This window comes from Melampsora larici-populina (genome assembly GCF_000204055.1).
Source record: "Melampsora larici-populina 98AG31 unplaced genomic scaffold MELLAscaffold_23, whole genome shotgun sequence".
NCBI lineage: Eukaryota > Fungi > Basidiomycota > Pucciniomycetes > Pucciniales > Melampsoraceae > Melampsora > Melampsora laricis-populina.
The window spans coordinates 117832-173521 of record NW_006768787.1 but is presented as its reverse complement, the minus strand read 5'-3'; the positions used below and the strand labels follow the sequence as shown (position 1 = coordinate 173521).

At 40.4% G+C, this 55690-nt stretch overlaps 8 protein-coding genes across 8 annotated transcripts; 3 read left to right on the top strand and 5 right to left on the bottom strand.

The window, feature by feature from the left end:
• Positions 1–840: 840 nt before the first annotated feature.
• MELLADRAFT_63926 (uncharacterized protein) lies at positions 841–1810 on the bottom strand (the record flags this gene model as incomplete). Its single annotated transcript, XM_007410958.1, has 2 exons — positions 841–1200; positions 1262–1810. 2 exons carry the CDS (start codon positions 1808–1810, stop codon positions 841–843), a joined length of 909 nt encoding a protein of 302 aa, XP_007411020.1.
• A 953-nt stretch (positions 1811–2763) lies between these two features.
• On the bottom strand, positions 2764–5243 carry MELLADRAFT_78029 (uncharacterized protein; the record flags this gene model as incomplete). Its single annotated transcript, XM_007410957.1, has 5 exons — positions 2764–3176; positions 3248–3305; positions 3380–3503; positions 3606–4730; positions 4810–5243. 5 exons carry the CDS (start codon positions 5173–5175, stop codon positions 3086–3088), a joined length of 1764 nt encoding a protein of 587 aa, XP_007411019.1.
• Positions 5244–28864: 23621 nt separating this feature from the next.
• Positions 28865–30120, bottom strand: MELLADRAFT_87792 (uncharacterized protein; the record flags this gene model as incomplete). Its single annotated transcript, XM_007410956.1, has 3 exons — positions 28865–29784; positions 29859–30009; positions 30070–30120. 3 exons carry the CDS (start codon positions 30118–30120, stop codon positions 28865–28867), a joined length of 1122 nt encoding a protein of 373 aa, XP_007411018.1.
• A 764-nt stretch (positions 30121–30884) lies between these two features.
• MELLADRAFT_124304 (uncharacterized protein) lies at positions 30885–31484 on the top strand (the record flags this gene model as incomplete). Its single annotated transcript, XM_007411146.1, has 1 exon — positions 30885–31484. The coding sequence occupies one exon, from the start codon at positions 30885–30887 to the stop codon at positions 31482–31484; it is 600 nt and encodes a 199-aa protein (XP_007411208.1).
• Positions 31485–35335: 3851 nt separating this feature from the next.
• On the top strand, positions 35336–36737 carry MELLADRAFT_107345 (uncharacterized protein; the record flags this gene model as incomplete). The annotated part of the gene is made up of 6 exons (XM_007411147.1): positions 35336–35392; positions 35508–35641; positions 35733–36076; positions 36177–36244; positions 36371–36430; positions 36507–36737. 6 exons carry the CDS (start codon positions 35336–35338, stop codon positions 36735–36737), a joined length of 894 nt encoding a protein of 297 aa, XP_007411209.1.
• Positions 36738–38439: 1702 nt separating this feature from the next.
• On the bottom strand, positions 38440–39102 carry MELLADRAFT_63923 (uncharacterized protein; the record flags this gene model as incomplete). Its single annotated transcript, XM_007410955.1, has 1 exon — positions 38440–39102. The coding sequence occupies one exon, from the start codon at positions 39100–39102 to the stop codon at positions 38440–38442; it is 663 nt and encodes a 220-aa protein (XP_007411017.1).
• Positions 39103–39188: 86 nt separating this feature from the next.
• Positions 39189–39621, bottom strand: MELLADRAFT_116744 (uncharacterized protein; the record flags this gene model as incomplete). The annotated part of the gene is made up of 3 exons (XM_007410954.1): positions 39189–39309; positions 39405–39476; positions 39544–39621. Coding segments are annotated over 3 exons (240 nt in total), but the record flags the coding sequence as incomplete, so codon positions are not given.
• A 188-nt stretch (positions 39622–39809) lies between these two features.
• On the top strand, positions 39810–41455 carry MELLADRAFT_43776 (uncharacterized protein; the record flags this gene model as incomplete). Its single annotated transcript, XM_007411148.1, has 2 exons — positions 39810–40275; positions 40359–41455. The coding sequence occupies 2 exons, from the start codon at positions 39868–39870 to the stop codon at positions 41355–41357; spliced, it is 1407 nt and encodes a 468-aa protein (XP_007411210.1).
• Positions 41456–55690: the final 14235 nt, after the last annotated feature.

The window sequence follows — 55690 nt, the reverse complement described above, 5'->3', positions numbered from 1 at the left end:
CGATTCATCACAAGAATCTCCTTCACCTGCCGCGTTGGTAGTGCTACCAACCTCTTCGAAACTCTCCACCTTGCCTACTAATCCATTCACCAGCCAAGCTGGACCATCCTCGGAACTTTGATTTTTGATCATCATTACCTGAGCACCCACCTTCAAAACCAACTTATCGACGGCCATCATGTTATTAAGGTCTCTCGCGCGCTGCTCAGGGGTCCCTTTGCCCGAGTCGAGGGATATATACGTCACAGTTTCGGCATTGAGAGCAGTAAGTCTACCCAAGTTCGATTTTTCAACCTCGTGGCGAGTTGGATAAAGCTCAGTCGGCATGATCCCATCATCATACTTGATTTCTCGTGACAGTGCACGAAATTTTTGAATTGAAGAGCTCGAAAGGGTTCCCATTCGCATCTCGTTCAACATATCCACAAATGCTAGTAGTCGATGATTATATGTCAGAGTCAGAGATGAACCACAGAGCGGTGTATCAATTATATGAGGCTCACTTGAATCCTTCTGTCGAAACACCTGCGTGAGATTAACAGTGTGGGAGATACATTCCTTCCAACGTTTGGCGTTAAATGCAAAAGATGCATTGCCCTTAGAAACCGGTGGAAGTTGGAAAAAGTCTCCAGCAATGACAAGCTGTGTCAACGAGACCTTAGTCAGTGAACGCGGCCCTGAGCTAGCATATCAAAGCCTTTTAAAAACAAACTTGGATCCCTCCAAAAGGCTTGTCTGAGCGCTTCATCTTTTGAGCTACGTAAGCAAGTTTGTCAAACAGATCACCGTCGACCATCGATACTGTGAAGATAAAGATCAGTTTTGATTGACAAGTTTCCATCACAAGGCCACTTGTATATGAAGCTTACTTTCGTCAATTATCAACACCCTTGTACGTGTCCATCTCGAGACCGCTTTCTTGTTCTTTCTGACCTTGGAGACCAGTAGATCGGGCGATTCTATAGCAATTCCAATGCCAGCAAAAGAATGTATGGTAGTCCCACCAATCGCACAAGCTGCCATACCGGTTGATGCCGTCACAACTACCGCATCGGCTTTACTTTTGTAATTCAGCTTGAGGGCGGCTATAATATGACGAAGAAGTACAGATTTCCCTGTACCCGCAGAACCGGTGAAGAAGACGGATTCTCCTTTCAAGACTTGATCAAGGACAGCTTGTTGTTCTTTTGAAAGAGAGACCTGGAGTCGGATATTCAAATCAATGTGAGGAGAGCAAAAATAGAAAGAAGCTTGTTCTTACTTTGGCCGAAATGCTAAGCTTGGGATTTCCCAGTTGGCTCGTCCCCATAGACATAGGGACGCGAGAAGCTCCAGCCAACTTTTTGGCATTAGGACCTCCGACATCCCATGGGAAGTCACGTTTGGCGGTCGGTTTAGGTTTGTTAGGTGCCCGCTGAGCAATCGTCTGCATGACTGTACTGTTGGCTTGAAATCCAGTTTTTGTGCGAATGGCTGTTTTTGAAGTAGACGATGTGCTAGAGTTTGGTTTGTCGTGGGTTGCATTTGATTTGGTGGGATTCTGATACGGCATATTCACGCTGGCCTTTGGTTTGGGTTTGGGCGGCGAAGATGGAGGCCACTCAGATTCATTTGCTTGCCAAGAAGGTTGAGATGATGACATGATACGATTTTGTGAAGACGGTGGGGAATGATTGACATTCAATGTAGGCGTTGACCATTTGCGTTGTAATGATGAGACCGTCCCTGAAGTGCGCTTTTGAACAGCTTCGTTTGCACTGGGCGGAGCCAATGTGCGATTCTGTATGTTGGATGGTCGAAGTGGATTCATGATCTCGGTAAATTTCTATCAAGATATCGAGGGTGTTGAAGTGAGATGGTCAGGAAGCGATGGAGACTGAGACACGACGACGATGAGTTGGATTTGATTCTTTCGAGTTTTGGCAAACAAAAACGCGCTTGAGTATAAGTCTATCACGTGACACGGAGTACAAGAACCTCTTAAAACACATGAAACTTATTTATCAGGGAAAGTTTATTTATCAGGATTCCGGGTGCCCATCACTCTTTGCTTCTTTCCTTTTGGCCGCTGAGGAAGAGAACCACCCACATCCCTTAGAGCAAGATAAAAGGGTTGACAGTAAAGCATTTGCGACAAGTTCATGAGATAATATAAAGAGTTGATCATATCTGTTCTTCCCAATCTCTGTCCATCTCAATGAAAGTGTTCCACATTTCTGAGAGCTCAATCTAATTCCTCTGGCCAAGGCTGATCAAGAAAATACCCTGATAAATTTCTGGAATTATTGCATCCAAAGGGACTACATAAGATCACCTCAAGAGTGACACCTTTTCAGTGAAGCTTGAAGTTAAAGCATTGTTTTGGACTCCTGTCATGTTTGACCAGATGCCTTGGGGGAACTTGGCCTCTTCAGATTTTTGATATTGATGATCGTGCCAGTTGATCGTCGCATGGTTAGTGTTGATCCTGGCCAAATATTGCTGAAAGACGCAAATTTGCAATTGGCATCACACGAAACATTCCGATTAGTCGTAAGTCCCTCCTCCGCAAGCTCCGAAGGACGCGCGCGCTCTGAGGAGGAACGTTAATTTAGCAATTTGCATGGGGTGAATTTAGCTAACAAGATTTTCACTATGTGCTTTTGAAAATGGATTGTAGGGTCTAGGGTACCTCTCCACTTCACTGTATACATGTACTGCATTTTGACCCCATATTGAGTTGAACACTACCACAGTCTTGAACAAGTTTACCACCTGAACACTCAAGTGATCAACAACATTTATTTTGGACTAAATGATTGAAATTTAAGATTTGATGACTTTACAAAGCAAACGATTAAAACTGAATAACCTACAAAATCACTTTTGCTGTACAACAACAAACAAACAAACGATTGAAAAAAAATGTGGAAAAGATAAAAACTATAGAAAAGATAGAAAAGATACTAAATAGATTCTTTGGGCAGCTGATAAGATTATGTTTTTGTTTTTGTAAAATGTACTACATATCCTACAAACTAAAGATACGTTCTCACCTGTATACAATTCAAAAAAACACTCAACTTCTGATAAATGATGTCTACTTTCAAACAGTTTGTTGATGAGATAATAAATCAAATAAGTTTCCATTATAAACTCCATCAATCTCTTCTTTACGAACAGAAAGGTTAAATCGCCTATTATAACCAAACCAAATTAGTTTGATCCTGGATTTGTTTTGGAGTCTTAAAATGTGAACAAGACTCACCAAGTTAAACTCATAACCACCATCCATCCCAATACGACTTTCATGAATCTGATGGGATCTATTTTGACACAAAAAAGGCGTTCGAAGATGAGTCTTGGAAGATGAGAAAGAGGATGAGGCAAAATGACTGACCTTTCAGGTCACCAAGGTGGTTGAAGACTCTCAATGGACTGATAACTTCATCGGAGTGGTGAGAGCGAGATTCACTCTTACCATGATCTTCAAAGAAAGGTTGGTTTTCTTTTTTTGAGTCAAGCTAATCATTCGAAACAAGAGCATTGTAAACAAGAGCACATCAGTTTCCAGAAAAATCTTGTGTTTTGGGTGGGCTAGAGAAAGTGTAGAAAACATCTCTCACCCCACTAAACCCAGCCACTTCAATAGGTATCATAAACCTACCACGCCCAACTCCAAAAAAAGGCCACATCAATATGTGAACCCAGAAGGTTATCAATCCGGCGCTGATAGGATTGAATCCGAGTTGACGGATAGTACTGAAACTATCGTTGGGATCAAAAATCCCATCTCCATCTCGATCAAAGTATGACAAGTACATCCAAACAAGACTTGGTTTTGAGTCCGAGCCTGTATCGGATCTTGATCCTGACTGATCATCAGGCTTGACTTTGCGATGAGCTGTTTCTGATAATTGACGCCAGGATCGCTCGGCGTGTTGAAACCCTTCGGTCTTTTCGGTAGGCGTTTGATGTTCGCTGGTTGAAGACTTTTGCGTGGTTCCTTTGTGAGGATCTCTATTGTCAGGTTCGCGATCCGAGAGTTCTGGAATTGAGCTTGGTGCTTCACTTATAGAGCTCGGGCTAAGTTTCGGCGTATCCCCAGTTGAAGATCCCGTTAATCCGTGCTCAACGTGTGACTCGGAGGTAGTGCTCAGGTCCTCGTGTTTCGAGTGTTGCTTCGTGGATGAATGCGCAGATTGATGAGAGTCAGGTGGTCTCGACTTGGTCTCTTCCGCCGAGAGATTTTCGGCAGTTTGAGGATTTTCCAAAGCCTTGGAGTCACTTTGAGGATGCTGCTGAGGATCGTGCACGGAGGATGTCTTCTTCTGACGACTTTGAGGAGGAGTCGGATGCGATCCTTTCGTATCGTCGTCTTGAACAACTCCGCCAGATGGGCTTCGTTCAGCGTCTCGAATGGAACTGGAGTCCGCTCCATGGTTTGGCTCAGAGGAAATAGAGCCCTCTTGGTTGGAGCTAGATTCCTGTTCGGGTTTAGATTCACGAGAGGCCTTCTTCTGTCTTGTATTAGAGTCGTCTTGAGTCGAGCTGGCTACTTTATGATCAGTGTCCACATGCGCTTTTTTCTTCTTCTTCGACTTTTGAGTGTGGCTTTGAGGAGGTTTTTGATCCGAATCTTTTGTATCAGTCGCATTCTCTTCGTTTGCTTCGTGAACTTGTTCTTGATTTGCGTTCTCATAAGTAGAATTAAGCTTCAAAACGCGAACCCCATCTGAAGGAGTTTTAGGCTGAAACAAAGCAGAACAGAAGGATACGCGTGAGTTTACGGAAATGAGAGCGAGAAAAGGTAGGAAGAGAGATTCATACCTTGGTCTTGGGCGATTGAGGATGATGATTTTCCTTTGGATCGTGAAGTGTAGGTGTGTAGTTCAAGGGAGGATCGAGAACACCATCTTTTCGGACGATCTGATCTATAGGTGGTTGTTTAGCTTTTTCGGCGAAACTTTGATCCATGTTATGATTAGGAAGGGCAGTAGGAGCTGAATGTGGAATGATAGGAGAGGAAGTAAGACTAGTATTGATTGAATCTGAATCTCGATCGTCTGCTGGTTCTGGAGTAGCAGTAGAAGATGGTAAAGAAGGGAAATTATGATCTGATGGTAAAGGAGGTGATGAAGTCGATTGAGAGGATTTTTGTAGATTACGCTTTGAGTGTTTCTTTTTGGATGGCATGATGATGGTTATTGGAAAAGTAGTATCTAGAGGATGTTACTTTGCTTGATGAGAGATTCTTAGAAATCAAACAAGTCGAAGTGAAGTTCATCAACCGGTCAAGAGTTGAGCAGACCTTAAAAATGTAAAATCAATCAGATTAAAGAAAATTAAAGAAAATTAAAATTCATCCAGAGGGAAGATGATGACCTCATCATGATCGACTCTTGTGTCAAAAAAACGCGCTCAGACTGATCTTCAGATTGGTATGTACAACTTACAAAGTTCTAGTCTGTTATGCACTAGTGAGCTTCACGTCTTCACTTATCTCGTCTTCTCAAGTTTGAGGTTGGTGTTCAAGTTTGACTTTAAATTCAATCAATCAATAGTAATAGGTGCTTTCTTCTGCCTGACGTCTGATTTCTTGATTCTCGTCAGGCTCATCATACGATGACCTATTGACTGTGACTCGCGCTGCAGTGCACGACGCGACGCCTGTCCTAAGCCATACCCATAACCCAAATGGCTGATATGTAGCTCGATCGAATATGTGAAGACCTCCATGAAGATCGCAGCAGCAACGTTTATATCAGATGTCAAGCAAGAGATATTTGATAGTAGACACTCTAAGATCAGCTTCCTATCTCCATTTTGACTGAGTGTTTTCCTCATAGCTCAGGGTCTAAGGTGCTGACAGTGATTACATCAAAATACGACGTTTTATCTGCATCCTCAAAGAACGATCTTCAGTTGAGCTTCAAGGTAACCCAACTTCAGAATGGACATCCTATTTGCACACACAGAATTTCAAGGACATGTGAAAACTTGGACAGCATTGAATCATGCTATTTAGAGCAAACTCTTATGAGTTTCCTGCCATTTTCTAATGCATAGAGTTAGACGTGATTCAAAAAGCTAAACTTGATACACGACGTGTCCAACTTTTATCAAATAGATCATCATCATCACTTTCCAGGGTAGAGGGGAAAATTTGACCCTATGATAGCCTATATGGTCAAATGATCTTTCTTTTCTGGTTTTCTTTTGCATATAATCTTTGAAGCGGCAACTAGCAAAACCTTCTTTGTGCGGGAGGTCATTCCTGAAGGAACTGGAGCACCTGTTTTTGAATCTTTTGAAGCAGTCAGTTTCAGTTAGAACGTGTGTTGTCTTTCTACCTCACAAAAGTCTCTGGCACGTAGTTGTTATTGCATCACATTTTTGCTCGATGCATCCGATGTTTCTTCCAAAATGAATCCAATAACATGAATTCCACGCGTATAGAATGACAAGATTCGTCGAGGGTGGATAGGATTGTGAAAAAAACATTTCAAGTTATATATACGAGCAACTTTGTTAGGATAAGAAGTCTTAGACACGATACTTTTTAAGAAGCGTCAATCGTAGCGTGAAAACAGGCTGAAATGAACTGCAGCTGATACAACTTCACAGCGGTGAACACAAATGATGAGCTTTAAGGATACTATCAGTGTTAAGAGTGCAGGCAGACTTGGGGCGCAGTTAAAGGGACTGACTCAGAGACAGCCAAATAACCATCTGACTTGACGCAAGTCTTTGGGTGCGATCCTGGCCCATCTGGGACTTTCTCAAGCTAAACCAAGAATATAATTTTGCAAGACTGAGGTTTCAAAAAGATTGAAATTTTGTTTCCCATGAAGAAGGCGACATTTTGCAAGGATTATCTTTCATAGGAGGAGAATATTGTAAATGGGCATTAACAAAATTCCTCCCTAAATCTTCCCCCTACTTACGTACAAGTACTTTCCTTCAGGCTTGTTGTTAGTTCGAGGTGTTAGCAACCGACAGGCGCCAACGAAATAGAAAAAATCGGTCAGGGAGACCAATTTAGTGTCCAAGACTGGATCAGGAGATGGAGAAGAAACCACACTCAATCAACTCTCCTTGATTCCAGACTCATTTATTGCTGTTACCCTGCTGGTGGGCCTCCGTTCACCAGACTCTTTGATTGTGAGGTTTGATCAGGCTTATTACTTGTCGGAATATTTGTCCATCATCCTCCTAGGGTGAAAATTCAAAGTGCTTTTTTAAAAGACGCCAGAGGTCGGTAAGTATCAATCCAAGACTTTGACAAACTACGAGGAGAGCAGACATTGATTCCTCAACCAGATGGTAGGAGATCTCAAATACATGATCTATACTCAGAGTGACACTGGTCTCTGATATCCGCATGAGGCTTCCCCTCAAATTCTGTCAACGAAGCAACCTGTGATTATAAAATGATCAAGAAATTCAAACCACAAAACGTCCGCCTGGGCCACTTAAACGCTTCTCAAAAGTGGACGTTGCATGCATCTCCAGGCTGCCAATGTCGTCCTACTTAAAATACAATTTTTTGGTCAACCGTAACGTTACGAGACACCGCGCCTGATTACTAGCCACTATATCATCATAGTTCTTGCTACGTTTATACAATTTCAATATTCAGGATCCTCGAGACCAAGTTTACATATAGTCAGCATTGAAAAAGAAACTTTATAATTTTCTGGAGGATTTTGAGATAAATTTGAAGTCAATCTTCAAGATGGTCAAGATCAAATCGCCGACAGTCTTCTAAGCACTTGTTTTCTTATTGAATCATTCCGATGTCATTGCTGTTCTGATTCTACCTTCAATTCCACCGGCGAGTGCGCCAATTTTGCCCGAGGTCTATCATGCAGGCTTGACACATAGAAAGATATTGGGAAAGGGGGTCAAAGCTGAACAAGTCAGTCAAGAGTTGGGACCCACAATCACAAGCCCTCCACCTACACAGTTCATCAATAGAAGATATCCAAATGAAGCCCAACATCGAAGGATTGAACATGCATTGATCAACCAACAGACTGGATTGTCCTATCGAGTAGATACTGATGGTAAATTGACTGTGCGACCCAACTTATTTCTGTGGGAAGATGGAATTCCGCGATGAGGACGGAGCCCTATTACACAAAACTTCCTGTTGTCACACCGCGGGAATCATTAAGTGTGAAACCTGATTGAGCAAAGTCGCGGTGTTCGGGTCCGCGACTTTCTTCAATTGCGGATCTTGTTTGCCATAGGTTTGCTATAGGTTTGCTAGCTTGCATCAAGCTGCCCTTGAGTTGTCCGCCTGAGCTGCAGTCCATGTTATGCATGTTTTTCCTTTCAATATCCTCAGACCACTCAAGATCATGTATGAGTCATGAGCTTTATCATGTATATGTTACAAGAGTCTAGACATATGGTACCTCCATTAGTCCATACTACAGCCTGAGTGGATGACTATGTAGAGGCCAGCTCAAGACGAGCTTGCAAACCTATGGCAAACCCATGGCAAACAAGATCCGTGATTGAAGGAAGTCGCGGACCCGGACACCGCGACTTTGCTCAATCTGGTTTCACACTTAATGATTCCCGCGGTGTCATTGTAATAGGTCATTTTTAGGGATCAGGGCTTACAACTCTGTTGAATGGCTCTTGGGCTGCTGTATCACTTGTTGTTCTGAGGGACTGCTCGGGTGCTGCTGCACAAAAAATTCAAATGCGCGGGGAACGTAGATCTTAGTTTGTTATAGAATTCACATGCAAATATTGATTATAGAAACAAAACTGTTCAAAGGCAGTCAGATGAAAGAAGTCATCAACGAGACTGCTAGGGTGATTCATGCCATTCAATCATATTTGATTTTATTTATGATGTAATCTTGAATATGCTTGAGAATATAAATAGAGATGAAAATATATATGAGAAGAATGTTTCATCAGAAAAAGTGGGTTTTACCTCAGTTTTAACTCACATAGAGGGGATTTAACCCTGTATTGGAGATTTTTGTGTAGTTTTGCCCTTTTTTGGTTTTGCACCTGTGCATTCTTGAACTGGAAATTTGGTTATCTCACATTGTCACCTTGGAGCATCCTACATTCTGCATTCACATGATTCATCATTCTCACTCACATCTGTCCCCTGGGGCTAAAAGACCAACACTTGGCAAATTGAGTCTTGGAAATATATGGCTAGATTTCCCTGAAAAAGTTGGGTGAGAGTTTTTGCCGCGGTTCTTAGCCATATGAAATATCCTCTTTGGATTGTACTGCCTCTGATTTGGGACAGAGACCCTTGCACCCAAGGCCCACATATTGGATTTAAGAAGCTAGGGCTCTACATGACTGAATTCATCATGGTCTGTGTTTATGCACTATGGCACCTCCTTACTGGGAATTCTTGCACTACTGTCAACAGAACTATTGACAGATGAACCTCACACTCCATTACAATGAGCTATGTCCTGTTTGTATTTGAGTGGTGTAATATTTGAAGCCTGACAAGAGCTTTACAACACCTGAGAAGCAATAATCTACCAATATGTAACTAGTAGAAGTTGTCTAAGACTACCCACTTGAAAGGAATTGGCACAAGGGCACTTGCTCATGACCGCTTTGTGATAACAGAGAAAAAGCCACCAGAGGAACAAGCCTGGCTTGCAGCGCTACGTAGCGCTACTAGCCAGGAAAATGATAATGTAGTGTGGGAACATAACCACCATGCTTAATAGTTTTAACGGTGGCACGAAAAAAATTGGTCAAAAATCTTAGAAGCGCAGTTAAATTGTGTTGCGCTTCTCAGCGCTACAAGCAAAAAAGTAGGTTTTTTTGAAATTCTTGAGAAGAGATAAAAGATAAAGAAAAACCAAAACAATAGTCTAAACAAGTGTAAAGGAAAGATGAAGAAACGATTTGAGAAAGTCTTAGAACACGGTCTAAGTTGGGGGAAACAAACAGGTTCAGAGCCTAATCTTGGGTCTAACAAAGATAATGACTTCCCAGTCTTCTTTTCATAGATAAGGAAAGTAAGTACCTAAGTTGGGGGAAACAAACAGGTTCAGAGCCTAATCTTGGGTCTAACAAAGATAATGACTGGGACTAGAGTAAGATAACATAAATCAGAAGAGGTCACAAAGATCAAGAAAAAAGAATAAAGAAATGAGTTGACTTACAGTCTTCTTTTCATAGATGAGGAAAAGAAGACTGATGAAGGTTGTTGTATATATATGTAAGAAGATTGGGGTGATTCTGCTATAAGCATAATCTAGACTTGTATGCTTGTGTTGATTGAATCTCAACACAATTTCAAGGAGTGTCAAGAAACAAAAACAAATCAAACAGAAAATAAAAAATAAAAAACATATTTTGATTAGAAAAACTCAAACACAAGACTTGTGAACTTTCTTTGAGATTGCTTTCTTTTCTTGCCAACCTCAGCATAATCACCAGTTAGAGGGACACCTTCCCCCATCCATATTTTACTACACACCAAAACCTCAGTCATGCCTGGCTGACCCACCTTGCTTGTTGGTACAAACTTGTCCAGCAACAGAGAACAAACGCTGTGGTAATCAATCTATGAGACCGATCAACAGAATTGAATTTTAAATTACATCAATTATATTACATGTATTTTATTTTTAAATCATCAATTTATATTAAAAAACACATTAATATCAGTATAAACTATTAACAAATGGATTCCAAAGAGAAAAGAAAGAAAAACCATAAGAAAAACTCAAAAATATAGGTATACGGGCTTAGAAATGATATTTAGGGTAGTAATATTAGGTTTATGGGTTTTGTGAAGTTAGAATATGAAAGAACAACATTATATTATACAGTAACCACTTTAATCTTGATGGTTGATAAGGAGGAATAAAATTTATCAAGAAAATGGTACTTTTTTGAAGTTACAAGGGTTTTGTGGATAGTTTACATATGTAATGGTGGTATTAGTCATATTCAAGGTTGCCAAGAGGATTTTACGGGATTCTTAGGGTTATAGATGATGATGTAATATTACATGAGCAAGGAAGAAGAAGTTGCAGCTGTGTAAAGGGGTGAAAAGTGGTGAACTTTGTCAAGCATGGAGGTTGTTAGCTTATTGCATATGTCAAATGATGTCAGAATAGGATGGTAGATGGCAAATTTAACACAGAAGAGGCGATTACATAATGTACAAACTTTAAACCATTGGTAACAGAGGCGTGTGTCAGGATTTATGGGGGAAATAAGAAACTGGTGTGAATTTCAAATCTTACACTTACATGCATACATGGAACAACATTTACATACAAAAACCTTAACTTCACAACTCAATAACTCATTCATTACTCTTCACAAACACCTTATATGATGCCAATTATTGATCAGTATCACAAGCTCTACAATATTTACTTTAGTAGTCTAAAATTGGACATCATTTGAAAAACCCCGTAATCTCAAAAATAGGTTTTCAGCTAGTTTACAAGGAAACAATCACCTGTATTCATCATAAGAAGTGCTGTAAATCATTCAACTATGTCATTGATCACTTTTGGCTGTGTAAATTACATCCTGCATTAAAAACAATGTTGCTACATTGCGTCATCATATGGGTTTTAGGGGTTTTTGGTCAAAGTTGATTGGTTTTTGAGGCTGTTGACTATTGTAAGAGCCGTAACACATTAGTATTGTCAGCCCTGAGTACATATACATGTAACCAAAACTAAACTGTAACATTAAAAACATTATGTATAAAATTAATTACATGTTACATACTGAGCTTAGACTGTATGTAACATGTAATACAATGTACCAAAACACTTATTACATATGTATGTCCACTTAAAACAACATGTAATATTTAATACAACACCATTTACACCTCATAACTCAGTGTCAAGAGTTAAAATGCTTATATTACATATCATACGTAACATGTATATGCAATCAAGCATTACTAGTAATAATCATTAAAACCTAGTAATGATTAACCCTGAACCAATGTAGTGATAGTCACAAATATCACTACAGTTAGGTTTAGACAGGAGAGTATATAAACCCCTCCTATCTCAGCCTTCAGAGATTCCCCTCAAGCAATCATTACACTACACTTTTAAAGAACAACATTAAAGTTCTAAAGAAGTAACATCAAGAGTCTTACAAAGATAAGACTAGTGATAACCTTGTTACAACTTTAATCAGCTTCCTGATTAAAAGTAAGTAATACATTCCTTCACATCCCTCTGAATCCTCTAGTTCCCCCAAGTAGAAATCAAACTAGGTTGGTGACCTCTAAGAGCCCCAGGTTAGTGACCTTAAGAAGAACTTTCAGGTTGGTGACCATAAGAATAACTCAAGGTTGGTGACCGTAAGAACAACCAGTTTGGTGATCTCTATCTCACCCTTTAAATCTGTCAATTTAAGATTAAAAGAAGGTCTTGGATCCAACCTTCATCTCTTAATTATAACACTTGTTATTGTTAGGATCTCCTTTTAAGAAGTCAACTAACTGTAGTCTTTCTGGATTTGTCCAAACAGACTGTTAGTCCCCTTTCCCCCTTTTCTTTCCTTTCTATATTTCATATTGAAATAAAGAATTGAAATTCCTTATCAAACCTACTATTTCCCATTTAGTGAGCTTAGAGTACTCCTAAAGAGCACCCTACCCTCACAAATATATATACTCTAGGACCATCTTGGGATTGTTGTTCCCCTTTTTTCTTCATCATTTACAACATTATCATTTTGTTTATCATCATAAACTTATTTTAATAGTACCTGGACACTTGAATATGTCCTTCATTATAGCTATAAAGAGAAATTTACTTTATGGTTATAGTCAAAAAGACTTATTGGGAATAATATCAAAAAGATATTGCTTTGTTGTTTCAGTTATCATCTTGGAATAACACTATAGCAGTGTTGAGAGAAATTAAATGGTGCTTTTGAGATAAAATCTGTATGCTTTTGGTCCTTTAAAGATACTTTTCTCTGATGCCTTATCAGTACTGAATTCAAAAGAGTTCCCCTTCTGACTGTCTTGTTTTAGGAGGGCAGTCTTTAGAAAACTTCTACTAGTCATCTTATTAGTAGATTATCCCCTCCATGCTCTGTATAACCCTTGTTGGGTTATAAGTTCTACAACACTCAGGAGGACTCAAAGCCACTGGAGTTGTAAGATAGTGCCAAGCCAAGACCAACAGCACGGGGTATTTACCTTGATGCAACTATAGTGTTATGACCTGCTGTCACGGGGCTCAGGAGATGAAGGAACTCTCGAATCCTTTCCTATTGATTAACGAGATTGTCGGATGAGGATTCATACAAGTTACGTAATACAAGGATTATAACTAGAAGCACTTGTGACATGTGTGATCTCTTTCACAAGTCCGTTACATTTGGATTGTAACATTATCCCCCATTTAACGCACAAACTCCCTCTTGCAAGTCCTGTGTTCTTTCCCTGGGCAGCATTAAAAAACCCTGTGGGAAAAAGCTATGCCCTCTCTCACTTTCTCCTTTTCCTCTTGATTCTTGTTGTTGACGTATTTGGAAATCTTGCAATAAAATCATTTAAAAGTTGCTTACTGTTAATCAAATTGCCTTCCGGTTCCCAAGAATTGTGATTTGACTGATAACCTTTCCATTTAATTAAATATTCTTTCTTCTTACGCCGTGTCCTGCTGTCGAGTATTTCTTCTACCTCCCATTCATTTTCTCCATTAATGATAATTGGTGGCGGTGATGTTGGTCTTCTTTCTTTAATTGAATCTACTTGGTGTTTGCGTAATAATGACACATGCAATACCGGATGTATCCCTTTCATTGAATCAGGAAGAATCAATTTGTAAGCTGAATTTGATACTTTCTCAATTATAGGAAATGGACCTAGCCATCTATGTTCGAGTTTTGGACTAGGTCTCGTCGTAGAAATATTCCTCCCGTTGAGCCACACCTGGTCCCCTATTTGCCAGTCAGGTGTCTTCCCAACATGTCGGTCAAATTGGGTTTTCATTGATTCCTGCGCGGATTCCAAACAACTAGTCAGCTCTTTTTGCACATCTTCAATCATCTTTAGCCTAGTCTCCACCACAGGTATACACTGTTCAGAGGATGGAACTTTATTGAACACGGGATTGTAACCGTAATTTGCCATAAAAGGCGACATGCCCGTTGATTCGTGATCTCTGTTGTTATACGCGAATTCGGCTGTCGGCAACAACGCCTCCCAGTCGTCCTGACGGTATTGAACAAAGTGTCTAAGGTATTGTTCAATGCACTTATTGACGATCTCGCTTTGACCATCGGTTCGTGGATGAAAAGCGGTCGACGGGTGTATGTAGTTGTATACCAAGACGTTTATCCAACTCGCGTGTGATTTGTGACACAAAAATCGTGCCTCTGTCGGAAACTATTGTTTTCGGCGTGCCGTGAAGCTTCCAGACGTTCCTGATCATAACATCGGCCAATTCGTTAGCGGTCATAGACTCTTTACATGGAATAAAATGAGACATTTTCGTCAGGCGGTCCACTACAGTTAAAATACTGTCATATCCGTTCGACATTGGCAGTTTCGTAATGAGATCATAAGTGATGTCGGTCCATGGACCAGCTGGAATTGGGAGCGGTTCAAGGGTGCCAAATGGTTTCTGCGTGGTTGATTTGACTCTAAGACAGGAGTCGCAACCGTCAACATATCTATTGACGTATGCCTTCAATGAAGGCCAAATGAAACTTTGCCGGACTAATCCGAGAGTCTTTGCTCTTCCAGGGTGACCAGCCAGTAATGAATCATGTCTGCTACGTACAATGAGGTACTTGATGTGATCATCGTTTGGAATTTCAATGCGTCCTTTGTTGTATAATACACCATCTTGAATTTGATAGTCATTAACAGCCATCTTGATCTTTGAAGATATCGGGTTCATTTTTGCGTTCATTAATTCATTGATACGTTCATCTTGTTTGTTTGCTTGTCGTACTAAATTAATGATTTCATCGTCCGTCGTAATTTGATCCTCTTCTGTAATTTCAGTGATGGGGTCTGTAATTCCTAACACATCAACCTCAAACCAATGTTTGGCGTTATCAAGCTCTACGGTCTCATCGTTGAAAAAACAATCAAAAGCATCTACTTCAGCCAAAAATGAGTCTTCCACCAAATTTTCGGGTTTAATTAATTGGCCGAATGTCAACTTGTCTTCTTCTTTAGGAGCAAGATCTGGTCTTCGGGATAGAGCGTCGGGTTTTGCCGCATTTCGACCAGGTCTGAACTTGATAATGAAGTCAAAACAGCCTAAAGTCTCCGCCCACCTAGCCTGACGTCTAGTAAGCTGTTTAGTTGTCATAAACGTCTCCAGGTTTTGGTGGTTGGTGTAGACAATAACTTCTAATCTGTTAGGATTACCCTCGAGATAATGACGCCACTCTTTGAAGGAAGCTACTATAGCCAGTAGCTCCTTGTCAAAGATCTCGTAGTTTCGTTCCGCCAGCGCCAGGGACCTTGACAAATACGCTACTGGATGTAGAAAGTTATCTTCATCACACACTTGCTAGAGCACCGCACCAATCGCAAAGTCCGAACAATCACATTCAAGGATGAATGCCTTATACGGGTCCGTGATTTTAAGAACTGGAGCTGACGTAAAAGCGGTTTTCAAGGTTTCGAAGGCTTTTTCGCACTCGGTGTCCCAGACATACGGTGTCTTCAATTTGGTGAGATTGTGTAGTGGACGGGTCGTATGGGAAAAGTGATCAATAAACCTTCGATAAAAGTTCGAGAATCCTATGAACCGTTGTAATTCATTTACGTTACGAGGTGCTGGCCATTCCCTAACCGCCTTCACCTTGGTGGGGTCCATCTTAACCTTGTTCTTCGAAATGATAAGTCCTAAGTATTCAATTTCGTCCTTAGAAAACTCACACTTCTCCGGTTTGAGCCATAAATTTTGATTACTTAAGACATCCAGTATCCCATCTACAGCTTCTTCGTGATGGACTTTTGCCTTTGTATAAATCATCACGTCATCAAGGTAAGCCGCTGTGTCGTTCCCAATCCTGCCAATTAAGATATCTTGAATAAAGAACTGAAAATGACCGACTGCGCCAGTAGGTCCGAATGGCATTGTAAGTGGAGCAAACTGTCCTTGCTTACAGATGAAAGCCAATATGTCCTCATATCCCTCGGCTACACGAAGATTACCGTAGGCGTTACGAAGGTCGAGTTTAGTGAACTTTTCAGCGTCCAACAAGCTATCTACCAAATCCATAGTTAAAGGAAGTGGGTATTTATTCTTAACCGTGAGTGAATTCAATTTTCTATAATCAAAACATGGGCGGAGGTTGCCATCCTTCTTCCCGGTGAATAACACGGGGGCAGCCCATGGCGACGTGGTTCGACGGATGGTGCCATTCGCAAGTCCCTCTCGAATCATCTTATCTAATGCAGCATCTTCTGCTGGTGATAAAGGTATGATGCGGCTTGATTGAGGCTGCGCTCCAGGGATGAGGTCTACCTTAAAATCGTATTTACGCCTAGGAGGTAGGCACTGAGAGTCAGATTTCCGGAACATTCGAAGATGGCGATGGTAATAGGATGGCACGAGTTCCTCGACAGTCTTCACCGGCTCCTGAAGTTTCAAATCCGCCGCCAGTCTAGCTGATGTGGACCACGATGTCTTAGAAGCGTCGACATCTATAACGGTAGTATTCAGGGAAGAATCATGCTGGCCAGCTGTGTCACATGCAGTAAAATCTGAAGAAATAATTGACTCACATCGCGGGGATGCTAACGTATCATTAAAGATACACATCCCCTCGTCACATTTCCTAGCTTGCCCTTTCGGCATCTCTACAGGATCCTTAGGGTTATGGTGCGGAACTGACAAGACTGGTAAATCAGTCGCGATGATAGTGTCCTGTTCAGTGATCGATGAAGTCTGAATGACGTCGTTCGGAATCGGTTGATGTGGTGTTGTCTGTGATTTAGGATTGGAATAAAGCTTGCCAGCTATTTCAATGGGAATTTGGTGATGAATCAAGTCGAACTCACATTGCGGGGATGTTCTAGTATCATCAATGATACTCATCCCCTCGTCACGTATCCTAGCTTGCCCCTGTGGCATCTCCATTGGATCCTTGGGGTTGTGTTTCGGAATGGACGAAGCCTTCGTTACGGCTGCAATGTGATATTCGTCTTCATGTGTTTGAGTCTGTAAGATGGCCGGTGAGATGATCTGTAATTTATGATGCAAAGCAAGCACATTCAACAGCATGAGAGGTATCAGAAAGAGCATACGCACGTTGCGGGGATGCTAATGTATCATCACTGATACACATCCCCTTGTCAACAATCCTAGCGTCCCTTATGGGCTCCAACGTCGGGTCCTCTAAGGGTGGTGGCGGACGAGACAACGCTGTAGTAACAGCCGCAACGTGTGAATCAATAATCACGCCTTCTTTCCAATCGACGAGGTGGCTATGTTCTTTAATCCAAGGGATTCCTAAAATACCGTTGTAGGAATTCTTGATTTTTGTGATGATAAATCGGGTGTGGGTAGGTTCATTTTGAATGTGTAAGTCGATTTCGTAGGAGGATTGGCTCACGGATCCATCAAAGCCAGTCACTACTCTGGTGGATCGGTAGGCATACTGAAGTAGTTGTGCCTTAGCGGCAATAGACTCACTTAGGACGTTATGCGTAGCACCTGAGTCAATTAGGAATAGAGCTTGAAAAGGAAAATGTGGTGTGGCGCGAGGGACTTGGGACAATGATAGAGTTGCACGTAAAAAAAGCCTTGGATCATTTGAATTGCAGGTTTGAATTTCACTAGCACCAAGTTCTATGACATCTAATCCCCCTCTTGAGCTCAGGATAGGCACACCCTTCAAGCCTGAGCAGCGCCATTTTTCGATTTATCAGCCCTACTTCCTTCTCCCTGTCTATCCTCACCCCCTGAACTTTCACCTCCCATCGCAGCTATCTTCGCCTCCAGCTCTGCAATCTTGTGTCTAAAACCACCTTGACCTGTTAAACCACCTCTTCTCTTCATATTACTACCACCATTTCGCTTCACCGGACACTCAGACACACGGTGGCCTTGGCCTGCACAATGAAAACAAGACCCGGTACTTAAACGTTTAGCACGTTCTTCCTCTGATAAGCGTACGAAGTTAGATGAAATATCCATAGCATTTGGGTCTGTAGGTACATGGAAGGTGGCGGATGTGCTTGTAGCGCCGTGAATCTTGCTGTCAAGCTTGATCGCCAGATTAGCAATTTGCTCGATGCTGGTGAAATCCTCCTGGACCATGACCATTGCCACACGGATTTCTTTCTTCAGACCTTGTTCGAAATGGCTGATGAGAGTGGGGACTTCCCATCCAGTAGCTGTCGCGTACAGATTGAATTCATGTGCATATGCAGCTACAGAGCCTTTCTGAGTTAAGGCCCTTAACGCGCGCTCCGCTTTAGACTTCTTCTCGGTGTTGAAGTACATTGCCTTAAAATTGGTGATAAAACGCTCGAAGGTAACCAAGTGAGACGTGTTATCGTCAAGGAGTTCGAGGGTCATAGGTTGAGCCCAGCTGCTAGCAGCTCCGGTAAGGTACGATAAGGTGAATACGACCTTACTTCGATCATCAGGAAATAGGTGATGTTGTGCGAGCATATACAATTGCACCTGAGTAGCGAAAATCTCCGCTGGAGCACCTCTGGCACCACTAAACTTATCTGGAGTCGATACTTTAGGCCCTTTAGGAGTAGGCACGATCTCAGCAGGCGACTGCATTGTGACAGTAGGGTTTGGTGGAGGAGCATTGTGAGTTGCACTGCGAGATGATTCAATCGCGGCGAGTCGAGCTTCAGCCGCAATAGACCTGGCTTCAGCTCTTTCTCGTAACGTGCGTTCGTTCGTGAGAGAATCCGAAAGTTCATTCAGTTGTCTCTGAATGTCCTCCATCATGCTCGGTCCTTCGATTGCTAGACGAGTAGGTACTTCAATTGCTAGATGAGTTTCAGTATCGAGGAAAGTTTCAGAGTCAGACTCGTCTTCGCCGATTGCGGGGAGACTGTACGAGGGTGACGTGGTGGCGTATTTCAGTTGAGTTCTAGTTCTAAGTGTGGTGGTCTAGTTCTAAGTGTGGTGGTCTGTGGGCAAGTGAAGAATTCTGATTATCTAATCTAGTGATGCAGTAGGTTCAACTATAGTTTCAATTCAATTCGATAAGGTTTCGATGAGTATCCCAAGGATTCGGTTTGGTTCTAAGTGATTTAGTTTCAATCTAATTCTAATATATCAATTTCTTGTTCCTTGATTCCTGATACGAGATCCAACAATATGTTATGACCTGCTGTCACGGGGCTCAGGAGATGAAGGAACTCTTGAATCCTTTCCTATTGATTAACGAGATTGTCGGATGAGGATTCATACAAGTTACGTAATACAAGGATTATAACTAGAAGCACTTGTGACATGTGTGATCTCTTTCACAAGTCCGTTACATTTGGATTGTAACATATAGTATTGAAGGAATAGTGATCAATAAAGTTGAAAATACAGACACTGTAAACATTGAACAACTTCCCTTCAATTGAGCAGGGGAAAATTATTAGAAGTATAATTGGTCATAACATATTGATCACTGCACACCTGAGACATAAAACCAACATTACATATGTGCAACAAGCTGAGTGAGTTGTTAGCTATCATGTACATACCACCCACTTCGGTAACCGTTGTGTGACATGTGCGACCGACTGCGCACCACCAAAAAGTCGCACTGATTTTCGGTCGCATATGTGACCGAAAAAACCAATTCGGTAAACCAAAATGCGACGGAAGACGCACACGCATCTTTGCACATATGTGCAAAAATCGTGCGCATTCTTGAAAACGACTCAAAGCCGTATATTTTCAAATTAATGCAACTGCAACTTTCCATCGCTCTCTCTTTCAACCCATCACTCTCCCTCTTTTTCTTACTTCACCAAATTTCATCCTTCATTACCACCAAAAAAATCAACTTCTTAATCCCTGAACTCCATTCACTTCAAATAATGGATCCTCTAAACAACCTCGATCTTGACATCACCTTTTCAATCTTGATATGGCCATTATTTTGTCTATCGGAACAATCAATATTCTCATTCAAACTTACCATCAACCTTCTTTTATTGATCCCAAGTTCCTTGTTTTCCTTCAAATCACAAATCATTTCTTTTATCTCAACTCCTCGAGTGGTATCCAATCATTTGAGTGTTGGATTGTATTTGTCTCTGGCTTATTACATATTATCAATCTGATTTGAAATGGTCACTTTTAAAGATGTTTTGTTTCTGATGCAATAGATGATAAATGATACAAAAAAGCTTTAAATCTCCTGGAAAATGAATTAAATTGAAAAATCGCATGAGTCTCTTGGGTTTGAATGATTCAAGTCAAAAAGCAATGATGTTGTGGCGTTGAAGGGCGAGAAATAGGGTGATGTCAAGACCATTCGACTGCTTTGGCCATCATCAAAGTCGATGACCTCGTTTACCAGTCAGTGAAAGGCGTTATCGATCTCAATAATGCTGAATTCTGATCACATATCACGTTGTATCTGTTTACCGAACGTTTCCGAAAAGTGGAGTGTTGTGTGTTTTTATACATACACACACGATGAGAAAATTTCTCACCGTGATGCAAAAGTCGCATTAAATTATTAATGCGACTTTTTTTGCCGAAGTGGGTGTACAGCTCTGCTCAGTTTCCTGCTCATCTGAAAAAATAAATCACATGTAATACATCACCTAACTTTTCCCGTTTTGACAAAATCCTCTCAAAAATCAACTACATATATCTCCATAGCTACTCAGGCAATGCTCTGGACACCATTAAGTAGTAACAGAACGGGTGTTACATGAGGTTTACTTGATGAAATTACACAAAAGCTATGAGTCAGTGTATGTAGTCAATTCTTGAAATGCTTCTGTCAAGCTGAAAAAAATTACAGAAGGTAATGTATACAATTTACTCATTCAGATGATCCAATAGCTGAGAAGCTCTGTATGTACTTGATAGCTTCCAATTTACCCAACCTGCTGCACATATGTAGTGTGGGTGTTATGACTTGGGTATGTGTTGATCAATCTTTATGGGCAATTATATTTTCAATAATCTTCCCCCACCCAAGTGAAGGGAAGTTGTTCAATGTTTGCAGTGAGATAAGCCAATTGTTTCTTGGAGTTCCCCGGTTTTGACCAGCATTTCTTGGCTAAATGAGGACCAATACACTCCTCTCACTATATTAATGTTGTATTTTGAAGGTGAAAAATGATTACATTTAAGTTACAAGAGAATTCATTCTGCATTAATTCTGCATTTTTTGCATTAATTCTGCATTATATAATTTTGTGCATTAAATTCAATTATTTTTCACATTGGAGAAATGCATCATTTTTGCAGTGTCTGGAGTACATTCACCAGAAGTCTTCTTGGCCCGACAAACTGAGACAGAGTTGACTTCTTGAATAGCAGCAGAACTCCATCTGTGGTGTTCTTTGTACTTTTGGAGATATGTTCCAACTACTTTGCAAGTTAAGGGACTTGCAGTATTATGAATATATTCCTTGGTTTTGATTGAAAGAGAAGGAACAGCGCCTAACAGCATCCTCACAGATTGGATATTGAAAAGTTTGCCCTTCAGGCAATAAAATTTGTGAATTAAATTTTCAAATTTATCAACAAAAGAAGAAAGAGAATCAGCCTTGGGAGTTTGACATGAGTAAAGAGCTTTGGTGGCAGCTTCAAGTTTATCTATGAAACCAGATTATGATAGGTTACACTACACAAAATGTCATCTTTACCGGGCGGTAAAGAAAACTACTGACATAGAAAAGTCCTGAGGCAACAGGAAGAGAGCTAAAAATCTGAAAAATATGCACCTTGTTCCTAGATGTTGGGGCGTCATGACGAGTATTTTTTTGTATTTTACACACAGATATTGGTTAATGTACTAACAATAAAGGCTGAGAATCATCAAAAACCCACCTGTAACAATACCTGAAATTTGGCCCTTGACTTTGAAGACAGGATTTTGGAATCTTCAAACATCAATAACTTTTGCAGGTCTGGATCAAATCACTCGATTTGAAGTGCATTAAAAAGGTGAGCCTTTCCTCTACATTTTTCATTGAGACATCACATCTGTAGCTGGTCTAAAAAAGATCCTACAGAGCTATTCATGCAGAACTGTTTGAACATATGTAGAGTGTTTAAATGACTAGATAGCACCTTACTAACATTATGAAGTGTGAAGGAGAATAGTTCAGCTTTTGAATGAACCAAAAATCGAGTTATTTGGAGCAGAATTGCAAAAGTTATTGAAGTTTTTAGACCACAAAATATTGTCTTCATACTCATGACCCAAATTTCAGGTATTGTTACATGTGAGTTCTTGATGATTTTCAGCGTTTATTGTTAGTACATAAACCAATATCTGCGTGTAAAATACAAAAAAATACTCATCATGACACCCCAACATCTAGGAACAAGGTGCATATTTTTTTAGATTTTTAGCTCTCTTCCTGTTGCCTCAGGACTTTTCTATGTCAGTAGTTTTCTTTACCGCGCGGTAAAGATTACATATGGTGTAGTGTTACAAGATAGTTCCAGCAAATAAACAGGTCATAGATGTTTCACACACATCTGCTGGATTGATAAGGTGGTTTCAAGTTCTGACATCATTGAAGGAATCCAGACTATGTAGAATAGAGGTTGTATGTCAGCTGGGGTCTTAAAATACGGATGAGGATTCCAAGAACCTGATCATTGAAATGTACATAGAAAATGTGTCTTTTCAAGTAGCTGATATATCAGAGCAAACTTGTGGGAAGTTCGTTTTCAAATTCTTTGTAGTAACCAGTTCAAACTATAGCTGTCTTAGGTGTGGATTAAAATACCGCTGGCAGGTTATCTGTAGAAGGGCACTCACTAATACAATCTTCCAAGGTGAATACATATAACACATAAGCTAGGCCTAGGGATGACACTTGAGCGTTGATTTGATACCTAGTTTATCAAAAGAAAATAGTAAAGAGGACTTTAGTCAAATGATCTAACTCACACAATCTGTAACGCCTTTAGGAAGGAAAAGGTAGAAAGGAGAGAGAGAAAAGAATCCAGATGAACAATAGCAATACTAAACAAAACTATCAGTTATATGCTAAACAAAGTATAGCAGTTTTGTTCACGAGGATGTAGATGAAATTGGGTTTTGATCTTTTGAAGGTAATAGTTCAAAATAAGTGTTTTGTTTGTTGGTAAAAAAAGATGAGGTCCTCCTTGTCCTTTAGGAAAAGAGGTCATGGTTTTATAGGTACAACTTACAGGCAAGATGAACTTTTAACAAGGGTCTGTGTGTTTTAAAACTGGCCTGGTTCTATTTGTAGTTATATGTTAATTAAAGGGAGTGTTTCTATGTTTAGAATTTAGCTTGGCCAGGGTTTGTATTTTCTTTATGAACCCTGGTTTCCTTTATTTTATTTTGTCATAAAACTGGTCCAGCTGGTTACTGATTTACTTTCAAAGGTTTTCCTGGTCAGGGTTTGTAACTACCAATCAGGATTCTGTTTAACAAGAGGGCTTTCTTGTTATTGAGTTTGATTAATTATGTTTTAAGGTGCACTCTTGAGACTGAGTGGTATAGATGTATTATGTAAATATGTTTTTGTTATTTAAGGGGTTTAACCTCTTATGGTTGATTCTGTTAACACTGTTGAAATTGTAAGATTAAAACAAGTCTTCTCATGTTCTTTGTTGGACAGACTAGATTTCCGGTAGTCCTTGGTTTTCGCGTAATGATGAAATTCAAGTGATATAAAAACCTCCATAAATAACTGCCTCTGCTTGATGTAGTTTTTGTCAGACAGACTGTCCAACACCTTGTACTTGCTTAACATGTTATTCTTAAGTTGAGAATATCTTTTGAATCTGATTGCCGGACACTCCGTAATTGGTATTGTCAGACACCTTGTTTGATGCAGCACCCTTTGAGATAGAAGGACCTAAAGCCTAAGGTATGTCAGAAGACAAAGGATTTGATAACTCCTGATGTAACATTCCAAAGGAATTGGCCGAACTTGAAGTGCTTGAGCCTTTGGTAACAGTTGAGTTATCCTGTGAATTTTTGATAGAATGATTGGTGTTGTTGAAACTCATACAAGCAAAATGGGTCAAATGGATTGCTGCACTCTTGCTACCATATAAAGGTCTCGAGGGAAAATTATCTCAAGATTCTGAAGAATCTGGAGTTGACTGCTCCACAAAAAGGGCGTAGAGAATTGATCACTAACCTAAAAATATTCCAAGAAAATGAAAGCAATAAATATACAGAATCAGAGTCTGAGAGAAGAAACCAAAACTTAATAGAGTAAATCAAAGACCATCACTACCTGCAAGCTTGAAAAAAATTGTGAACAGCACACATAAGAAAAGTAATAAACGAAATAAAATGAATTTGATCTGAGATGAGGATAAGAGTATCAGTAAAGGTGAATAAAGAGACTTGTTGGATAGTGATGTTTCAGGAAGATGATATTAGAGGGAGCTTACTGATTCTTTTTGACACAAAAAGAAGCAGAAAAGAGAGGAAAAGAGAAATACAAAGAAAAGAACTGATAAACCCACAAGAATTCACCAATTTTATCCCTTGATTCAATCTTCCAAATAACCCCCTTGGTACAACCAACATTCCTCTACACTAACCACACATCACATCAGATCTTCTAGTCTAACCACCTCACTGCACCATCAACTCATCCAATAACCATAAGTGAACATTCACCAATCACCCTCAATAAATAAATAATGATCTTTGACCACACAACATGATAGTATCCTAACAACTATACCCATTATAGTATAGTATAGTTTAAAATATACTATACCCAACTATGCCTATAATAGTACAGTATAGTGGCACCCTTGCCTTTCACAATTTGGTCCCATAACAGTGGTCCAATTCAAAATCAACAACAGAGCATGTTGTCAGTGTATTGTGGATTATCAGTCAAGTTGTAATTCAGTACTTTTCGTGTCCAGTCTTGTGGTTGCATTCAATGTTTGAGGATTTTCCAGGCTTCAAAACGCCTCCTTCAGGCCCCTCTTCAGCTTCAGATGCAAAGAAGTGTTGGGCTATGCCAGCGGTCACTTGACCGGCATCAACCACCATCCGTGCTGGCTTGGTGGTTTGGTTACATAGCTGCAGGAGGCTGTCCAACACAGTAGAGAGATGATTGGCCATAATAGACAAAGTACCAGGTAGATGAAGCAATAAGGTGTAGATGGTGAATCATAGGGAAAGGCATATTCTCTCACACATCTGTATCAAATACTTTATTTGAGACAATCAGAATATCACTATGACATAGACTAGGCAATGTATATATCTCACTTTTGTGGTTTTACTCAGCCCGGTTTTCTTTTCTTTTTTTAGTCCCAGATCTCTTTTCTTTTTACAAAGATGCAGGAGATTGGCCATGCACCCTTGGGCCTGTCACCAAGCCTTCATACAGACTCCGGGTGTGTTAGGATGATGCTCCAGTAAGTAGTAAATTGAGAAGTGAGGCTTCAATTGGTTTCAACCTGCCAAAATGCAAATGAGACCGGTCTTATGCTTAACTACAGGCAGATAGAATAGTGGTAAATTTGGCTTGAGAGGCAGTAGAAGACATAGGGTTTTGGTTGCTTCTGTTCCCCCTTGGACATTGATATGTAAGTTATTTATAATGTGGTGCTCAGTCTTCAAGAGTTTCAGAATGGAGGGGGTACTTTACCAAATCAAATAACTGATGGATGTTGGGGGTTTTTTGCTGCCACTCACAAACGTTATGTTGCACCTTTTAGGATTTTTCGTGCGTATGATATTGAGAATGGCATGTTGTGAGGCCTTGTCCAAATGAAGTCGATGGGTTTTTGGTTTGGGATGATGATCAGCTACAAGCGGAGGTGTGTGCTTGACGGATTGAATCGTGTAATCACGGGGGTCACTGCGTGATACAAGTCCTGACTAGTCCTGCCAGCTAATGATTTGTTAGCGGCCAATCTTCTCTGCACAGATCTTCTGCCACTCCAACACAAGGATCAATACTTGAATTGGCACTTGTCTGTGATATCCACATGAGGCTCCTCATCAAATTCTGTCAACGAAGCAACCTGTGATCTCCTGTGATTATAAAATGTTCAAGAGGTCGGAGTGCCCCAATTTCTGAAAATGCCCACTTGCGCTAAACGCTTCCCCAAAGTAAAATTTGCATAAATCTCTAGCCCGCAAACACCTTGGCGAAAAAGATTCCACACTTCATTACTAGCTACTATAACATCACAGTTCTTTTCAAATTTGAATATCACTTCCATTGTTTGTGATCCTCAAGACTGAGTTAACCTACATATAGCCAACAGTTACGGGATACAAAGTAGGAACCCGGGCACGTGCCCGGCCACGTGCCCAGAAGTCCAGATTTCATTTTTCGCTGTAAAATAGGAAACTGGACTTCTGGGCACGTGGCCGGGCACGCCTGCAGCTTTGAATCCTCGGTCACCCGGATTCAGCCAGCTTTTCTAACTCCAAACCTACAAAGTCCTCAGCATCAACTCCATGCCCCGTTTCACTCGGAAGCAAGACCTCAGACGCTCAATTCAAGTGGAACGACACTCAAGAAAAGCTCTGCAAAAAAACAACCTACCCCTCCTTGCACACTTTGGAGTCGACATCGCAGCTGTCCAATTCCTCTTCCGGATGCTTCACGCTCTGAAGCTATTTCGCCAAAGAGTCACAAACGATGAACAAAATGATGATCAAAAGAAGGCAGCTCTAGTTACTCTGGTCGGTCTTCTCGAATTGCTACCGACCTTGGATCACAACTACAACCTCCTTTGTTTGGGATTTCGACTGCGAAGACAGGCAACTTCTGAGCTTGAGGTCCTAGACGAAGCTCTCAACATCTTAAATAACAAACGTTATGTTTTAAACAGGATCCCTCGTGGCCGTACGGAACTGCGAAATGCTTGGTTCTCTCAAGTGTTGTTGGAAGATGTCGATGGTTTCATCAAACTAGTAAGTGTTAAATCTGTAAAGATAACTTATAATTCATGTCCTTAGCGTGGGTTTTTGCAGGCCCGAATGTTGAAATCGGCTTTCAATAAACTGATAGACTTGATTGAAGACAATCCTGTCTTCCACAATAACTCAAACATGAAGCAAGCTCCTGTCTGGTGGCAGGCACTTGTGGCACTAGCAAACTTAGGAACAGCTGGTAATGGTGGAGACCATTTCCATCTCGCAAGAATGTTCAATTGCTCAGGTATAATCGTTTTCTTTGTTTGATTTTTAGTAATGAATAATTTGTTGATTTGATGTCCTGCATCGATTTTTTTGGAATTCTATTCACAGAGGGCAGTGTACAAAATTGGACCAACCGTTTCATCCTTGCAGTACTTGATTTGAAAGAGACGTACATGTGCTGGCCTACTCCTCAAGAACGCTCAGCTCTGAAAAAAAAAACCAGCTCGATCTCTTTCTTCAAAGATTGTGTAGGTTTTGTAGATGGAACTTATATACCCCTGGCAACAGCTCCTCGCTCTACACCTGAAGATTATTGGACGCGTAAAAATTTTTATGCTTACAACGTCATGCTTGTATGTGATATTGATCGACGGGTGACTTATTATGAATTGGGCTGGTGTGGTAGTGTACATGACCAACGGGTATTTCGCTCTTCAGCGGTGAGTAGGTGATCTATTCATTTGATTTTCATTTTTGACTTAATAACCGATTATCGTTTGTTTTGTCCATGCAGTTGTTTGAAAACCCAAACGATTATTTTGAATCTGGAGAATATCTCCTCGCCGACTCAGCTTACACGGTATCCGATGTAGTTGTACCTTGTCTCAAGCGTTGTGCTGGTCACAGCCTACGCTCTGAGGAAGATGCCTTCAACAAGGCGATCAGTGCGTTGCGAGTGATAATTGAGCATTGCAATGGCATGTTGAAGGGTCGCTTTCAATCGTTGAAAGAGCTTAGATTGGTTATCAGAAACGCTTTGACTGTGTTGCATGCTAATCAGTGGATCGAAGTATGTTTAATTTTACACAATTTTCTCATTTCAATCAAAGAGTCCTGGTCAGACGTATTAGGTAGCATAAGCGATGTGCTTCATTACGAATCAAGGGTTCGACAACCCCCTGCAGTTGCACCTAACTTTGAAGATGATCACATCTTGAGAAGTGATCGTGATACACGCAGAAGAGATCAATTATTTGCAGATTTTATAGCATCAAGACAAAATGATTAAATACAAATGGAATGTTTAGAAGATGAAGAAAGTAGAAAATAAAACAAACAAAATGAAGATAAATCAACCTCAGAATCAAATTTTTTTTGGACGAGTTCTTTTTGTGAAAGAAAGTTGTAAATCCCCTTATTGGTTTTTCTCAATTGAATTTATATGTTTTTTTTATTTGAATAAAAAACATATATCAAGTGATGTTTATTTTTTTGGAATTCTTAACTAAAAGAGATAGAAAACATTTTTTTTGGAGCAATCTGAAAGAAATTGGTTTATTAATTTTCAATTTTAAATATATGATTTTATTTTTGGTAATTTGGAAAACAATAAGAAACCACAGAGTTTTTTTGAAGCCTTCTGAAAGCAATTACAATTTTTCAACTAAAACAATCAGAAACAACAGAGTTATTTTTGAGCATTCTGAAAGCAATTACATTTTTTCTCGGAAACAATTTAGTAAAGTTTTAACTCATCAAGTTTGTATTAAAACTCTATCAAAAGAAGCATGTGGAAAACGAAATTAGATTAATTTGCATCGGTATGAAATACAACATAAAGACACTCACCTAGTTTTCATGTACTTGAATTTGAAGTTGATTGCATCATCACTTGCGCTTGTTGAGCTAAGAGCATTGCTTCTTGAATACTGATATTATGTTCTTTCATCAAAGAACTAATCATTTGAGCGTGCCTAGCAACTTGTTGATGTTCTAGATCGGCTTTCATTTGTTTCATCTCAAGCAAATGCTTTTCCTTCCTCGAATCTAAATCAAATTTATCACTTTTTAACTTGGTTTCAGCTATTTCGAGTTTGATTTTAGATTTTCTTTGGACTTCTTCGGGACTATAGACAGATTGAGATGATTGTTGTGCATTAGGCACCAAATTTTCGACCACTTTAGCTATGCGTTCCATAGTTTGACCGTGCTTGGCAAAAGCTTCATGCTCGATAGAATTGGTCGATGTTCCCACTTGCGCGGGGTTGGAAATGACATCCCTTTCTTGAAAGAGACCCTGGATCGATGATGCTGAACCAGAAGTTTGGCCTCGCTTGCTGAAAGTTGATTGACTTAATGAATCCCAGGAGTTTTTCGAAGTTGACCGTTTGAGTGATGAGGAAGAAAATTGACCTCGAGGTTGGATCCGTGGTGTTGGAGTGAAAGGAACCTGACTTTCTTCATTCAGCTCATTGTCGTGATTCAAGATATTCCTGAAATCATCCATAGTTGGCTCATCTGATTCGTCATCAATCGAATGGGTCGGCATTGAATCTTTGATGGCCCTGCGCTCCATGCCATGCTGGTTGTCTTCATAGGCAAGATTTGAGTTATCCGAATGTTCTCTTGCATCACGACGCTGCGTTTGAACTTCACTTTTGGCGTCTTCAGTTGTCGCAGGTAAACCACGCGCCACAGCTAGTCTGACATTAGCATGTCGTGCCTCAAAGACAGGCCCGAGTTCAAAATAATATTTGCACTTCTTCAATATAGGTGCTAGGAAGGTCAGAGTTGAGAAATGAGAAACATATCTGAAGCAAACAATGCAAAAATAAAGCATGATTGCTTACTAAGCGCCGTCTTCTTTACTTTCAGCCATTCGGGATCATCGTCAGCCCAACCTTTTGCAGTCTTGATTTCCTGTGCTGTGTTCAAAGTCCCGGCACCAGTCTTGTTACGTTCTCTGTCAGCTTTTTGCCAAGCGTCCTCTAATCGGGCAATCTATAAATCAAAATATTGAGAATTAACACTAAGAACATTATACATAACATTTGAATGTACCTTTTTGCGGATAGCATTCGCATCTCGCCATATTATTCCATTTGCAATCATGTATTTTTCAATCTCTTCAGCCACAGTTCTCTTTTTGGATTTGTTATCTTTAAATCTACTAAAATTGGATTCTTCTGTGAGCCATTCGAGTAATAAATACATTGAAGTTTTTCCCTGTCCGTTATCATCACTATCCCAATGAGTTGTTGTCTTGTTGCCTTTGTCGTCTTCTTCTTCAGAGCTTTCATTGTTGGATTTCGAGATTTTCGAGTTTTTTGATTGTCGTTGACGGGGTTTTGGCTTTGACTTACGAGGCGAGCGAGGTTTTGCTTGAACTTCTTTTGATTTACGAGGCATCTTTGATTTTGTTGTTTTGTTTTTATTGGAAAGACTTGAACTGCCTGATTGAGCTAGTTGAATTGCTCCCGTGAGCACTTGACTGAGAGTGGTAGGATCGAGTTGTAGTTGAGTTGGGTTTGGATCTGGTTCCGAAGATGGATCCTGGGAGTTGATGGTTTCTGAGTTTAAGTCTTGAGAGGACGACATGAATCTAAATTTTAATTTAGGCAAGATGGTGTTCTTCGTCTGCGTGGTTTGAGGGGATGGAAAGGGATGTGCGGTTTCTGGGCGGAGAACTGGGCAAAGAACTGGGCGTTGAGCTGGGAAAACTCTTTTGCCCAGATTTCAGCTTGTTTCGGGAAATCTGGACTTCTGGGCACGTGGCCGGGCACGTGCCCGGCTTCCTACTTTGTATCCCGTAAGTGAACAAGAGTCGCTATACTCTTCTGGAGGAATCTCGGATAATATCAAAACCGATTTCTAAGATGGTCAAGATCAAATCGACCCCAATCTTCCAAGCTGTTTTGCTCTTACTGAAGCACACCAATGTCATTGCTGTTCCAATTATACCTTCAACGACACATGCGAGTGCGCCCATATCGCCCGAGTTTTTTCATGGTGGCTTAACAAATAGAAGGATGATGATCAAATCCGAACAAGTCAGTCGAGAGTTGACACCCACTGTCACAAGCCCTCCACCTACCCAGTTTATCAATAGAGTATATCCAAATGAAGCCCAAGAGCGCGCGATCAAACATGCCATGCGCAATCAACAGAGGGGATTGCCCTATCGAGTATCCACCAATGGCGAAATGACTGAAGAACCAAAGGATGCCTGTGATCCAAGCTATTTCTGTGGGAAGATGACATTCCGTAATGAAAAAGGAGAACTCTTGGATGAAACTGGACGTTGTCATTGTAACAGTTCATGTTGCGGAGTCAGGGCTTCCAACTCTGCTGAGACATTAATTTGCTGTGGCATTCTTTGTGGCAGTATTGGTACTTGTCCATCTTTGTGGTGTTCTGGTATCTACTCATGGCAGTTATGGAATGCATGCAAGGGTCTTTGGAACCGTGCATTTTGATTTATGTGTGTACTTCAAATGCGTGTGTGATATGTTTGTCATTTCTATCTTATAATTGCAATGCTACACCGTGTCTAGTCAAATGTATCTTTCCTGTTTTGACAATCATGCTGCTGAAGGTTGCTCACCTTGCACCTTTACTACACATCTTGGGCTGACTGAATAGATCACTAAAACCTGTTTTTCATTATGTGTTCTATCTTTGCCTAAGTTTTTTTGCCTCATACAGAGCTCATCCATCATATCACATAGTTGAATCCACTCACACCTCCACTTGACACCTTGTGGTACATAGATGTATCTCTTGATCCAGGATTTACATAGATGGTATCAAGAGTGACTCTCATATAATATCATTTCAAGCAGATAAATCCACTCTGAGGAAGGATAAAAATTCTGAGTGATAGAATCACAACATTTCTAAAGCTGCGATATAAATTGAGAGCAATGCACAATCCTTCCAATGAGTTGTGGTGATGCCTATCATCACTCATTTATTCTGCAGGTGTTCTTTGCTTGGTCACATCTTGACTTTCTTCAGTCAACATGACTGTGATTTTGATTGAACCTTTCAATCATTTCTTCCAACAAACTTTCAGATTCACCCAAACACTCAAAATGTCAAATATTGGTGTATGTTCCAAAATTGAATTTATGTTGGTTATATGTCCTCTGTAATCATATCACCTTTCTTCATATTGACAACATAGTATGATTAATCTTGCATGCATCATTATGATGTGCAATCAACTTTTTTGGTGGCCCTTCAAAGTTTCTTCACTTGTATGCATTCTTATTGAGATAGCATGAAAGGTGATCTCATAGCATTCAGTGAAACCAATTTGATGCCTGATCTTTGATTTGGTGAATTGAACAGCCTTGCCATGTAGAAGATTGACTATATATACCATATGAAAAATATGGGTCCTAGACAAAGTCATCATACAAGAACACGTACATACATACTCTCAATTGTTTGAAAACTTGTTATTTGATCCGTAGATTGGGAAATGACACTCTTACTTACGAGATCAAGCTCTACGTATCTCAGTTAGACTCAGTGACTCCATTGGCAAGAAGAGTGTAAAGCTGGACCCAACTGATCAACATGTGATCAAGACTCATGGTTCTGAAACAGGAAAGGTCTCGTACATGTATGTAGGACTCTCAAATGTCAATCCTACATAGGGGGAACACACTGGAACACACACAACATGTAATGCATACCGGTTCGACTCCCGGTAGCCTGTCCGGCGTTTCACGTGGGTCATGTCGTGATGTTTCTGGTGCCAAACCCGAGAACTGGCCAATCAAACAGAATCAAACTCGCCGAAGCGGCGACTGGTGATTGGCGACACAGCTTCGAGGCAGGCCAATTCAACTTTGTGGAAACCGTTGTGACCAAAAACCGATGCAAGGCGCGTTAAAGACAGTCACGAGTCACTATCCTTCCTTCTGCCTGCGATCTCCGACGTATTCACATTGCTTGGTCATTTCAAACGTCGTGCACGATTCAGGCCTTACTGAGTTTGTGCTTTTCTAGAAAGTGTCATGTAGGATTAGACGTTCTTCAGCTCCCAGGTGCTGGTATGTTCATTTTTCAACAAAAATATAAGCAACAACTCTATGTGACTTCCGTGGCATCCGGAGTAAACTGCGGCATTAAGGAACCGGCTCACAGTGAAGGGATTCATGAGGAGGGGAGCTTCAAAGGAAATCAAGTGTGTCAGGTGCATGGAGTCACATGGTTCCACGCCCTGCTCCTCTTGTGATCAATGACAGAAGGGCCAAAAAAAATTGCTCCCACTCACAGATCGTTGTTTCGTCTGAAAACTTTGGTTCACTTTCATGTTTTCTTCCAAAACAATCATTTGCAATCCTTGGCCATTGTTCTAAAATTACAACGTTCCCTGCGTACAATTTTTGAGAGCTCGTTTGCAGTCCAAACCTGTCCAAACGGTTGAAAAAAATGACGAGCATCAGCGGGGTTCAAGATGAAAAAATACCTAAAATACAATTGTACCTATATCAAAATGCTACTTTAAAATTAAATTTTCGAATGTTGAAAATGCTATCAGAAAGCCGCAACCGAGAAGCATATCCCTAAGGATATATTTTTCAAACAAAAAAATTGAAGGGCTGGGAAGCCAAAGTGCATCAAAAGTGCATAAAATTTTAGGCACTTTTTGGCCGACTTGAACCCCGCTATTGCCCTAGGTCCTCCCGTCTTCCTTCCAATCACTTATACAAGTCAACAATGGTCATCTGTTAAAGCCTGGTTGAAGCACGCAAACTGAGTAATGAACTAAATAAACACATTCAGAATCCAGCTTCGAGCCTTCCCGACCTGCCCTTACGTCTTCTACTTTCATGCCATCGACATTTTCTTTGTCGTTATCGTTCTGAGAATGCTCCAAGCGCGCAGTTTTTGTTGATAGCCCGTTATCCACCGATTTTAATGGCGACTCAATGTACATATCTCTGATTTGACGAGTGACGTCGGAGGTTAGTTCAGATGGTTTAAAATAATGACCAGGGTTTTCCTGGCGACCCTCCTGTCTTCAGAAAGAATGGACATGTGTTCCATCACGAAATAAGCACCGAACTGAATTAACAATTATAGAACCCAGCTTCGAGCCTGCCCAGCCTGTCCGACTTAAGGTTACCCTACGACTGACATTCAAGGTTTAGTTATTTTGGCATCATACGGAAGTGCACAAGGATACATATTTTTCTTAATCTCAGCATACCCCCTAATTAATTTATCTGTAACCCTTGGTAGTGGATCTATCAAATTCAAAAAGTGGACATACCTCAAATCTCTTCACGCCTTGGCCTTCACCAGACATCTGCAAGGACGATTACACGTTGCCTGGTGATGCAAGAGTCCCGATAAGCGTTTGCGTTTCGAGCTGCTAGGCTAACACAAGTGACGAGTGAGCTCTTACAAGTTACTAGAAGTCTTAAAGAACGGATGTTGGTAAAGGATTCCGTATCACTAAAATTGCACCCGATATCTTTTGCCCCGCCGGTCATCTTTGCCGCAAGTTCTCAGCGCCGTTCGTTAGCATCCTTCGACTGGAGTATCACGTAAGTCCTTGGCTATATTTCTGAGAGGTTTGGAGAAAGGGGACAAAGGGTGCGGGCTATGAACGATAAGTATGAAAGAAGTTAAGAACCGCTCATTTATCAAATACACACGTTGCCAGACACCGCCCCTTGTCATTGAACCTCTATCAACAATAAATCTCAATTTCCGAACCCTCGCTGAACTCTACGGCGAGACTCGATAAGATTGTGCGTTCATACTGCGAGTCGGATCCCGGCATCTCAGCCCGAGCCATGTTCTTTTCGGACTTAGAATGACTACAAAGTTTGCCTGCTCTTGTCAGCTGGTGTAAACCCAGATATTTTGGCAATTGTCCAGACTCAAGGGATTGTTTTTTTCTTTTGAAGGACGGCCTTTCGTCCTTTTAGAGGATTTCACGCTCAAAGTTTGCCGATCTCTGAAGTGGAACTCAGCCCTGATCGTCTTTGGTTCCCTTTGCGCTAGTCTCCTCCATCTCATATCAGGCTGATCAAGTTTGACCGGGACGGTAACCTTGAAAATGGTCTTGAGCTGTCTTTAACCTTTCAAGAGCTTTTTTGCCTGCTCATACTCTTCGGGAGCTAACATACTGATACTGAACGGCACTGGGTTTGTTTGTGGAGAATAGTCCGGCGGCGCAGGATGGAATGATCGGCGGAAGAGTTCAGGTGAGAAGTATTTACTCAAGATTTAAGTGAAGGATATTGTAGCTCAGTATCTCTCTTGATTTATATTCTTGGCACGAAAGAGAATTTTCAACCAGATGGACAAAGCACGCATGGCCCACAAACCACTCCTTTTTCATATCCCGCCACATCAGGTACGAATCACTAGATGATGAAGAGTACTCCGATGATTGATGTCTCTCCTGGGCAACGCCCACAGCCTCTTATTGGAATTTCGTAAACTCATCACCTGGAAATGCATCATCTCAGTCAAGAATTGGTCAATTCAATACCAACTTGGTCTCCTCGACGGCCTCTCACAATGCTCCTATAGACTACGCCCATTCACACCATGTAACTGGTGTCACTCGAAACAATCCATATGGACCTTCTCAGATTCAAAGGTCCGTTGTACTCAAAAAGGTGTCATACGTTCTCAAAATCACACTAGGCACACGCAGACTGATTAATGTTTGAATTCAACTGACCTATCAGTCAAGGAAGTCTCTACCCTTATCAACCTTACATGCCTCAGCCAAACCCCGAACCCTCTTCTCTCAGCTTTATGGATAGGCAAAACACCACGAGTTCATATCCGAATTTGATCACGTGTAAATCACCACTGAAATCTCAAGAATCGCAGTCCCTCCAGATCATGCAATCTGGTATCAAAAGCGAAGGCCCCAGCTCGAGCTCCCAATCGCTAGCTGCGGGAAGTCTTCGCGACAGGGCGACCTACCCCAGCGGAGGCTCGACAATCCCCAAAGAAGCTGCTTGTCGAATAGGAGATCCACGTGATTCTTTTCGAAGGGGTCCTAAGATATACGTATGTTCTTTCTGTGAGTAGAACGGGAAGACTGCAATACAGATTGATCATCTCTTCCTTCTTCCTTACTGAATGAATGCAGAAGTTGATGCTTACCTTTTTTCGATTTTTAGGCTCGAAGTGTTTTGATAGACCAAGCACTTTAGCTACACATCAATTGACTCACACCGGCGAGAAGCCGGTAAGCATGCTCGATTCCCGCAAATGTGTACTTTTGTTTATCTCTTATGTGAAAAATAATCTCATGTCTCGACTTCCACCCATTTTGGCTTCATGTTCCACAACATGCACATGGCCTCACCTAAAGCACACTTGTAAGAAATGCGGAAAATCGTTTTCGGTAGCATCCAACCTAAGACGACATGAGGTGAGCAACTTTGTGCATCTTGTGTGGAAATCTATGACCTAATTCTGACTAGCATCCGCTGGCTGCGTGTCTGCAGCAATCTCTACACGGCCCTAAGCCTAAGGTTGGAGTCTCTGAGCCATTAACGGCGGCCGCCCCCCCGCGTGACGGGATCGTGGGATCTACCTCCTCAAGTGTTATCTATCAAAGGGGTTATGAAGTATATGAGAACCTACTACCATCACCCCAGCTTACTACATCATTTGATTCGAAAATAATGACACCGAGGGAGACTACAAAACATTCAGAAGAGAATTTTCATTATTGAAGACCTCATCAAAAACCATTCGACGGTGGATCAATCTTTCGCAGAGCTAACATGACAAGGCCAAACTTCAGAATTCAAGTCAAGTCTCACAGTTGAGAACTGCAGATGTTGTCGATATCTGTCTCCTTGTTTGAAGATGATCAAGAAGGGACTTCATCTAAATTAGACCGATCTCATCATATTGCATCTGATTCCTTGAAAGGTTGGACTCATCTCCCCTATTTTAGCTACACCGACAATTGCATTGTTATCTTGTCTAAATGAATGTTGTATGCTGGGCTTGAGCGAGACACTTTCACTGATTATATTAAACCAATGTTTGATGGCTCTATGTACGTCCTACGCAACGACTAATGTGACCTCATGTACCATCTTCTGATATCAAGGAAGAACAATACTGATGTCCATGAAATTTCGGAGCTCCCGACTACTCGAAAGAGTGTTCCAAAGTACCACTGCAGGTAGCTAATCATGAGCACCCGAAAAACTAATGAGCCGCAAGAAACGCTACCAGAATGCGAGGTGAGTCCAACTTAGAAAGCATTTAGTTTGGTCCCACGCAACATGTTCTCTGTGATATGACCTCGCCGATGAGCTGAGCAAATGCCGAGCCCATTGTGAGAACAAACCTGAAAAACTCTGACTCCGATGCTCTGAAACCGGTAAATAGCACCGAAGCTTTTTTGAAAGGAGACGAAGTCTTTGGATTCCCGTGGCGGGAAGCCCCGACCGAGCCGGGTTTTGTGACAGCAGGCGAGAGAATAGCGCTGCCCCGAAGCTCACCGTAGCCAACTTGCCGAGACTTGAGAGCGGGAAGAATCAACCTTCCCAACAATTACATGTATGTCAGATTATATTTGACTGAGGACCAACACTGGTAGTGAGTGTCACAAGGCAGGGTGAGGGGAAGAAATTCTAAAATCTGAAGTGTCTGAAAATTTCAAGATCAGCAATGTTTGTCAGACACGAGAGGGCATGTACATATACTGTTTTTTGAAGACACTTTGAGCAGCAGGTCGAAGATACTGGGTAATGTTAAGTAACAAAGTAAAGATGCTGGCGATTCAATCTCCATCATTTACTGATAATAAATATATAGTCTTGCAATGAGCCTATGGACTTGACGATAAACCTTTTCTTTGTGAGTGTGCAACACTTGGCGCATCTGTTTTCAAACAGATTGGTTTGTGGCTGGGGTTGTTGGTTACGTCAAAGAATTCCTTTACGACTCAATTGATTGCGTATGTGAATAGCTTTGTATCTGTACCCCAACCTTTCTTCTACAATACTTCAAGAATTGATACAAATCCAATCACGATATTTGTCAGCTGTGCCAGGTTGATAGGTATCATAGTACCCACTAGAGAATGATACAACAAATGACATGGCCAGATAATGTGACTTTATAAGCTCACAATATATGTCAATTGAAAACGTGCTTCATTTCCGATACAAACACTAAGAAAACAAAAAACCAAATTACAAGCTGTTCAAGGATAATACTGACAGTTGGACTGATTATACAGTGCCCCGCTTAACACTTTGTCCCAGAAGGCCTACCTGCATTTGCACAAGCTGACGTCTAGCCCGACTCACTAGATTCAGGATTGAATCGACAATCTATACTTTGAGTCTGACATCAACAATCTTCCAAAATATCATTCGTGTCCAGCTCGAAGCCAAAAGCTTGCCTTGCCGTCGTTCAAGTTGAGCTTTTTTTCCGCCATTGCGCAATAGTCGATCGATAAGGTTCGAATTTCGGTTGTTCGGTACCGTTCAACTGGATATGGCTGTTGGATTGTGATGATTCCCCATGAGACTGGAGCGGCTCATGTCGATCTGAGGTGGGCGATCTAGAGTGTGCACGCCATGTCGACGGCTTCTCACGTCGAGGACTCCTTGAACGAGACCTACGCCGGCGAGGGCTGGTCGATCGTGAGCGTTTCCTGCGAGGTCGCGAAGAATTGGCCCTTTCTGATTGACTGACGACTGAGCTATCGGGATCTTGATGAATTTCTGTCGAGCGACTGGCGACGAGCGAGGACGAGGATGGCTTTGGCGCTACCGGTTCAGATGGTTTGGCACAAGCCTTCATCTTCTTGGCGCACTTCTGACACAGATTCAGCTTTACTTCTGCCATCTTTTTTGCTCCGTCTTCGACATAGCCAAATTGTGTCTGCATCACTTGTAAAGCCACTGAGGGTTTAGAAGCAGGAAGGCCACCATCGAGTGAAATGAAAGCATGTTGTTGACCAAACTCATTCGATGCCACACTAGGTTTTGGTGTGTGGTGTTTGCAGCGCAGATTTGCACAAGTTGAGTCACCTTTGCCATCTAAAACTTCCCCAGAGGTTCTCCAACGCATTGCGATCTGCCAAAGTCCTCTCCACCCCCGCCCGTGACTCGTCAGGCCTATAGTAAAAGATGTATGAGACAAGTCGAGACACTCACCTTTCCTTCCTTCCAACGTGAAAGATCGCATAGAGCAAGGTCCTTGAACAGCTGATCATACGTTTTTTTAGCTAGTCGATCTTCCCAAGTCAGGTCGGCTTCATTCACATCTCGTATAAAACTATTAATATGAGTATCGCAATGTGTCATCAGATATATCCATGTCAGTAAAGGTTGACTGGGAAGTTTTGTCGGAAGGGTGGCCGAGGTGCTGACCGATGGCGCTCAATTAAAATCTCGATTTCCGTCCTGCTCTTGGGTAGCTTGGGTGGTGTGCGGCCGTAGAAGCTATTTCATATTTGGATTTCAGTATTCGATAACAAGTGCGGGTTTGCAATTGAGGATTGAACTCAACTTCCTACTACGATGTTTTTCCGCAGCTGATGAGGATGAAGCTTGCATAACGAATGTTGGTCGATGACTGTCACCGGTGTGGGTAAAATACTGAAGACGAAGAGAGGCACTGGAGTGGCAGGCTGCAGCCATCGAAGCGGACACAGCCGGTAGCCAGCAGTCCTGCTAGATATCCGCACTGTAGTCCTGTCGACGGTACCGGCTGAGAGTGAGGTGAGATGCCGGCAGGCTCAGCCGATGAAAAGAGGAAACGTCAACTGATTGAGACGTTTCAAGAGCCAAGACTACATCTCTTCATCTTCAACCTCAAGAATTTATCTTCAGCATGGCAGAACGTATCATCACCATCTCTCCCTTGACTAACAAACCCGTACTTGAGCGTCTTGGGCCTAGTCCTACAGAACTTGCCGCCATACCTGAGACCTCGACCAACGCCTTCAAGTCCTTCCGCCAAACTCATCCTCTTCTCAGTCAACGCCAAGCGATCGTAACCAAAGCACTTTCACTTCTATCTGAAAGGAAAGACAGACTTGCGCATGATCTGACCGAGCAAATGGGTCGTCCCATTGCCTACACCGCCAAGGAGGTTGCTACTGCCATCATTCGTGGTGAATATCTGGTTCGAATAAGTCAGGATGCGCTTGCGGATACGCCTGGGGAGCCTGAAGCTGGATTTCGAAGGTACATACGAAAAGAACCTTTAGGTCCTGTATTGATTGTGTTTGCTTGGAACGTGCGTTGTGAGATAAGAATTATACCCTTAATTCCAAAATTCACTGATATATGAGCAACTACTTTTGAAACTTTGGACAGTAGTACCCTTATCTTATTCTCGTCAATGCTCTCATCCCCGCAATCCTGGCAGGCAATAGCGTGATTCTTAAAGCTTCTCCCCAGACACCGACTATCTCTGAGCACATCCAAGCGGTCTTTCTCGAGGCTGGCCTACCACCGGATGTCATCACCTTTTTTCACGCGGGCTCGATCGAACCTATTCAGGCTATAGTGAAGTCACCGCTGGTGAAATTGATTTGTTTCACTGGATCCCTGGCTGGAGGACTAGCCATCCAAGCTTCTGCTGCATCTCGTATTGTTCCCATCGGGCTGGAGCTAGGCGGTAAGGACGCAGCATACGTCCGATCAGATGCCGATGTGAAATGGGCAGCTGAGGAAATTGTTGACGGCGCTATCTTCAATTCCGGTCAATCCTGTTGCTCTATCGAAAGAGTCTATGTACACTCCGATATTTACAAACCCTTTGTGGAGGCAGTCCAGGCTGTTTTGAGCAAATACAAATTAGGAGACCCTTTCGACCCATCCACTCAGCTTGGTCCCGTGATTAGTCGACAAAGCAAGAAGACGATTGAGGCCCATATCAGCGAAGCCTTAGCGTCCGGTGCATCTGACGTCACTCCTGAGAATGCCACATTCTCGACGACACCTTCTGACGGTAACTTTGTGAAACCGACTCTTCTAACCGGGGTGACGCATGACATGCGAGTGATGAGCGAAGAAACTTTTGGTCCGGTCATCCCAGTTATGTCAGTGACTGATGATACTCAAGCGATCAATTTGATAAATGATAGCGAATTCGGACTCACAGCTAGCTTATGGTCCAAGGACGTCAAATTGGCCGAGACTCTAGCTGAACAAATTGAAGCTGGTACTGTATTTGTCAATCGCTGCGATTACCCTTCGCCTGATCTTGCTTGGACTGGTTGGAAAAACTCTGGTAGAGGGGTCACTCTTAGCAAGTTTGGGTTTGAACAATTTGTCCGACTCAAAAGCTTTCATGTCAAAGATTATCCACTTTGACTCTTCCACTCTGTACAAGTTTTTTGAATCTCCTTGTTGAAGTCTACATCCTGATGATATTATGTAAGAAATGAAAAGAACCTACGGCCTTTCTCCAATCTCGTGTGAGTCATACCTTGTTATCTCCTCCATGCTATCCGCAGGACACACGAGTCACGCGCGCAACTTGAATGGTCTCGATGTGAGGAATCTTGTCTGCTATATATGAATTTGTCCAAACTTGGTACAGGCTCTAAGCTGATAGATTAGATATCTAGAATATAAGTCCCTGTTGCCTTCGCGCAAACACATTTGTCGAGTCCAGATGTAAGAGACCTTTCTAAACATTTCTTTCTTCTCGGCTACATAGTCAGCTGCAAGGGCGGATGCTAGCCAAAGTTGTTATTGCTGATTGCCTGATTATATCAGGAGACTACTAGCTATATAAGGCCATACTGGATCTTTTTCTTGTTATTTGCTTCATAGGCTGCAGATTACAGGTTTTTCAACTTGATCGAATAGCTTGTAATTGTCAATTTACAATTGTAACAATTTGCTCATCCATGGCATCAACTTGCTAGAACATGACGCATGAAACACGAAGCATGAAACACGAAGTAGTATATCTGCCAATTCTTGACTGCAATTGAATAAATATCACTTTCCAAGTTCTCCCAATGCAATCGTCCACACCCAATCAGAGGCATGACATCACCAATTACTACGTAACAAACACGCTTGTGTCGGTGATCGATCTCATCTTCATTCAAGCCTGTTGCCGTCAAAGATCAACTTGTTGCCTTCTACCTTCGTTATTCACTATCAGGTGTTTTTCAGTTGCGCCGCTTTTTACCCCAAAAGGTATTTCTTTGCCAACATTACTCAACAACGTGACATCAAGCAACGGTGTGTTGGACCAGCTTGGACCCACACAAAACTGGAAGATACAGACGGATTCCAGGACAGCGCCGGTGAAGTTGCAAAAGAGACCGTGCCTCAAAGGTGGATTGAACACCCGACCTTTCCATTTCTTGTCGTACGAGTGGAACGCTCTACCACTGAGCTATTAAGGCTGACGCGAAGTCTCCTTTGGCGTGTCCTCGATTTTTTTATGACTCAATTCAGAAGACCTTTTGACCCGAGATCCATATTTTGTGAGCTACATATAAGCAATTTTTGTACATTGCTTATTGCATACCCAAAATTATCTGTCATTTAACATCTACATTCCTTGACAATGAGATCCAGTTAACATATCTTGCTAGAATATACCAAATTCTATTAGTGTGCCTAAAGATATCAAAATTATGTATTTTTTCTGGGTGCTCCTATCAATCCTATTACATTATTAGGCACCCAGAAGGAATTTTTGGTCGATGTCACATCTGGGAGCTGGTATCTATCTATACCAATTATTGTGTTGATTTGATGGATAATGTATTTGATGTGTAATCAGAGTGACTTTGAAAACCAGATTCCATACTAAAGGAGATGGAATTGGTAGCTTTCTCATGGGTCTGTGGAAGTTACATATATCTACATGTGAGTTTGTTAGTCTGTGGTCCTGTACACTGGAATCAGGGCTGACAGAGGATATCTGAGTCCCCTATATCTGCCTAAGGGCCCACCCCCATTCCACACTAAGTATATGCCACTTATAAATAACAATAAGTCTGTGCTTATTGTGGTGATCTAAACCTGTCAAGGCATGTGAGCCCTTCATAGCTAGATCTCAAGCTATCTAATTACTTTGAGTCTGAGAATTTTTGAATGCTAGAATTCTTGACCATGCAGAGGTCATAATCAGTAGCACACCATTGAGAAATGGATGTCTGAACCAACAAAGTTTGTTTGATATCAAACTGAGTGTTAAGCAAGTTAGTTTGTTTTTTGTGACCCTTAATCATGAGTTATTTTGATGCCATAACAACTTCATGAGACTGTCTTCCTTCCAGTACCCAGGGATGATAGTGAATATATATTCATAAATAATTCATATACTAGTAGTCTTCCTTTGAAATTTTGGTAGGTTTATAATCATAGTTTCTTGACTTGGTCTAATACTGAGCCCCTGAGGGTCGTGAGAAGGGTTTCAGTCAAGAGCAGTATACAGATAGGAAGGGAATATGCATGTCTTATTTGTTTACATCATGTGCAACAGCGATGATCTGCTCACTTGCTGCTGATGCTGGTGCCTGGAAAGCAAAGCATCTTGCTAGGGCCATTGATCAGTGAATTCTTACAAGCCAATTATGGCTTTTCAAATAGGTAGAGTTGGGACTTGAATTTGATGACTCAACCAACATTGTTTGCAAATTGGGAGCCAAGCAGGATGGAGCTTGTTTTGATTTTTATGTGATTTCACAACCAATACATGATGTAAACAGAACAAAAAACCATGAAATTCATCATATATTTTGTGGTTGCACCTCTAGAATTGAGATCACAGTCAATGAGAAATCAGCTATGCTACATAAGAGCTCTCTCCTGGTGTTTCAAGACTGTGTCTTGCTGTGGATAAGATCCTGAATGTCAATTGCACCTAGCTGGAGTCTTAGGATTGATAATCTTTCTTGTGAGTATGTTTTATATTACTCTGATATCAACACCCTTAGAATCAAATAAGCACCTCAATATCTGAATCCTTATTTTTGTGTGTAAACTGAGATTTTGATAGAACAACTCTTATAATTGAATGTGCACACTTAGAGCACCCACTATGGTGGGCATGTTTTATCGTAAATTTTGCGGTCCCGACCGCAAAATTTAATCATGCATGTAACAACTAAATCAGTTACCGCAAGAAATTCACTATTCAGTGATTTACTGTGTGATTTACCAACAATAGATCACTTTGAATCAAGTGATCCCACAGTGGCAAAATCACAACTTGGAAGATTGTATCTACTTCAAATAATACATCCAAAAAGAAAACATCTTGATATCTACTTCAATGAAACAAGCAATCAATGCTCTTTGGAAGTCTTCAAATAATGATGAAGAGCAAAAAGAATATGAGAAAATAGCCTTTGACTTCCTCTTTGACAAGTCTCCTTCAACATCTCCAGACTCATATCAAGACCGTGTCTTACGCGGTGAACAACTGTACAACAATACTTTGCACCTAATGCCACATACAAATCAAAGTTCCATTGTTGATCTCGAATGAGCAAATCAAGCATGAGATGTTGAAGTGGTGATGAATCAATGATGTGTGGGATGTGCAGAGTCAACAAAACAAGCAACGGTTGCAATTTGAAGCGTCAAATCTTAAGATAAATCATGAATCAAGCTTGTGTAAAGTTAGACAAGCTTGATTCATGATTTGATGCAGTCGTAGGGACCACATGTCCAAGACAGGTCCATAGTGGACCTGTATAAGTTTTAGCCGTAAACGTACAGTAAAACTGCTGTTTACCGCACCCATAGTGGGTGCTCTTATACTCATATCCTAATACTTAGTTGGATCTTTATAATTTTACCCTTGTTGTCAAGAGACCCTCATGATGTTGTATAACAATTTGTAACCACCTTCATTGGGATGTATGAATTCTTTCACCCAAAGATGTATGTTTTTGTGACACATCATTCTGGACAGATGAATTCTTCTGAAAGAAGTGTTGTTTTGGACTTTGGTGTAAGAATGATTAAAAGTCGGTCTGAGCAGAAAAATTCTTTTGCTCAAAAGGACATTTTATACAGGTAGAAATTAGAAATTTCTTGAATCAGACAAGATCTCAAATGTTTCATTGTGATTATCAATTTGGAGAATTGAGTTTTGGCATAAATCAACCCAAATTTTTGGCAAGGTGTAATCCCACACCAACCTGGATTTACACCAAGCCCTTGAGGATAAGTTATATCTTATTAATCTGTCATCTAGAAGGAGTTTGACCATATGTTCTTACTTGTTGAGATTTTTCAATATCACTAATGATTTTTTGAATCAGTGCATCAAGACTTGATCCCACAGGATACAGTTGAAACCTCATAATCAAATAATTTGGGTGGAAAACTTTTGGTATGCATGTTTACAGTGAAATTCAGTTGTCAGATTTGGAAGTAAGAAGCTTCAAGATTACCTTTTTTTCTATACACCAACACATCCTACAAACATGTTTAGGCATCCAATGTCACATATTTGACTTCAGGACCCCTTATGATAATAATAATTTCATGATAACCTCAATATAGTGACACAGTGTGTACTGACCTGTCTAGCTTATTCAATATTACTTGTGATGTGTAAATGTGGTGCATCAAGTCTTGATCATACATGATAGTAATCCCTCATGTGGTTGCTCTTTGTTCATCAATCAGAAACATCCTGATCTATAAGATTTTGAAGATAAGTCATATCATACTCAAACAAGTGTGTTCTGACTTCTTGAGCTTGTTGAATACCACTGTGCTGATTGGAATACAGGATGGTTTGTATGAAAAGTCTTATCTAATATAATCTGATAAAGCAGTACATCACAAATTTATCAATATCTCAAAGAATGGGGACCCCTTACATGGTTCTGTTCTCTGTGAGATTGACACAATCTTGTTCTATAAAGATTTGAAAATAGTTGTACCATGATATTCCAGCAAATCAAAGGCAGCATGCTCTGACCGGTTTAGCTTTCTCTGTCTCACCTTGATGTTTTTGATAGATGATGATCCATCATGTGCACAGCCTTAGATCATTTTGTTCAAACAGTGAAACAACTAAGAATAGAAACCCCATAATCAACATTTGTAAAGAAAGATTTCAATAGATTTTTTTGATGAACAGAATCAATATAAAATGGTCAATTCCTCCCACCAAAAGATGATTTAACACACTTTTGATTAAACTGCTTTCCACTTGATATCTTTTAACTCATTCAATCAAATCTTACATAATTGTTTACTCCATACGATGAAGAAATCACTCTGGATTTTCATACCCCTATCAATGGTTTTTGCAGATATGGGAAGCTTTGATACACATCTCCCAGGTGAAAGAGGTGAGTACTGAGATGAACTTGGAGTTCTCATGTGATTCATAAACTTATTGGGGATTTCAGCAACATTGACAGCAGTACAAAATGCTGCTGTTGGCAGGTTTCAAGATAATGTCATACATCACTCTGATGGGAATTTTGATATTGATGCTCTGAGGGCTGCAATTTCCCCATACACTAGTTTTAATTACCATGGTCATCCAATCAATCAGAGAGGTGAGTTTTCTGGAATGTCAAGATATTCTACTACTGCTGTCACTGATGATGATGATCTTGTGAAATGTAATAACATACATATTGCATTTGTGATCCATCAATACTCCATGAATAGCATTTATTGACCGTGCAGGCCAAGGGCATTACATAGCTCCAAACTATAACCATGTTGTAAGGTGTAAGCCCAGATCAAATACTTATAGTCATCAGAATGAATCAAGAGTTGGTTGATGTTTATTTTCTCAAACAGATGTCAACCACAAGGCACCAGACACAATTTGTGTCCACTGGGAAGATTTGAATGGTGGATATTGCATGCATACTGTGTTGAGCACATCAACCAACAAGATTATATCTGTGCATGTCCCAAAGGGTGAGCAGTGTTGTGCATTTTATAAGCTGTTTTGCCCATATATGTCTGACTATGATCCAAATTTGATTAATTAAGATGACTGAGTCTTGGCCCCACCAATTCATCATGCACTCCACAAGCTTTGGGGCAAGCTCAATATCCCACAGTAAAATTTGGCACTTGGCTATCTTTTACATAAGCGGTACCATGAGGATGGCTTTATCAAAAAAAGAGTGGAAGCAGAGCTATAAGAAATCATACTCATTGCTCCTGGGGGAATTACCATTTATGGTTGTTGTATAGATTCTTGCGGGGTTATAGTCCAAAATTGGATGTCTGCCCTCCATTACATCTGTCAATTTGTTCTTGAAATCAAAATAAGGAGTACAATTTTATGGGTTATGTGACTGTGTCAGATCCCCTTGACTGACCCTCTACATGTGCCTCCTCAGTTTTGGTGCACTGAGAAGGGGTTGGAAAAGTACATATCTGAAGGCTGGGCTGGGCTGCCAGACTATACTGATGTTGCAAGGAATTTGAGTGTCTTCGCTGAGGGAAAGGAAGGGTGAATGGTATATGAAGTTATTATGTAGCTTCTAAGGCACATTGGGACATCAACACCACAAGGGTGGTGGAAATCTTTCTAGAACCAAACTAAGTGTTTAATTACACAGTGACTCCAAAGAGACAATGACAAGAGATCAGTCAAAGATCCTTCTACAAGAAGGAGAAATAGATCAAAGAGAAATATATATAAAGACATACCTGACTTGAAAGAGATGATGACAACAGATCAGTCAAAGATCCTTAAGAAGTCAGGTTTAGGTAGCATTCTGGAAAGAGAGATATAGAGAGCTAAGTCCTAGGTCTAAGGTATGTTAAGTAAGATAGTAGACTTTCTGTAATAACAAGTGACAGGGAGTATCACATTCCCCCCCTATAAAGAAAAAAAGAGAGAACAAGAAAAAGAAGAAAGACAGAAAATAGGAAAAAAGGAAACTGATTCACAAAACAACTGATTCAGGTTTGGTTGAGGTGATGCAATAGAAAAAGGTTTTGTAAAAAAATCAAACAAAAGCCTAACAATAAGGAAAATGAGATCAGAGAATAGAAATGAAAAATGAGATGTTGTGAGATTTTGTTGATGTCTACCATCTTGATAGATCCGGGTGATGATTGTCAAAAATAAGAAAAAAAGTCAATATAAATAAAAAAAATCCGGCGAAACTGTCTCTTCAGCCATCTTTGGCCAAAAGGATTCTCTACAAATGCTACTGATTATTTTCTTGAACCCCAGATGACACAAGCAACAGTGTGATTCAAGAATCAGATTGGTAGGCTTTTGTTGGTTGGGAGCACTAGGCGTCCTTCTACAAATAAAAGGCCGTTGTCCTAAGTGCTGTCCTCCCTCAAAGGCAATACTTTTTGCCAATTTTGACCAAAAGGATCTGTAGAGTATCCTGCCAGCATTGAAGACCAGATGTCTTTGGAGAGTTTAGCTTGGGCCAGGATGACTGGGGAGACTGTCTCAATTTCAACCTGGAATTCATCAGTGGCAACGGAGTTTTCAGTACCTTTCACGTATTTGAAGTTGAGGTCAAAATCTGCCAGGTTTCCAGCCGGGCTTAGCATCTGCTGAGTTTCCGCTGCTTCAGGAGGTACATCAAGGAGTGATGATGGCTCATGAAGTTGATTTTCATCCCCAGGAGAAGTATGAACAACTTCTGTAGGGCATGTATAACTGCCAGAAGATCCTGCTTGTGGACAGGGTAGTGTTGTTCTGTGCTGGTCATTTGTCATGATTCATAGGCCACTTCCCTAAAACAAAGCTGCACCTAGAACAACACTGCCACCTTTACTTTCACAGCCCCCAATCACAAGTCACTGGCAGGCCAATGCGCCCCAGCAACAAGAGAATATTTTGAATTTGTTTTGAATTGGATATCAAATGGATATCACCCATATGTTGAGAACTTATTGAGATATCACCAAAATTGAGATTATGTTGTATGAGGTCATAAATCTGTACAAAACTGCTCCTGTATTTCCCCACCAAGAATATATAGTCCATGAAACTTTATGATGTAATTTGACTGAGTTATTGGGTTTGAAAAAAAAATCACAGATGAAAGATACTATTTTTATACTATACTTGAGACTCAAATCTTGAATATCTTCTAACTTCATCAATATACATACAGTCGTTTTCAAAAAGCTTGCCGCTAATTCACCGCCAAATTGCTCGAGTTTTGCGGGCAAGTTTCGGCAAGCTTTTTGAAAACGACTGTATAATTTAAAATTGATACTCCTCTCTGCCATATGTTCCTTCACACTTTTGTCCCACACAGTCTTCCTCCATGGGCAGTATTTCTATATGTAATTGTTAATTGTATATAGAGGTTTGACTTTCTCCAGTTCTTTGCTGTTGAGGCAAATTGTGAGGAAATGAATGGCAAAAAACATTCTCAAATTGATTGATATACATGTACATGGTCATGTACACAATTTACTGCCTTTTATTCCGCCATATTCTTCCTGGAAAAATCAATGAAAAACATGACTGTTCATGTACATGTCCCCACACCTAGGAATTGTAATCATTGGGTTTGGGATAAAACCTGGCCCTGCCACTGCAAAACTTGAATGAACACGTAAATCACTTGGAGGGAACTGTACAATATGCAATCACATATAGAAACATGTCTTGTACTGGACAGCTGTTTTGGTCGTGTTGGAGAATCACTGGTGAATCTTGCAAGTCTGGTCCATCAGATTCAGGGCAGCCCCAACAGCGGGAATGCTTGTTTGTAGCAAGGGTGACATGGTTAATTGGACGCAAGGTGTAGTAAAGTGATGTGGTGTAACAGCATGTTTTGATTTTAAAGACTTCGAGGAACGGACCCCTCCAAGAAACCTACAGTTTGTGTGGTGGCTTCCTTGTGGGTTTTGAATGGTTTTGTCATCAATTCTGATGAATTGTCCGCAAATCTAGTGTTTTGTCTAGGGTTTGTTGGTTTTAGGCCGTGCAGTTGTCTTCTGCCTGTATTTGCCCTGCATTGGGTCCAAATTGTTTTTTTATGATAACTTGAGAGCCAAAAAGAAAAATTGCATAGGGATAAATCTGTGTGCAAAAGCGGCGCACAGGTTTCATCATCAGCTCTAATATACACCATTGGTAAGATTATGGAGCAGTCAAATTGGTAGGTTTTGAGAAAGTAGAGAACTCGCGGGTGTGCCCACCACCGTTTAACTGTTGGAGAAAATCCATGCAGTCACAGACAGCAATAATCAAGTAGACAAGTTTCAATTCTACTAATCAGGTCCTGGTCACAACTGTCTGTTATGGTGCTCATTATGTCTTATATAATGAGAAAAAATTTAAAGTTATGTGGAAAAGTTGTGTTTTAGTCAAAATCAATTTTTTTAGTGAATGCATTGGTCAGAAAGGGCATCAAAGTTGCTTATAAATTATGTTGTTATCATAATTTCAAGCATATATTTATTACATCATTTCATAAGAACAGTTATTAGAAGAGAAAAAGTCAAAAAAAATAGTAAAAGAGAAAAAATTAATTAAAAAGAATTAGTAAGAATGGAATTGATGAAGAAGAACATTGAGTTTGTACCTACAAGAATGGAATCTGTTGTGAAAAGAATGGAAAGAAAGATGAAATTAAAACAATTGACAAAAAAATCAAAATCATAGGTATAAGGGATTGGAAAAATTAATTGTTTTGAGCGTTCAAGAAGCTTAAACTGTGAAAGAGAAGAATAATATTTGTCAGAGGCAACTTTTATAATGGCTATTGATAAGAGAGGAGTGGAATTATTCAAGAAAGAAAGAAATTCCAGGATGATAAACAAGTGTACTATGGTATTAATAATGCGCAGTGATGTCATTGAGGGATTTATGGTGCCAAGAGTTTTTAAAGGGATTTTTATACTTATTCTTATCTTAGATGATCTTATGATAGAAGAGAAATCAATATTAGACTTGAAAAGAGGTGAAAATGGTCAAAAGTCATCAACATTGAAGGTATTCAGGTAATTACATATGTTAATGTTTGTCTGATCAGGATGGGGGATGGCTTAATCAACACAGTGGGTTCCATTTCATAATGTACATCCTTTGAAACTATAGTAAAGGAGGTGTGGTGAAAAAGATATAAGGAAATAAAGGTAAGAGCATCCGCAATTGTTTGCATTAAATTTGGAGTTAACAGAGCTAAAGTTAAAGATCTTTAGCCCAAGTTAAGTAATTTAACATGAAATTGCACAGTCATTGTCTTTAACTTGGATCTAAAGAAGTCTAAGCTCCAAGTTAAAGACTGGGCCTACAGTCGTCAGCTCTAGCTTGGAGCTAAACACAGATTTGTGGGTTTTCATCATTCATATGCTCAACAATGTTTGGTCCTTTATTACCAAAGGTCCTTCTTTTGAATTTTTCCTGTGCTCAACTTGTATCTTTGATTGATCACCACACATTTGAGTTCTTGCTTTCCATTCTTGGCTTAACATGTCTACAAATCCATTTGTATAGACATACATCAACACTGAAAGATTAATAATGTAAATAAAGCACTGCTAGAAGAAATGATTGATTAACCGAGAAGAATTGTGATGAAAGATAGCTTGAAGTCAATGGTAGAAAGAGACAGGAATGCTTTGAAAATCAAGATGAAAGATGAGTGATCCAATTCCAATAGATGAGCAAGGGGTGTAAGTAGTATTGGTGAAAGTCAAAATCAGAGGTAGTCAAAGCAGACAATCAAAATTATGTTGATCATGAATGAGAATGGGCATGCATCAAAATTGAGGTTGAAGTTGGGTATTTGTATTGAGGAGGGTGACCACTGACGGGGGATGATCAATCATGTGTAGTCTTGATTTGGTGTGTGTAAGGACTCAAACAGGCGTGTAGGAATGCAAGGCGCTAAAGATGCCTTTGTAATGGTATTTGGATTGTAATGTGAGGATGCACAGGCCATCCTCAAGCCAGCATCTAAGTGAGCATACAACACAGTACAAGCATACGTAAATAGCCTTGTAGATGGCTCATAACACCACTCCCCCCTTTATGTCTCAACCCCCTCTTGATGGGTCAGCATCTTTCCACGGGTTGGCATTAAAAAGCCCAATGGGAAAAAGCCTCACCCTCACAACTTTCTCTGTACCCTGCGGTATCTTCTTTCAGCCTGAGGGTACTTCATGTTGAATTTTGTACTTAATTCTTGGGCATTATTCATTAACTCTTCTGGTTCCCATGAATCATGATCCGGATTATACCCTTTCCAGCTAATTAAATACTATACTTTTCCTCTCTTGCTTTGTTTGTCTAATATTTCTTCGATTTTGTATTCAGTTTCATTTTGAATTGTAATTGGCGGAGGTGGCTCTTGTACTTGACCGTTGATTTTGCTTTTCGTAAATTCACGCAGTAAATTTACGTGAAAGACAGGATGAATCTGGTCCATTGACTTTGGCAACAGCAATTTGTAAGCATTCATTGAAACTTGTTTTACAATTGGAAAGGGACCCATCCATCTGTGTGAGAACTTAGCTGTGGGTCGTGTGGTTGATAAGTTCTTGTTGTTCAACCACACCTTACTTGTCAGCCTGAGTCCACAAATTGAGGACTAAACTGAATGAAAGATGCTTACTGGATAAGATTTTGAGTAAAACTGTGGTGGCTTTGTTACAATAAAGCTTGATTTGCTTTGATTGAGATAAATTCGAGCCTACGAGTTAGGAATCAAGGAAGGTTTTAACGTTGTTCTGACAATGATTCTTAACAAGAATGGTACTCACGTTGATATTGTCAGCCCTGGGTACATATGTATGTACCCAAAGACTAACTTGTAACATAGATAACCACTTTCAGACAACTAATTACATGTACATACAGCTTCTAAAACACATGTAACATGTAATAAAATACATATAAACATTAATTACATATACACGTACATGTAAAATCATATGTAATATGTAATAAAACATTATTTACAACTCATAACTCAGTATCAAGAGTGAAAATGCTTATACTACATAATATACATAACAGGTATATGTAATTATGTAGCATTAGTGATAACCATATTAAACCCTAAAACCACAGTAGTGATATAAGCAAATATCACCACAGTTAGGTTTGGAGAGAAGAGTATATAAACCTCTTCTCTCTCAGCCTTCAGAGATTTCCTCCCCAAGCAATTATTACACACCACTTTTAAGAACCATTAAAGTTCTACTGAAGTAAAATCAAGAGTCTTATAAATATAAGACTAGTGATATCTTCATTACTTTAATCTGTTCCTTGATTAAAAGTAAGTAATACCTTCACTCCTTCTGGATCCTCTACTTCCCCCAAGTAGAAACTATTTTAGGTTGGTGACCTTCCAACAACCCAAGGCTAGTGACCTACATACAAGTACTTTCAGGCTGGTGACCTTAAGAACAACCATAAGTTGGTGACTTTAAGAACAACCAGTGTAGTGACCTTATTTCACTCTTTAATCAGTTACTTAAAGATTAAAGGAAGGACTGTGGGATCCATCCTTCATTAATTATAACATTTATATATTATAATTACAAACCTCCTTTTCAGGAGTCTCTTAACTGTAGTCTGTCTGGATTTATCCAAACAGACCAGCCTTTCCCCTTTCCTCTTTTCATTCTAGTCTTATTTTATTGTAATTACATTATAATTGAAATATAAACTTTATACATAAAAGTAATACTACCCCTCCTGACCCATTTAGTGAGCCTAGAGTTCTCAAATAAGTCCTCTACCCTCACATTTGGGGGCCTCATCGTGTTGAAACCCAAAATTCAACCTCTACCTTTTTAACCAAAAGTGTGAGACATCATAGAACTAGACAACCCAAAAACAAATCACTAATAACTTGGATTCTAAATTAGAACACTTCAAGTTATTCAACTACACAAACACAAATTCTTGTTCAGAATCACTACAAATCATACAATCAGATCATTGGAGTATTGTGATTGATCATCAACCACTTCACCCAATCCATATCAACACCCTCTCAGCCAATTCAAAAATTGTTCAATTTTTTTTTATCTAATATTTTCATTCTGTCATATTACAATTTTATTTTTGTTGGTGTTGTTTTTGGTTCTTGTTTTTGAGTGATACGCTGAAATACCCAATTCGAGTATTCCTTAAAGTAGAAGAACCCGGATTTACAACTACAGAACCGACGAGTCGGGTAGTTACATACACAGAAAGTGGAATTTTGAATATCCAGACAAAGAAAAGGAAGAAACATCCTTTCGAAATCAATCACATCACCGAAAGAAAAGGATTATCATAATCAGGATATCATATTGGACGAACGCTCAGAAATCGAATCAAAGGAAAGGAATCACGGGGAGCTCAACTCCAGAATCGAAAATCGAATTCTTTTCCGATCGGATTAAGCCACACCAAATAAACCAACAAATAAAAAGTAAGTACTTGTACTCAGTGATACAAGCCACAATTCTCTTCATTAGTTCCTCTCATTAGTTGTTATATTTCGCATCTCAATAGTAGTCTCATTATATTGTTTTGTTTCTTTTTTTTCAATATTTCCGAAGAATTTCCCAATACAGAAATATCAAACGACGAGATCCTACATCCTGATCCGAACGAGTATTCTAATCCAACTTACCGCCGCGGAGAAACATCAAGCATCATCTTTTTCTTCGCAAACCTCATTAACAAACAAGACTTGCAGATTTATGAGTAAGTAATAGAAAACATCAAAGAATAATTAATCTCAAAAGAAAAAGAAAAAAAAAAAGAAGACTGACGTCAACAAAATAGTGAGTCCGATATCAAACAGGACTAGGAAACTTTCCGATCGACAACTACAGTCATATAAGAAGACTCATCAATTCAACTTCAAAAAATATTTGGACAAATCGTTTCCCATCCGAGAACGTAGTCATTCTTGTCATTTGATCGAACTTCAAAAACTCTTTGAAACTATCAATTTAGTTCTTTATATCAGAAGTAAACACTATATCTATAAATTTTTTTTTCCTTTCTCTCTTATCACTCTTCCTTATTCATTAAATCCAGTATCTCGTTTTACTAACATTTGAAATTCCTGGATTGAAACTTTTTTTTTTACTCCAACCAACTTCGCCTAGTGTCTTTTCCACATATCTTTAACTCATTGGACCTAGCCAACCACGGAACTCCAGCAAACGACCAATCCGGTCAGCAAGCTGTAGGTGGTAACAGATCTCATCAGTCAACACCTGCGATAGACGGGTCAATCCTTGACTTCGAAGACGCTTACGGCAACGTCACTCAGGAACCGATTGTCATTGAGTCTACTGTCAATACACCGGTCCCTATCGATCCTTTAGCAAACATCGAGATTGACTCGGTTTGCTCAGACGATACTGCGAGAGAACAAGTCCGGACCGAAGGACATCCACCAGAGAATCTGGTCAATCAATACCGAGGTAAGAGAAACAATTCTCTTTCATCGAATTTTTTTAATACACCTCTCTCTCTCAAGTACTCATACATATAGTTTTTTTTTCTCTCTTCGCTAGATAACAACAATAATAATCCTACTAGTCAACATCAAGGACAAGTTGTGCAAGGGAATCAGCAGGCGACCGATCAGAGGAACGTGGCCCAAGAACATCATCCAGTTCAAAGGACGCATAATCATCGTACATAGAACTAATACTAACAATACAGATAATAGAATTGCGACTAATACATAACACTTCTTATTATTTTCGCCTCCTTTATTATCATTCCTTTTAAT